Below are 68493 nucleotides of genomic sequence, written 5' to 3' on the forward strand. Positions count from 1 at the left end.
TACTGCTTTTCTGACTTTTTTGCGTATGCCTGTGTGTGCTGGATTTCGTGTATGGACTTCGAACGCGCGTGGCGTGTTTGTGGAAATGCCTCTGAAAGTAGTAGCGCGCAGCACGCACTAACGCACTTGGGCGGGCGCAGCTGTGTGCCTGTTTTGCTCTATGCGCGTTATTATGCCTGTTGTGTGGTGTGAGTTGTGCCGCTGACTAACTACCGTGGAATTGTAACCATATCTTGGGTGTGTCGACAGCCTGCTAACATTGCATTTGGTGCTGTCCTAATTCCTAAACACATAATAGATTCATGAGGTTATTTATATACAGTGGAGAACGCAGAACAAAATTTTAGGAGGTGCTAGTTTAAAAGACCAATATAAGATTATCATTAAAATACGTAGTACCACTAAGTCATGAACATTATCAAAGCTTTTGTTGTTGATTTATACTGTCATGGGCTGAGCTAAGAAAAGTTAGCAAAAATGGTTTAATTGGGTTAGATCTGTTGATGACCAATACTAGCATCAATGGCTGCTAAATCTGTGTTGACATGTGTCTGCTTGCCTCCCTTGAACGAGTGGCTGCAGCCTATACGCAATACTGTACCGTGAGGCCATGAGATTGGCTTGTATTAGTGTGGACTTGGTTCCTGAATAAGGTATGGTTTCCAGGGGGCCTGGCGGCAGTAGGTGTGCCTGAGCCCTATTTGACCCCCTGCTGTGTCTGCCCCTGTTTATATATAGGCTTAGTTATGGTAATAGAAGTAGCCTTACACAGTAGTTGCAAAGCAACATAGCTTTGCACACCACCGGGGAGTTATTCACACTACTTTTCCTCCACTGGAAAGCTCAAGGAATGCTTGCTTGATGGACTGTAGTTCAGTAGAAATTTGTGCCATCCCTAACCGGTCTTTTGGTGATGCCATGGAGCACATGAGGGCCACCTTAACCAATGGGAGGACACAACTTTGCATCAGTTCGGAGTTTCCACCATCCAAATCATTGTGTAGCATGTTGGGGTCTAAAATCTCAGTTACTCTGTGGGGAAATGCAGCATCCACACGATCGTGGAGGCTCAAACCATCATTGAATTTTTCATCAGTTGGACGCTTTCCAGTTAATATCTCTAACAACAACACTCCATAGCTGTAGACATCACCCTTCGTTGATATTTGCCCACCCATTCCGTACTCTGCATTTTCATTTGAAAACATAAGAATGGCGAATGGAGGAAAACTACAATCCATGTAACATTGGATAAGTTAATAAGATGGCTGAAGCATACAGGTCAATAAATCAGTATAAGTTTCCAATTTCTCTCACCTGGTGCAATATATCCAATGGATCCTTTTAAGTCAGCCAAACTTGTAGAGTTACCAGGCGCTGCTGTTGAATTAGCACCCATAAATCTTGCCAACCCAAAGTCACTGACATATGCAGTCATTTCAAGATCCAAAAGAACATTGCTTGGTTTGATGTCACAATGTATTAGTGGGGATACACACTGGTTGTGAAGATAATCTAAAGCGTATGCAATGTCCAAGGCTAAGCTAATCCTTTCACCCAAAGTTAGGAATCTCTTTTTACCATGTCCATGGTCCTCTGGATGTAGCCATATTTCCAGACTTCCATTTGGCATATACTGAAAGACAAGTGCTTTAAAATCATAGCCATTTGGATCAATCGTAGAGCATAAAGTAATGATTTTGACAAGATTTCGATGGCGAATATATCTTAATGCCTCGCACTCCTCATTGAAGCTTGTGGATGCTCCGTACTTGTTAAGATCGAAAACCTTAATAGCAACTGGATTGGTCTCAAACGGCAACATGCCCTTGTAAACAGCCCCAAAGGATCCCAAACCAACCAAATTTGTGGGAGAGAACCCATCTGTTGCATTGGCAATATCTTCATATGATATCTTTCTCATGTTCACACTGGATTGCTGCAAAGATGGTTTTTGTTTTCTTCTCTTGATGAGAACAGCCATTAAACATAACAATAAAATTACAACAGACACTGCGATTGGAATTACTATTTTCAAAATAGTAGACTTGTGTTTACTTTGTGATCCTGATTCACGGCAAAGGGGCAGGCTATACCCTGGATCATTCGCACACAATCTGTAGTTTCCGTCCAAGATAGCCCTGCTAGCATTACCAAAGACACCATTTGATGGTATTGGCCCTTCAAAGTCATTGAATGAAAGGTTGAGTTTCTGCAAAGAACTTAAGAGAGTGAGGAACTCTGGAACTTTTCCTGACAAGCTGTTACGAGAGAGATCAAGCTCCTTGATGCTTTTTAAGTTCATGAAAGATTGTGGAATGCTTCCAGTAAGAAGGTTCCCTTCCATGTGAAGGTATTCCAAAAGCACACAATTCCCTAGAGTGGACGGTATTTCCCCGGTCAAGCGATTGTTTGAAATACTGATGCTTCCAAGATTTATGAGGTTGCCAATTTCTAGTGGTATGGGCCCAGTAAACAAATTGTGGGACAAGTCCAAACTTTGTGACAGGGAAGAAATGTTGAAGACCTCACTTGGCAGGCTTCCACCGAATGAATTGTGGGACAAATCAAGCTTCTCTAATTGTCTCCACTGCCCTAAGTTTGAAGGTATGCTCCCATTGAAGTTGTTCCCATCTAGATGAAACTCGGTTAGTTGGGCAAGGTTGCCAATAGAATCAGGAATAAGGCCTGAGAGGTTATTTTGTGCCAAGCTTAGAACCAGTAAGTTGCTAAGATTTCCAATGGTAGGTGGGATGCTCCCACTAAACATATTCTCATCCAAATACAGAACACTGAGACTCTTAAGATTACCAATCTCTGATGGAATTGTCCCAGAAAGTCTGTTTTGCCTGAGCCACAACCAGTTGAGCTGTGAGGGAAGATTACCGACTGAGCTAGGCAAGGTTCCTTGGAGAAAATTTGCATCCAAGGCCAACTTTTTCAGTTGAGTGCAGTTTGCAAGGGATGAGAGGAAGCTCCAGTCCCCTGCTTCAAGCTGGTTGTATCCAAGATCAAGGTCCTGCAAGTTTGGCAAGGATCCAAAAGATGGCACTATACCAGTGAGACCAGCAGCAGCAAGATAAACCATTTCTAGCTTGGACATATTGCGAAGAGAAGCTGGGATCGGCCCATTTAACTGTGTTGTTGATAGGATTAATGCTTCAAGGTTTGGAAGTCTGTTGCCTATATCTGGTGGTAGTTGGCCGATGAGTGAGTTATTGGCCATGCTAAGATATTTCAAAGATGATATGTTGAAAATAGCCTGTGGCACATGACCAGACAAATTGTTGTATGTGAGAACTAGCCTCTCTAGGGTTGGGATCTTACTTAGGCTCTCAGGGATGCTCCCCACCAAGTTATTTGCTTTTAAAGAAACATGAACCAAGGAAGAAAGGTTGCCCAGTGAGGCTGGTATCCCTCCTGTGAGTTCATTCTGCTCTAAAGTAAGGTATTGAATAGGTGCAGCAATTGCTGTAACAGGTGGTATGGAACCAACTAAGTTGTTACGGTCCAGGTAAATGGTTGTCAATGTGGAGCTGTTGAAGAGGGCTGGAGGGATCTCCCCTGTAAGACTATTTTGTGTGAGCCTAAGCACTTGAAGGGATGAGCTATTTGCCAAGAACTCTGGGATTCCTCCTGTGAGCTGATTGCCCCCAAGATTAACATATACAAAAGATGGGCTACTGCCCAACAATGGTGGTATGTCACCTCTGAGGGCGTTGCTAGAGAGATCCAAAGTTTTCAGCTCAGGAAGCGTCCCAAATCCAGTGGGTATACTGCCTTCAAGCTTGTTGTTGTATAGTATAACTTGCTGGAGGTGAGTGCATTGGGTTAAGCTTTGTGGTATCTCACCTTGGAGGGAGTTGTTCGATAAGCCGAGTACCTTGAGATTGCTGCATGAGGACAGCTCATCTGGAATACGGCCTTCAAGAGAGTTGATGCTCAAGTTCAGGTAGCTGATTTTTCTCAAGCGTCCGAGCTCACTTGGAATTTTTCCAAGGAACGCGTTTCTTGATAAGTCAAGGCTTGCGATGGAGCTCAGATTGGCAATGCAAGGTGGTATTGAACCACTGAGGCCTTTGGAGCTGACGTTGAGCGCCATGACTCGGAGTTGGGTCTGGGTGTTGTTGCATGAAACACCCTGCCAGTTGCAGAAGTTCTGGGAAGTGTTGCTCCATGAGCTTAAGGATCCGTTTGGATCAGAGATTTGAGACTTGAAGCAGAGCAGGGCTTCTCTATCAGTATCAGTGTCATCGCTGATTGCTAATGGCAGAGAGCATGAGATGATGAAAACAGCCAAGAGTGGAATGAATTTTGGGCATGGAGCAAACAAGCGGATCATCTTGCTGTTCGTGCTGTGGCTTTCTCTTGCTTATGGCATTTTAAGTGCAGGCAGGCACACACTTGTCTTATATTCGTATATTCCAATGATTGTGCCTACTGCTTTTTGCCCAAATGAAAACTGTTTTCTAACTCTGGGAAGGAAGGTATGAATCAGCTGCTGCATTGTTTCTTAGTCAGAACTTTGAGTTGACTTCATTTTCTCAGGTCAATCACATATTATGTGCTTGGTTACTTTATACTGTCGAATATTGGTGGAGATGCCTAATGTGATGTCCTCCATCCATTATTGACTGAAGGATTACATTATATATAATTATATATGATTTTAGATGGGATAGTGGTGCCTAACTTCTATTTCAAAGATATCCAACTGTGAATATCTGATGTGTGTGATCATTTAGCATTGTGTTCACATATGATGGTGCCAGTTGAGTTTGGTGGTGAAAATTGACTGCAAAATTTGCATGCTGATAAATGAGTTGGACGGGTAGATGCACAACACTAAAATAATATCTACCATTGTTGACTAGAATCCTCTTCTACATGCTTCTTTCTCACGTAACTGACTTTTCGCATGCTATCCAATATCCAGTCCACAAGGCGTATTGGTTCCATGTAATTTCTGAATATGCCCATGTAGTGATCGACCTATGCTATTTGGCTTTATTTTTGTTTACTGAATAGCAAGCTAGGGGAAGCTAGAACCATCAGCTAAAGATATGCTAATTATCAAAAATCTATTGATTTCCGGTGCCCTATGTGGTAAGTAGTACAAGGCATGACTTAACGACTTATAATTCACTCAAACTAAATTATTGCCAGGCAGCTATATGATTTCTAGTTTTAAATGCTACAATTTGATGTGTTGTAAACAGCAGATGTGCAAGCCAGACTTCTTAATTCATTTGAACATGCCTCATTATCCCAACCAGGAGATGGAATCGTAGGTAGTCTTCTTGACTGGTCAAATAAAGGCATCACTATGGTTTGCATTTGCATATGGTCCTAACCATACATACAATAAATATTACTGATATACTTGTACATTTAATTATTAGCTTGTTATGTTTCTTTTCAGGATCTTGGTGCCTGTGGTAGCAAGAGAGGAAGTCCATCCATTGGATGAGATTTTTGAGACATCGCCTGTACATCAACCAAGGATGGAACTGATCAACTGTAGATCCAGCTAAAAATTGCATTTTTTTTAACGCAAAGAAAAGATTGACAAGGTAATATTACGTCAATAATCACATTATCTGTTTTACCCAGATGGACAGTTGTTGATGAATTTATATAGGTAGGAAGATGACAACGTACTTGACTTGCGTGAATTTTGCATGGTCACCACCATGTATTTTTTTGCTGACAATGATGTTCCACTTGCTAGTTACCTTGTGTAATTATTGCTGACGTTACTTTTGCATGGTCACCACCATGTATTTTTTAGCTGACAATGATGTTCCACTTGTTAGTTAACTTGTGTAAATTCAAAACTAATTACGTCAGGTTGGAATATTACACAGTATACTAACGGTTTCAGCCAAAAGAATGAGACAGAAACAGAGGGTGCCGACTTGACACGGTCTTGTAACTCTTGTTGAACTTTGATATATAGAACATAGCAGCTGTTTCAAACAATGTTTTCAAGGGTTTCAGACCATGATGTGTGCTTTGAAGAGTAGAGTACTGACAACAAGTGATCATAGCATATATTTTTCTTATGCGAGTGTGACCACAAACTGGTTAGTACGGGTATTAGTTACTTCTGTTGAGTTGGTCATCAGGCTAATCAGAAATATCAGATGGGACCTGATGACTTTTGAGGTATGTGAGTTCAGAGTCAAAGATAGCACACAAAATCTTCAACCTGGAGAGCTCTGTTGGTGCTGTGGCTTGCTTTCGCTCATGACATTTTAAGTGCAGACAGGAACACACTTGTCTTATACTGCTTCTTGCCCCAATACGAAAGCTGTGTTCTAGCTCTGGGAAGGAAGGAAAGTATGAATTATTGCTTCACTATTTCTTAGTCAGAATTTTTGAGTTGACTTCATTTTCTCAGGTCGATCACATATTATATGCTCGACTACTTTTATACCGTCTAATATTTGAGGAGTGAATTATATGTTGTGCATCTCGCATGTCATGTGTGCAGATGGTAGACGTGTGAACAATTAAACAATGTGCTAACTTGATGTTATAAGTAAAACTAACCAAAATTAAATATTCATATACTTACTGTAATAAAATGTGTGAAAACAATAAATAAGATATATTGTTTCTTGAGAATTAAGGTTTCTAATAAATTAGAGAAAATTCCAAGCATCATGTTGGGTCTTAGCGAGCACACCTGGGCTTGAGTTCCGTGGGTCATGCGTGTACTAGGCTCAGTACACCTTGCCTCCAACATCTGCATTAGGCTCAGTTTTTTTCTTCGCTTCCAAACTTTAACTTCCTCTTAACAAGCTTTTTAAATGGTTAAATGATGTGTTTCTTTTTTAAAAAATATATATATATAGAAGTTATTAAAAAATTGAAATAAACCTATTTTTTAAGTTTATAATTATTAATACTTAATTAATCATGTGGTGTCTTTTTTCCTAAAGATGAAAGATGAAGTGTATTACGCAAAACGAGACGGTATTAATGTATAATTAATTGAGTTTTAATTATTACAAACTTGAAAAATAGATTAATATGATATTTTAGAGCAACTTAATTTCATATAAGTTTTCGCGCAAAACGCACCGTTTAGCATATTCGAACGGGACCTTAGTCTCTTTTTAGACAATAAAACAACAACAACAAAAAAAAAAAAGGGAGATAACGTGTATTGAGCATTTCATTATGTACAAAACGGTTAGCATACATAATGCATCGATGGCCATGATTACGCATGTGCGAGAAGTCCAACGGCTCTTTTTTTTTAATGGGCAGTTCCAATTATATAGATAACTTTGCGTGCTGAAAACGGATTAGGTGGATACATGCAGATCATTAAAACAATATGTATAGCTTCCAATGTTGACTAGAAAAGTATGATTTCCACATTGCTTCTTTTTTAACTCCCCCACTAGCTTGGCACTTAACTTACTTTTGGCATGCGGTCCATAAGTTAAAGAGTCCTTGTAAACTAGGTTGCTGACTAGCCAATAGAGATTAGAAGACCGACTTGAAGACCTTGCTCGCGGTGACAAACGGGCAGAATTTGAAGTAGATATATACTAGTATATATTGGCTACAGGGCATCGATCGACCGGACCAGTTCAAATTTATACATTGAGACCCATCAGACCTGTTGAGATGGGTGACTTGTTGCTGATCAAAGACTGATTACTCAGTGCAGCCCTGTAGAGTCATGGGTTGGATTGATATTATTTGATGCTGTTATATATGATCCTAATCTTGTCCTTAGGTACTTTTAGTTTTTGTTCTTCATATAGTGCTATATATATACTAAGAATTTATAATGAGTAATGCAACTTTTTTATATGCAAATGCCGCTTGTTTAGATGCAAATTGAGAAACACCTAGGGGTCTTCCGGCTAGCTCCGCAAGGTAGTGGGCTAGACGACCTAGGTTCTAAGCCTCACCCCTTCTAATTATTTGATATTAGGTCATTCCCTAATATTTGCGTTTTTTTAGATGCGAATTGTTTGGATACATTTTATATGCAAATGGTGATTCTACCATGAATGGTGCATCGTCTCTCTTTCATCTTCTTCCACAAAACCCACGAGCCCTGGTCGGAGTGTGGGTACCCGACAGGTGTGGAGATTGGGGACGTTATTCACCTGGTCGTTGGTTTGGGGCGAGGGGCGGGGACGTTCCAATCCACCCCTGCCCTACCCCGTTGTCACCCCTACTCCTGTGTAGGTTGGTGGACAACCATCCGAGCTCTGTATCTACATTTGTAATTCCTATGTTCCATAAAAAATTAATTTATAGTTATGAATATATATATATATATAGCTTACATCTAGATTTATAGTCCGAAGTTGATTTTCTATAGGACAGAGAGAGTAATGTTAATTGCTCTATTGGTTGTTGTTGATGTATGAAAAAAAAGTTGTCAGCAAGCCAAAAAAAAAATGTATGGAGGATAAACATTGGTAGCACCTTTTATTCACCTAAAACAACTTGCTTGTAATCTTTATCAAGATAAGGTACGTAAAATAAAACTTGGAGGAACCAAGTAGTGTCAATTGCTCTGCGGACTATTGTTGATGTATGAAAAAAAAGTTGTCAGCAAGCCAAAAAATTGAGGATGAACATTAATACCACTTTATTCACCTAAAACAACTTGCTTACAATGTTTATCAAGAGAAGGTAAAATAAAACCCTTATCTTTAAACCCAAAGAAACCAAAACCCAGGTTGTGAAACAACCAGTAGAAAGACCTTCCTTCCCTAGCCCGCAGCTTATGTGCAACCATGTTCGCCGAACGACGAACCCAACAACGGTATTAGTTGCCTAATGGATGTGGATTAGGAGGGTTATGTTCTGAAACAAAACTCCAAGTCAGATTAAATCATGTATGTGAAAGAAAATGATAGGAGTATATACACATAAATGCATGTAAAAACACATTAACAGTTTAACACCACTTTTTCTACGCAAAACAGTCAGTTCTGGATCCAGATACAACTTACCCGGCCCGTCCCAGTTCTCATGGAGTAGGATTCGAGGAGACCGTGTTGATTTGCTTGGAGCTAAGAGACGATGATGGCCTCCATGATGCGTCTCCCTGCCCATCAGTAGCTCGACAGACTTGCTTCCGGTGGCAAGCGTACATGGCAGAAATGGCATAATCGGCAGTAGTAAGAGGGACATCACTAGGATTGCCTGCAACCCAACACTAAGGCGAGCAGCTGCCATTGAATTTGCGGACCCAATTCACCGGCCTCTCTTCGCTGCTGCAGCATGAAGCGGCGTCCAATTTATTGCGTGCAACAAATTGTCTTATGTGTTGACTTCAAGCTAATAAGAGTTTCATCGGGGTTTCAGCCGATGAGGTATCTAGACGTTGCATCAGCCTACAAGGATTGCATATAAGTTGGATTTAGCCGATGACAACAAAGATTTTCATTGTTTATCTAATCTTGTGGATTTTATGACATCGGACTTCCAGCTGATGTATGCTTTAATCTTCGGATCAATGCTTATTCTATCATATCATTGTTAGCCGATTGGTTTCTACTGGATATTATTATTGTTATATTGTATTATCATCAGCCGATCGTCTTTATTTATATCAAGCGTCAGATTCTACATCAAACATATAGCCAATAGCTCAAAACCCTATCGCTATCAGCTGGTATCGGCATCGGCTAGAATCACTCCATTGGCTTGTCAGCCGATCGGTAGTTTTATCTGCTGTTTACATATCTTGTCAGTTGCAGGATCAAATTGACTGGCACGCTCGCATCTCATCAACAACTTGGATCTGTACTAGAGCTAAGCAGATCTCACAGGCCAGTGTGTGTTTTTCGCATCAACAATGTGACAATCCAGACATCAATTCTTTTTTTAAAAAATGATGGGGCCCACTGTCATATCTCTCCCCTCCCACCTCTCTCCACCACCATGTGTCGTGGCCGCCATCGACACCGCCCCGTCTCCCACCATCCCCCCCTCCTCCTCCTCCTCCTCCTCCTCCTCACCCACCACCTCGCCGCCGCCGTGCTCCTCCTCCTTGTCAACTCTCCCCTTCCGTCCGCAAGCACAGGCGCCTCGATGTTGAGGAATGGGAGCCCGTTCCGCCTACCTCGTCTGAGGCCGAGTAGGTTTTGTGGATGGTGTTGGAGTGGCACGATGCCCCTGCGCTGTCCGTGGCGGCGTCCTCCCCCACCAGAAGTTGCCGCGGGGAGTGCCTTAGCACCAACGCCTCTAGCGCCATGCTTGTCCGTAACCGCTTACCGTCATTGCCCATAGCCATGGCATCTTCGCCGTCACCGCTAGCGCCACGCTCCTCAGCTTGCCATCAGCAATGCGATCCCGCATATTCATAGCTGTCGGCGATGGTAGCGCCGCGGCGTTTGCATCAGGGGCAGCGCCAACGGCAATACTCCCCGTATCCACCACCAGCTCCTTATTAGGTGATGACCCCACTAGAGAAGCCACCACCGCAAACGATGATAACGACGAGGGTCGTCCCTGCATATCCTCACGAGATAGCCTTCCCTGCCAAGTGGAGCAACACATCTACATCCTCCCCTGTCCCCTCCTGTTGCTACGCGCTCGTCATCACCATCCCCAACTCCAGATACACCTCCATCACGCACCGGCAGATGCGGCGGCAAAGAGCTCCTCCTCGGCCACCTCCAGGGTGTGCCTCCTCCTTGGCCTCCGCCGGCGCATGCGCGAGGAGAGTCATAGTTGCCAGAGCTCCTCCTCGGCCTCCGCCGGCACGTGCACGAGGAGACTCGCAGCAAACAAGGACTGAAGAGAGGTAGAGGAAGGTTAGAGGGGGAAGAGAGGGAGAGTAGAGATAATATGACAGACAAGTCCCACCAATTGTTTTTTTAAAATATGCTGACAGGACTGCCACATAGGACGAAAACAACTCCGATACCCCACCAGCCCACCCCCTCTGTTCCAGTCGATGGCTAATGGGGCGTTCCCCAGATCGATGAACAATTCTCTCCCTGCATCAGCTTGACGAGGTGCAGACGACACTCCTCCTCTACAGCTCAAAACTTCCCGCCTCCATCTCCATCTTCCGAGGTGCCAGCGGCTCACCGTCGATGAGCCCCAGCCCATTTTCCTTTCCCACCATGCCTGGTGTGTCGTCTCTCTTCCATCTTCTTCCACAAACCCACGAGCACCGTTCGGAGTGTGGGGACCTGATGGGTGTGGGGACGGGGGACATTATTCTCCTGGTCGTTGGTTCAGGGCCAGGGATGGGGATGTTCCAACCCAATCCGCCCCTGCCCTGCCCCATTTCACCCCTACTCTTGGAAAGGTTTGCATGGGCAGCCATCGGAGCTCCGTAGCTACATCTCTACTTTCTCTGTTCCACTAAAAAAATAATTAATGATTTGAATCTAGATATAGCCTATATGTAGATTCGTTGTTAGAAGTTGATTTTCTATTGGACGGAGGGAGTAATGTCAAGTGCTCTTTCAGTTGTTGTTGATGTATGAAAAAAGGTTGTTGGCAAGGTAAAAAATGGTATCAAGGATAAACATTGGTAGCACTTTACTCACCTAAAACAACCTGTTTATAATCTTTATCAAGATAAGGTAAAATAAAACCTGGAGGAACTGAGTAGTGTCAATTGCTCTGCCGATTGTTGTTGATGTACGAAAAAAAAGTAGTCGGCAAGCCAAGAAATTGAGGATGAACACTAGTACCACTTTATTCACCTAAAACGACTTGCTTACAATCTTTATCAAGAGAAGGTAAATTACAATCTTTATCAAGAGAAAAATTAGAATGAAAAATAAAACCCTTATCTTTATCAAGATAAGGTAAAATAAAATCCGGAGAAACCAAAAGTTGTCCTTCCTTCACCAGCCTGCAGACTGCAGCCTATGTGCTACCATGTTCGTGGAACGACGAACCCAACAGACGGTATTAGTTGCCTTGTTGCCGATGATTAGGAGGGTCATGTTCTGAAACGTAACTACAAGTCAGATTAAATTTTTTTTTTTACCGGGCCGGCCAAGAAAGGCCAACCAAATTTACTTCAGATTGAAGAATATATACAAATATACAAAGTCGGATTAAATCAGCATGTGACAAGAAATGATATGAGTATATATATATATATATATATATGATAGACGAATATATATATAGATAGAGATGAAGATATGAAGATATGATAGATAGATACGAGAGATAATATAGAGATATAGATATAGTTGATATTATTATATATATATATATATAGATAGAGATAGTATATTATATATATATATATATATATATATATATATATATATATATGTGCTCATCAGTTTGATTAGAGTTGCTTCTCTAGTTCCTGGTAAAAACACATTAACACCACTTTCTACGCAAAATTAACAATCAGTTCTGGATTCAGATACAACTTACGCGGCCCGGAAAAGTTCTCATGGAGTAGGATTCGACGAGACCATATTGATTTGGTTGGAGCTAAGAGACGATGATGGCCTTGATGCGTCTCCCTGCCCATGATCAGTAGCTCGGCAGAGTTACCTCCGGTGGCGAGCGTACATGGCATAATCTGCAGTAGTAAGAGGGACATCACTAGGATTGTCTGCAACCCAACACTAAGGCGAGCAGCTGCCATATTGAATTTGCCGACCCAATTCACCGGCTTATCTTCGCTGCTGCAGCATGAAGAGGCGTCCAATTTATTGCGCGCAACAAATTGTCTTATGTGTTGACTTAGTTTTCTCGGGTCAGCAATATATTTCGCACACTTTATATTTAAAAAAGGCTTGCTACCTCCGTTTCATACGATTCGCTTTGACTATTTTCTAGTAATTTTTAGATTTAACCAAATTTATAATAAAAAATTAACAGCAAAACGTACATATTGTCAAAAAAAAAAGACGCGGATATTAAGGAAGGATATAACATCAAATAATTAGAAGGGTGAAAGTTTTGAACTTAGGTCGTTTAACCCACCACCTTGTAAAGCTAGCCGGAAGACCTTTGGGTGTTTCTCAACATATTATCAAAATATACTAAATTTTAGTTTTACTAAAACTAATTTGGTGTTGTAAATGTCTAAAATACAAAGATATACTTGACAAAGAGAGTATTACAAGTATGTTTTTAGAAAGCAAATATCACATTTTCTTTGGGAGGTTTTTAAATGTATTCTAACACAAAGTTTTTAAAAGTTCCTCCTCGTGTTGGGTCTTAGCGAGCACAGCTAGAGTCCAATGGGTCATGGGTGATGGGAGTAACACCCGACCTCCAACATCTGTATTGGTCATTTTTTACACATTTAGAAACAACATTGAATTTATTGTGAGATAATAATAAAATGCTCAATTAATGCACATTAAGTTAGTAAATAGTACAAAATGGTTAGCGTACAGAATACATCGATGGCCATGATTAAGCATGCGAGCAATCAAATGGTTCCTTTTTGTTTGGCTCAATTCATGTTGAGTTATTGGTTTCAATTATATAGAAATAGTAGAACTTGCGTGTTGAAAAAGGGATAAGTAGACAAGGCTGATAAACAGAGAGATTACATGCAGGTAACTAAAATAATACTAGCTTCCAATGTTGACTAGAATAGTTTGATTTCCACATGGCTGCTTTTTGACTCCCTCACTATCTTGGCACACTTTTGGCATGCGCTCTATTCAATGAAACAACGTACGCTGTCTGATGCTGTTCGTTGAAAAAAAAATACCCGTAAAGTAAAGAGTATCCTTCTAAACTAGGTTGCTGACTGACCAATAGAGCTTAGAAGACTGACTTCTTCATGTCATGTACTCATGTCATGTATATTGACTACATGGCATTGATCGACCAGAACAGTTCAAATTATACATGGAGACCCATATCAGACCTGTTGAGATGGTTGACTTTTGCTGATCAACGACTGGTTATTACTCTGTTTAGCCCTGTAAGGGCATGGTTTGGATATTTCATGTTGTTATCCAAATCTTGTTCTTAGGCACTTGTAGTTTTTGTTCATGTAGTTGCTAGTAATTGTTACTATATCCATCTCAAAATATAAGAACTTATAATTAGATATGACATTTTCTAGTACTACGAATATGGACAAACTACTTGTAGATTCATAGTACTAATAAATGTTTCATTCAATTTTAAGTTCTCATATTTTGGGACGGAGGAAGTAACATTTACACTGCTATGTACTAGGACATTATGATATGTAGATGCAATTTTTTATATGCAAATGACGGTTTTTAGATGCAAATTATTTTGGGAATATTACTTATTTGATCATGTTTGGAAGACTAACTATCAATCTGACCCTGCATTTTCTAATTTGTTTATTTGACCCTGCTTTTAAAAAACGAACATACTAGGTGAGTTAATAGTGTTAAGGGGCAAATAGTCCTTTTGCCCTTGCTTATTTGACCTTTGTTATGCCTTGCTTGTTTGACCCTATTATGTCATATAGTGTATATATTTGAATCTGTTGAAATATTTGTAATAAATTTGACATATGTTTCATATTCAAGACAATTTAGACAGATTTGGCTTCAATTTTGACTTCAATTTGATAAATTTAACTACAAATTGACAGAATTTTAATAAATTGAAGTGAACAAGTCAATTTGACAAATTTGACTTCAATTTTAACAGATTCTTGACAAAATAAACTGAACAAAATTTGACACAATTATGGCAGTTTTTTTACAAAATTTTGACAACATATTATCCTATTATGTGGATTCCAAATTGCATTCAATGAAGCATAAACACATATATGGCCAAATCTAAGAGCAAATTCATCTATACTAATATAAAAAGCAGGAGTTGTCCCCCTCCAATCCTACCGGTGAAATCACCTGGTTCAGTCTCTACCGTCCATCTGCGTCTCTCCTAATCTCATCCGTCCGCTGTACACCGTAGCTCTATCTCTTCCAGCGATTTCGCCCGATCTCATCCCACCAGCGATGTCGCCCCCCACGCGGTGACTGCGCCGCGCAAATCCCCGACGCGATGACTCCGCCTACTCGCTCCGCGCCTCGCTCCCCGTCGCCTCCTCGCTCCGCACATCGCTCCCCGCGCGCATCCTCGCTCTGCACCTCCTCTCCTCGCGACGATCCACCGCCGGACCAGCGACCTCGCCTCCTCGCTCCGCCGCAACGTCGGACCTCCCTCTTCCTCGCAACGGTTCAGCGACGGCGCACCACCGCACCGCCATACCAGCGCCGAGGCTGCCGCCGCCCACGCCTATCCGCCGGCGCCGGCGCCGAGGAAGGCCCCTTCCGCCGCCGCCGCCACCACCATCGCCACCGTGCACTCGAGGTCGTCCCTCTTCCCCATCGGCTGCAGCCTGAGCCGACGTCCTCCCCATCCGCCACCGCCGCTGCCGCCGACGGAGCCGAGGTCGTCCCCAGCCACCGACGCCAACGGAGCCGAGGTCGTCTCCAGCCGATGCCGCCGTTTTCCTGGTATCCCATTCCTAGCATCAACTTGATTATGCAGCGGATGCCCTCACTTTCTCATCTCAAATAATTAACAAAGTGCGCCATTTTCAGCTCTGCTACTGGTTGAAGAAATCATTCCTGGCAAGCAGTTGTGGATCCCTAATTCTGGAGTTCTTTCTCCTTCACCCATGCTTACATGCTGCCATCCTCGATTACTACCACCATGGCTGCGTTGCAAGGTTGCAACACGGTGGTGGATGTGGACTTGACAGAGCAGTAGCTTCATATAAGTGCTTTGTTATGTTATCCTCATGAGGAAGAGATTGAATGGATTGAGGGGATTAATTTCAGGCTCAATAGATTTGGAATAAGTACCTTCCAAATTCCCCTCAATCCACATGGGGATGGATGAACTCAACAAGGCCGAATGCATCTCAAATACAAGTTGTGATGTGAAGGTGATAATCAAGATTGGAAAACCCAGGTAAGATATGACTTTAAGTGGTGCAAGTTAATCGTGATAGCAAATCCGTTTAGTCTTATCAGGAAATGTCATACATGAAAGGATGTGATTGACAAAAATATTTTTTTTAGTCTTCTGATTTGCAGATGCTTTATTGGAGTTGTGCTGCTCCTCGCGACAAACATGAAATGGAGAAGAGAAGGGTATACTCACATGCATATATTATATATTGATATTTGGCCTATTGTAGAAACTATTGGTTTTAAATTTTTTTTTATCAAGCATACATGCCCTAAAAAGCATATGGTTTCTATAGTAAGGGTTGATAACTCCATATTGATATGTTCTCTTAGAAATACATGAAATAGAAATTTGTGTGACATATAGAAAAACACCTTGATTCACCTTTCTAAAATGCTTCCAGTTATGTTTAACTAATGAACTCTGGATAAATTAAACTTGCTGATGCAAAACCATAATGGATTTGTAAGAGGTAATGGCTTTGGATCTTCAGTGAAGAGTAATCTCTATTTTCTCAGGTTCATTAAAGGTCAACAGGGCACGACCAGCAAATTGATTTTATGGATGTTCTTTCAAGAACTCACACCCTTTTATTTAATCTTGTAAATTTGATGTGTGATTGAGTTTCTAGGGTCAGAGCTTCAAGTGTGATTGAAGCAGATCTACATTTTGTGAGAGATTATGCAGAGTAAAAATGACGTAGTATTTTCTTTCATAATACAATTTGTCATGCTTCATTTATTTTTCTTATGGAGCACACACACGTTGATTTTACTGCTTAAATGATATTTGGAATACCTGATGGGAAATCCACTGATGAGTCCTATTTAACAGAAATTAGTGAGATACTTTTTGCAAAATGGAACATGATACTTTCTGCCAAATGAAACATCTTTTAGCCGCCCTACTTGTTTCTTCACAGTTACCGGTAAAATACTCTCACAGTGACATGTAAAACAAGCTAGGAACATAAACTTAATATGTACTAGAATGTTTAGGACTATCCTTATGATAATTCATGTGCTCGATTTAGCATTTCAGAATGTACCTCATACTCTCAATGGTATAGATGCAAGATAAGCTGGCAGCTTTGGTTGCGTCAATAGGTTTTGTTATTTTCTTTTTTAGATTCTCTATCATGAGAAAAAGCTCAGCCTCTTGGTATTAATGTGAAATTGGGATATGGCTCTTCTGTTACCATGGAAAATTAATTTGTTGTACGAGCAATTATGTTTACATCTGTACATTAGCATACAAGCAAACCTTCGTTTGTACAGCCTGCACTGGCATAATTGGGAAATTAAGCTTATCCCTGTCCAGAAGCATATATCTATTAAATGATTTTTTAGCACGTTGTTGGCAAGAGAGGAACTAAAGTATGCTACTGCATCGTGTATTTTTGCTTGACACATGGAATTTGATTTGTGGAACCCAAATTACCAAAGAATTTAAGTAGATCCCTCCATTACCCCTTTTGTTAGTTGCATTATATAGGCACAGTTTAGATGGAACTCTATTGAATCTTACGTAATATCATTATAGAAGAGGGCTGTTTGAAAGGCTGGCAGCGACAGGAGGCTTACTAATTGTAGTATCGAGTATGGCTACTCCTCTTTCTTATGTTCTATTTCCTGTTTACCTATTCTTCTTTCAGTTTACTGACCATTATAGCATTTTGGTCAAGCTCATGTAGATATCTGTGGAAGTTGTTTCCTTCATATGAGTGGGGCACTCTAGATTCTATGGATGATCTTATGTTGTTTTATCTTTCTGTCAAATTATAATGGAAGTTGTTTGAGGTGCTGGATTGAACTAATAAGGAAAAATCATTGTATGTCTGGTTAAATATAAAGTTGTTTCATGTTCTAAAGAGTTAGATCTGTACTGTTGATACTTGATAGAAGTGAGATGAGAGTGTCACTCCAATTGATAACCCCCCTCCCCCCCTCCCCCGAACTGTGGTGGTGTATCAAATCTGTTCAGGGGCAAGGTATGCCAACATGGCAGGAAGCCACTCCAAAGGATTGCTTGTGAGATGTAAATAACACAACCACTTTCTGGTATTGAATCTGGGTTGCCCATGTAGTATTTTTCTTGGTTTTTTTTTCATGTTCAAGAAAATGCTTCCATAGAAGGATCATTTGAGATTAAGAAATGATCCTTTGAAGTTTTTGGTTTTTTTTTATCGCTCTTAAAGCCTCATATATCTTGCTTATTTATGCTATAGGGGCCTAAAATAAATTATTTTTACAAACATGATGAAGTGGACATTTAAGATTCAAAGTGGTACATAAGTATTTGCTGCAATTTCAAGTATATTAAGTTATTAACTGGTTCACGGCTGGCAACAAAAATTTTGAGACATGAAGATTTGTGGTATTTGACATTCCTGCCCCTTTATTCTATTGGTCAATGACATGTATCTTGTCGTTCTGCTCTGTTAATTTGTTGGGATATTTTATTAGTTACTGCAGTGTAGAAAAGGAGCTACAAATCACATATATTTTCTTGTCAGGAGAGTTGCACATCATTTTATTAAAACTTGTGTAACCCCACAAAATGAAAACTTTTATGTGAAATTATTTTGGTTACAATATATTGGGTTTAATTTATATTTTGAACCTAACGTGCATTGCATGTGCACGATTACTAGTGTCCAACAACATGCAACAATAAAACAGTCCAACATAAACACATCAATAGGCCCAACAAAACCACACCACCAAATCCAACGGAAGCATACCATCAGGTCCAACATCACACATACAGGCACACCATCAGGTCCAACATCACACAAACATGCACTAAATAGTAGGAACATATTACATGATCAACCAAAGAACACACGATCAGCTAGTCTCCCTCTAGCTCTTCCCCTACCCCTGCCACCTCCACCACTTGCACTTGAGCCAAACCACGAACCTTCCCTCCCTCCAGCTCTTCCTCTTCCCCTTCCCATACCCCTACCACCTCCACCTCCACCCCCACCTCAAAATTCCTCATGGGCTATCGGGAATATGCAAAATAAACCATGTACCTCATCTAGTCCGAGTCTGATTTGGTTTTGACCTTTATAATTGTGTCGTTGGCTAAACCCAAGGGGTTGTGTACCCTAGGACAACCCAAGGATGACCCTATAAGCTATTTATTCAGTAGCGTCATCGAATTAGAGTTAGGTTTTTCTTAGAATATTTTTGCCATTACAGTTTCGCCGCTAGTTCGGTTTGTGGAACCCCAACCTTGAGATCTTAATCATTTATCTGCAAATTGAGTTGCAATCTACCTTGTTTTTGCTTGTGTTTTATGATTCATATGTAGGGATTATCCTTCTCAGCGAGGTTAACCGAGCAGCACACGGTTGATTACCAAAGGAGACATGGTAATGCAATTGCAGGGTTCAGATTGTGTTGATTGGAAGCCGGATCGTGTGTCTAGTTTCCACCAAATCGAGAGTTATCAACACCTATCGAAAGATTGAGACCTAGGTCCTTAGTTAGTATCAGAGCACAAATTGCTCGTTAGGTATACCTTCTTTAAGATTATTAGTTTCTTTTATATATACCTATAACTATAAAACTTTCACACAAAATTATTGCATCCATTACCTAGAAATTTTGAGCCATTGAATTGTTCTATTAGATTTTGCTTTATTGAATTTTATGTTGCATGTCGTGTCGAGTGCTAGTTTAGTTTTAGATTTATTTTTTTAGTTTTGAGTATTTCATCTCTTCATCAATTCGGGTTTAGGGTTCATTAGTTAAGTCGTGTGAGTTGTATGTCAGTTTTGGATGTAGTTTCGCATCTTGTCGATTGTTGTTGGGACTTAAAAAATCGAACTAACCATCGCCGGGTTTCTGTTTTTATGGTTTGGAGAAGTTTTCATCGAGCGGTTTTCGAGTTGCTTGGTTGGTAGGATTTCCTATTGACTTTTGTATTTCAGTCCCTATAATATTTATATTTACATTTAAGTCTCTATTTGAGATCATTGGCCTGTTTCCGTTGAAAAATAATATAAAAAAAGAAAAAAAACGTAGAAAGGTGATATCAGAAAACAGAAAAAATATCGCAAAAAAAGAGAAAAGAGCAAAAAAAAAAAGCAATGGTATTATTCTAATTCAATATATTTATAATGGCATGAATCAAATTAATCCGATCTCCATCCCAGTCTCCAAATCCTCCGAGGGCGTCGACTCTAATGGCTGCGCCGAGTCTGTCACGCTGCCGCCGCTGAAGACGCGATGGGCGACGGCGACGGCGACGGCGAGCAAGCCAGTACTGCAGGCGCGGCGATGGCGGTTTCCCAGGTCCGGCGCCGTCCTCTGAGGTCAGGATGGTACTGCTTTTCTGACCTTGCGTGTGCCTGTAACTGTAATCTCAATTTCCTGTGTTTCCTCTGAACGCGCGTGGCGTGTTTGTGGAAATGCCTCTGTGGGAGTAGCACGCAGTACGCACGCACGCACGCACATGTGTGCCCATTTTGCTCTATGCATATCCTTATGCCTGCATGTTGTGAGTTGTGCTGCTGATTAACCACTGCGGAATTATTGGTTTTTTAAGTTAGAACAATATTTTGGTGTGTTCCAGCCTGCTGTCTGTTGTTTGCTGACCATTGCATTTGCTGCTGACCCAAACAAGTTTTAGGACCAAGAGGTTGATTCTGTGTGGACTTAATTATGGTAATGAAAGTAGCTGTACATAATAGTTGCAATGCAGAACAGCTTTGCAGTCTTTGCACTAATTTCAGGAAGGAAAAATAAGAAAAAGAAGGCAAACTTAGCTAGAAATGCTTGCTTGATGGAGTGTCGAATGTACTGCCTAGGTCTAATTATTACTCAAACTATTTTTCCTCCACTGGAAAGATCAACAAATGCTTGCTTGATGGAGTTTATTTCAGTGGAAACCTGTGCCATCCCTAACCTGTCCTTCGGTGATGCTATGGAGCACATGAGCGCCACCTTAACCAGTGGGAGGACACAACTTTGCATCAGTTCGGAGTTTCCACCATCCAAATCATTGTGTAGCATATTGGGGTCTAAAACCTCGGTTACCCTGTGGGGTAATGCAGCATCCACGCGATCGTGGAGGCTCAAACCATCATTGAATTTTTCATCGGTTGGACGCTTTCCAGTTAATATCTCTAACAACAGTACTCCATAGCTGTAGACATCACCCTTCGTTGATATTTGCCCACCCATTCCGTACTCTGCATTTTCATTTGAAAACATAAGAAAGGTGAATTGTGGAAAACTACAATCCATGTAACATTGGATAAGTTAATAGGATGGCTGAAGCATACAAGTCAATAAATCAGTATACGTTTCCAATTTCTCTCACCTGGTGCAATATATCCTATGGATCCTTTTAAGTCAGCCAAACTTGTAGAGTTACTAGGCTCTGCTGTTGAATTAGCACACATAAATCTTGCCAACCCAAAGTCACTGACATATGCAGTCATTTCAAGATCCAAAAGAACATTGCTTGGTTTGATGTCACAATGTATTAGTGGGGATACACACTGGTTGTGAAGATAATCTAAAGCGTATGCAATGTCCAAGGCTAAGCTAATCCTTTCACCCAAAGTTAGGAATCTCTGCTTACCAAGGCCATGGTCCTCTGGATGTAGCCACATTTCTAGACTTCCATTTGGCATATACTGAAAGACAAGTGCTTTAAAATCATAGCCATTTGGATCAACCGTAGAGCATAATGTAATGATTTTGACAAGATTTCGATGGCGAATATATCTTAATGCCTCGCACTCCGCATTGAAGCTTGTGGGTGCTCCGTACTTGTTGAGATTGAAAACCTTAATAGCAACTGGGTTGTCCTCAAATGCCAGAAGGCCCTTGTAAACAGCCCCAAAGGATCCCAAACCAACCAAATTTGTGGCAGAGAACCCATCTGTCGCTTTGGCAATATCTTCATATGATATTTTCCTCAAGTTCACACTGGAGTGCTGCAAATTTGGTTCTTCTTTTCTTCTCTTCATGAGAACAACCGTTAAACATAACAATGAAATTACAACAGCAGACACTACGATTGGAATTACTATTTTCAAAACAGTAGACTTGCTTTTACTTTGTGATCCTGATTCAGGGCAAAAGGGCAGGCCATACCCTGGAGCATTCGCACACAACCTGTAGTTCCCACCCAAGATAACCCTGCTAGCATTACCAAAGACACCATTTGATGGTATTGCCCCTTCAAAATCATTGAATGAAAGGTTGAGTTTCTGCAAAGAACTTAAGAGAGTGAGGAACTCTGGAACTTTTCCTGACAAGCTGTTACGAGAGAGATCCAGCTCCTTGATGCTTTTTAAGTTCATGAAAGATTGTGGAATGCTTCCAGTAAGAAGGTTCCCTTCCATGTGAAGGTATTCCAAAAGCACACATTTCCCTAGAGTGGACGGTATTTCGCCGTTCAAGCGATTGTTTGAAATACTGATACTTCCAAGATTTATGAGGTTGCCAATTTCTAGTGGTATGGGCCCAGTAAACAAATTATGTGACAAATCTAAACTTTTTGATAGGGAAGAAATGTTGAAGACCTCACTTGGAAGGCTTCCACCGAAGAAATTGTGAGAGAGATCAAGCTTTTCTAATTGTCTCCACTGCCCTATGTTTGCAGGTATACTCCCATTCAAGTTGTTCCCATCTATATAAAACTCGGTTAGTTGGGAAAGGCTGCCAATAGAATCTGGAATATGGCCAGAGAGGTTATTTTGTGCAAAGCTTAGAACCAGTAAGTTGCTAAGATTTCCAATGGTAGGTGGGATGCTCCCACTAAACATATTGTTATCCATATACATAACAGTGAGACTCTTTAGGTTACCAATCTCTGATGGAATTGTCCCAGAAAGTTTGTTTTGCTTGAGAAACAACCAGTTGAGCTGTGAGGGAAGATTACCGACTGAGCTAGGCAAGCTTCCTCGGAGAATATTGCCATCCAAGGCCAACTTTTTCAGTTGAGTGCAGTTTGCAAGGGATGAGAGGAAGCTCCAGTCCCCTGCTTCAAGCTGGTTGTATGCAAGATCAAGGTCCTGCAAGTTTGGCAAGGACCCAAAAGACGGCACTACACCGGTGAGCCCAGTAGCAGTAAGATAAATCATTTCTAGTTTGGACATATTGGCAAGAGAAGCTGGGATCGGCCCATTTAACTGTGTTGTTGATAGGATCAAGGTTTCAAGGTTTGGAAGCCTGTTGCCTATATCTGGTGGTAGTCGGCTGATGAGTGAGTTATTGGCCATTCCAAGATATTTCAAAGATGTCATGTTGAAAATATTCTGTGGCACATTACCGGACAACTTGTTATATGTAAGAACTAGCCTCTCTAGGGTTTGGATTTTACTTAGGCTCTCAGGAATGCTCCCCACCAAGTTATTTGCTCCTAGAGATAAAAGAACCAAGGAGGAAAGGTTTCCCAGTGAAGCTGGTATCCCTCCTGTTAGTTTATTCTGTGCTAGACTAAGGTATTGAATCGGTGCAGCAACTGCTGTAATAGGTGGTATGGAACCAACTAAGCTGTTACGGTTGAGGTAAATGGTTGTCAATGTGGAGCTGTTGAAGAGGGATGGTGGGATCTCCCCTGTAAGACCATTTTGCATGAGCCTAATGACTTGCAGGGATGAGCTATTTGCCAAGAACTCCGGGATTCCTCCTGTGAGCTGATTGACCCCGAGATCAACATATATAAAAGACGGGCTACTGCCCAACAATGGTGGTATGTCACCTGTGAGGGCGTTGTTGGAGAGATCCAATGTTTTCAGCTCACGAAGCGTTCCGAATCCGGTAGGAATTTCGCCTTCAAGCTTGTTGTTGTAAAGCATAACTTGCTGGAGGTGAGTGCATTGGGTTAAGCTTGGTGGTATCTCACCTTGGAGGGAGTTGTTCCATAAGCCGAGTACCTGGAGATTGCTGCATGAGGACAGCTCATCTGGAATACGGCCTTCAAGAGAGTTGATGCTCAAGTTCAGGTAGCTGATTTGTCCCAAGCGGCCGAGCTCACTTGGAATTTTTCCAAGGAATGCGTTGTTTGATAAGTCGAGGCTTGCGATGGAGCTCAGATTGCCTATGCAAGGTGGTATTAAGCCACCAAGGCCTTTGGAGCTGACATTGAGAGCCATGACTCGGAGTTGGGGCTGTGTGCTGTTGCATGAAACACCCTGCCAGCTGCAGAAGTTCAGGGATGTATTGGTCCAAGAGCTTAACGCTCCGTTGGGATCAGAGATTTGGGACTTGAAGCAGAGCAGGGCTTCTCTATCAGTATCTGTGTCATCACTGATTGCTAATGGCAGGGAACTTGAGAAGATGAAGACAACCAAGAGAGGAATGAGTTTTGGGCAGGAAGCAAACAAGCGGATCATTTTGCTGTTGGTGCTGAGGGCAGTGAGGCTTGCTATTTTGCTTATGGCTAATATGTAGGAGGAGGCACGCACTTGCCTTATATTTCTGTACTCCAAGGAAATCGGCCTACTGCTTCTAGCCTAAAAACAAAATCGTAGTCCAACACAAAATAGTCTTTGAATGTGATGCATTATCTCGTAGTCTGAAATTTTGTGTTCTCTTCATTTTCTAAGGTCCGTCATGTATTTGGTAAGTCAGAAGTTTTGAGTTGATTTCCTTTTTCTCAGGTTTGTCCCATATGGCATGCTGGATTGCTTTCTTAGACCTAATATTCCTGGAAATGTTACTTCGCTTAATGTGATCTTCTTGATACCCGACAATTAACGGTTTTAAACTGGAGAGTGGTACTACTTTGTAGTATTTCATAGATAACAAACTCTGCAATCTGCCTGATGCGCGTGGCCATTGACGAGTTGAAAAAAATGTCTGTATCAGCTGAGTTTGGTTGATGACTTTTTTAACTGAATAACTAGCATGCTGAAAAGGACTGAGTTGGACCTTAGGTCGATACATGCACCCCCACTAAAATAAATAGCCTCCTTTGTTGACTAGAATACTCTCCTTTCCACATTGTTTCTTTCTGACTTTGGCATTTCCTCCGTACCCATAAGGTATAGAGTCCACTATAAATATTGGCAATATTGGCGCCCTAATATTATAAGCAATGTAGGTTTGATGATCCATCGACCTGATGGATTTCATATACTCACTCCATCCCAAAATATAAGAATATATGATTGGATGATACATTTTCTATTTGTGTAGAATTCGATCCTAGATTCTTATATTTTGGGACAGAGAAAACTACACCATAAATAAAGATTATACTTATGTCTGCTTCGGCATGCAATAGTGCTTATTTGCTTAAAGTAGAATTAGAAAAGAGTACATCATACTAGCATACTGCCCATGCTTACAACGGGATTTTATTTAAAGAAAATTATAATTAACATGTTACTACCATCATTTCTACATATATAATCTCTTAATATTTATATATATATTTGTTACTGACATGTGTTTTATGTCCATCTGGCTCCATAATATCTTATTCTTTTCAAAAAAAAAAGTAAGAATTTAGTAGTAAGGGTGGTTGACATATGGGTCCTCTAACTCCATAATGTGTTTTTCCCTTTCCAAAAAAAAAAAGTAGGGAGTAGGTTTGAGAGGATTATTGTTGGCTCAACCCGAAATAGTGACATCCTAGAGGCCTTCCGAGCTCTCCCCTACCCTCTTTATGAGGTTTTGTGATTAGTGAGAAATGTTAAGGGTTGGGTTGAGAGATTTGAAGTTCGAGAGCACAAGACAACAAATCCCATCCTTGAGCACTCAAGGGCTCCACCTAACATTTGTGAAAAATTTGTTTCTCTTGGAGCTTAAACCTCCTAAATGGCTACAGGAAATTTGTGAAGGTAGCAGCTTCACCTCCACAAGGGAAGAAACAAGATAGTGAAAAGAGGAAAGCAATTTAAGAATACCCGATTTATTTGGGAGCTTCCTCAACAGGGACCTGGAATTCTTGGTGGAGAATCCGTCACAATGTAAGTCATCTTAGCATTTTCCATATTCATGATGCTAATTCATATTGATATTAATGAATCTAGACATATATATTTATCTAGATTCATTAACATCAATATGAATGTGAGAAATACTAGAATGACTTACATTATGAAACGGATGAAGTATTTGAATTCTTATGCATGTATTTGGGTGCAGGTGCTTCGTGGCTCTATGAAAGAACATCATGTGACACACTACACATTAGTTGCTTTGATCTAGAACTCAATTTGGGTTGAGATTTCCACCGTGTAGTTTTTTGTTAATTTGCAGAAATGCCTATTCACCCCTCCCTGTAGGCGATATCTCGATCCTTTCGTTCACTCGTTAGAGTTAAGCCTTCCTCATCACAGATCAATCAAAGAAAAAAAACATCACTATATCAAATAATTAAATCCATACTGGGATTTCAATCAAAGAAAAAAAAAACCATCACTATATCAAATAATTAGAACCACAGTGGGATTTGGTTGAAGGTATCGTTTAATTAAATGTTGCCGGCAGAACTATCCATTTTTTTTTCTTTTGAGGCTAAAATTATACTCTAAGAAGATTTTGTGGACCAAAATGTACTCCTTGAGTAGATAACATAAGGTACCACTATTATAAATTTGGTACCTCTTGATACATAGATACTATGAGATACCAAACTAAATTTTACTAAATTTTTTTACCTCATGGTACCTTCTTAACGACCGTAAAATTGCTCTTTTTTAATAAAGCTTGTAGCTGTTAGTTCTGTCTGAGAGGCTCCCTAGTTTCTCACTGTCAATTCGATGAACAATTGGCAGGGGCTCACTCTGGTCTGTCAATATACTTGGCATAATATTTTGCATATCATTCAGTTCAAGGTTTTTCACGAGTGAGCACTCCCTTACCCTCAAGATCTATGTGGCGAACAATTTGAAAATGTATTTATATAACATCTACCTATTTAATACTCCTATATGTCACTTTCAAAATGTCACTCTACAACTAGAGAGAGAGAGAGAGATCACAATCTGGATAGAAGCAGGAGCCTTCAATTGTTAAGGAGAGGAGCATGCTAGTTGTAAGTTGTTTTTTTTTTCCTTTCTTTTGGGAGGATATTTTTTAAGCACTCTCCCAGCAACTTCGACGGCCTCTTGTCGAAGTCCAAAACCTGTTTATTTGTAATTACTCCTAGTCTTAACGAAATTTGGTCGCCCCGCAAAAAAAAACAGAGAGGCAGTGTTTACAAGAGCAAGTTCCCAACACTCTTCTCTCGTTTTCCGTGCGCACGCTTTTCAAACTGCTAAACAGTGTATTTTTTTGTAAAAAGTTTCTATATGAAAGTTGTTAAAAAAATCATATTGATCCTTTTTTTAAAAAAAATAGCTAATACTTAATTAATCACGCGTTAATGGACAACTCCATTTTCCATGCGCACTGTGAAGGTTTCCATCCTCCCATAGCGAACACAGCCTTAAGATAAAAATTATAACTACAAGTTCAACGTATATTTTATGATATTATATTTTTATTACAATTATATATTCCACAAAAGGAAGAGTGTAGTGCACGATCGTCCCTAAATTTGTGCTGGTGTATCATCATTCATCTAGGCCTCTGAACTATCAGAATGCAATTTTAGATTTCTAAACTTGTTTTGGGTGTCATATGGGTCTAAACGGACTTTGACCCAATCTATGCGTTGACGTGGCATGCTAGTGTGGCGCCAACATGTTAGTAGGACCAATATGCCATTCACATAGTAAAAAAATAAAAGTCAAAAAAATATTTTCCTATCACTTGTACAATATATATAATAATGGCATTCAATCTGAACAAGAACACAACTCCACTTTACAAAATTAAATACTGAAGATACTAGCAATATAAGATCTGTACAAAATATATATTAAAAATAACAGAAACTAAAACAGTTTGGATAAAAGAACATTCTTGGGCAGAAATAAAAGTCTTCCATATAATGAGAAATGAAAAGTAATAATAGTGCCCGTGCAATATCCGGGTTGACAGCTAATATATATAATTATAGCAGGAACCATGATTTAAAACTGGATGAATGGTGTTATATATATATCTCCATGGCTCCATTGCCATACCTACAGTACTTCTCCATAAAGGGCCGGGTGTAAACTTTTTGTTCCTGGCTCTGCTCAAATTCCTAGCAACAAGGAGGGTTATGTCCTGAAACATAACTCCAAGTCAGATTAAATCATGCACGCCAAAGAAAATGATAGGAGTATATACATGCTTGTCAGTTTGATTATATATCTCGATGAATCAAATGCACAGATCATTAATAGATCCAGCTATATGGATTGATCCTGCTACGCCTACGCAGCTTACCCGGATCCCAGCTCTGATGTACTGGTACTGGTACTAGGATTCGACGAGACCGTGTTGATTTGGTTGGAGCTAAGAGAAGATGATGGCCTTCATCTTCATGGGTTTCTCCGAGCGCACACGGCAGAAATAATGTCATCTGCAGCAAGAGGGACGTCACTAGGATTACCTGCAACCCAACAACGCCAAGGCGAGCAGCCATCGAATTCACTGGCCTCTCTTTGCTGCTGCACAAAACCTCAATCAGGCTCTGATGTCTGATCTTCCACCTAATTATATTAATTGGTGTTGTACAAATTACAAATGCAGAGCTAAGCATACACCGGCCGGCTTGCATATATGTTATCGGTATAAATAGAAGGCATCTATACTCGTCTGAATTTTCCGCAATGTTACTTTCGTTGATTTCTATTTGAGTCTAAGCAAGCAGTTAAAACTGGAGATCGATTATACGATGACCACACATGGACTAGAATGCAAGAAAAAAGACGGAATATATACAGTGTATGGGCGTGTCAACAACGAGACCATTCTCTATATGGTCATAACCTACCTCAATCTCATATCTATTTGCTACAAGTATACTCAAAAACAGGGGGCCGGAGGGGGCCAACACCCCCCTATCCAATTCCCCTCCCTGCTGTACTAACTAGAGCATTAGTATGTTAATTAGTCCATTATCAATAAACATGATATAGAAAATTAATTAATAAGAAAGAGACGGAACGACAACGCAGATCAACTCCTCGTCTTGATTGTTTTGGCTTCACACGTCTCTCCGTCCCGGGAATCCTAACGCGCGGGTGATCGCCCCCGCGCTACCTTGGTGATCACCCCACGCCTTCCCCTATGCTCCTCTCTCTTCTCCCCTTCCTCCTCCCCTTCTTCTCTTCCTATTACAGTAAACTACAAAAAAAATTTAAAAAAACAAAAAGTTAGAAAAAATTATGTATAAAAAATTTGAATTCAAATTCAAATTTGAATCGGGTATGTAAACTTTTGACTTATAAACTTTGGGTCTATAAACTTTAGGTGTATAAACTTTAAATGTATAGAAATACTATATATAGAAAATATTTGAATTTAAATTCAAATTTGAATCGGATATAATTCAAATTCAAATTTGAATCGGGTATATAAACTTTAGTTCTATAAACTTTAGGTCTACAAACTTTAGGTGTATAAACTTTAGATATATAGAAATATTATATATGAAAAATATTTGAATTCAAATTCAAATTTGAATCGGATATAATTCAAATTCAAATTTGAATCGGATATATAAACTTTAGGTCTGTAAACTTTAGGTCTATGAACTTTAGGTGTATAAACTTTAGATGTATAGAAATACTATATATGAAAAATATTTGAGTTCAAATTCAAATTTGAATCGGATATATAAACTCTTGACTTATAAACTTTTGGTCTCTAAACTTTAGATGTATAAACTTGAGGTGTATAAACTTTAGGTGTATAAATTTACTAAAATAGGAAAGTAATACGATGTCAAAAAAGGAAACTAGGTGGAGGGAGGGAGGGATGGGGAGGGGGGCGAATTGATCGCTGCCCCCGTCCACACGCGAGCAATAGCCCATTAGGGGCCCCCCTCTCCGTCCTCCCATTGCGTCTTGCTGTCGAGTATGGTGTCTCAAGTCTCAAACTGTCAAATCCAATGATACAACTAAAGAGCTAAATTCAAGCTTTTGTATAGCAGAACACATGATGTCTTATTTTATCGTTAGCGTTGCTTACTCTAACTTATGACTTTCGTCCCGCCCACACCCCCCTAGCCATAAATCCTGGCTTCGCCCCTGCTCAAAAGTGCATGTAATTTTTTCTTCTTATGAAATTTTCTCTTATATTACTCATCCGATTTACGATCCGATTACGCATTATGTTCATAACAATTAAATCTTTATAACAAGATCTCACGTGACTATATTTTTATGAAAAAATACAAATTACTTTTATAATATATCTAAATTACTTTTAGATTTCATTAAATTACTTCTTAGTCATAAAAGTAATTTAATAAAGCCTGAAAGTAATTTACCTATATTATAGAAGTAACTTAAAACAAAAGTGAAGTAACTTGTTACGGCATTAAAAGAAATATGTACATTCATGTTGTGAGTTGTTTATTTTATAATCATTTTTAGTCAATGACATAATTTGTGCTGATTAAATTTAATTTCTATATATACTCATGTTTTTACCTCCATAACGGATTTACTTTTAATGTCGTGATAAATTTACTTTCTTTTTTTTAAGTTACTTCAATAATATATGTAAATTACTTTTAGGCTTTATTGAATTTACTTTTACGGGTCTAAGAAGTAGTTTAGTGAAATCTAAAAGTAGTTTAGATATATTATAAAAGTAATTTATAATTTTTCATCAAAATATAATCATGTGAGATCTTGTTACAAAGATTCAATTCTTACGAACACAACGGTGTAATCGAATCGTAGATCGGATGATTAGTTTAAGAGAAAAAAATTTTTGAAACCGGCGTAGCGTAGAGCATCACATGGCTTCCGATTTGGATTCCTCTGGATGATGTCACGTGCGTAAATCGCCAGGCCATGTACGGACACACCAGCACTTGTGGGATCAGATGGCCGATGAACGTGTCACGCGATAGGGCAAAACATGAGACTTTTCCTCGATCGAGTCTTTTAAATGGTACACTCCGGACGGGGTAAATATACCAACATCGGCCGATGAAATCTATCAAAAACTGTGGAAAGTAAAGGACGAAGTTTGGTGGCAGGTATTGGAGTAGTGAGATTGTATATATGCATGACCAATATAGTTAGGCGAAGTGGGAATAGCTCAACTGGTTAGGTTATTTATGGTGGAATCCGTCCATCTAAGTTTAAGTTTTTCTAGACTTAACATGGGTTTTCCTTTTTATTTATGGCTAATTATTTTTTTAAGATAAACAACATACCCCTCGACAACGGGGATTGCTAGTTGGCGCGCGCGCACCAGCTGCTCCCGGGCCTCCCGTCCCATCAGCCATTTTTTCTTTTTTTTCGCGATTTGTTTTTTTTCTTTTTCTTTTGCGTTTTCTTTACGGTTTTTTTCGTTTTTTCTGATTACTTTTTTTAATCTTTAGCACACTTATTTTTTTCAAAATGTTTTGAGTTGAAAGTTTTTAAATTTTAACTTGAAAATTTTTTAATCTGATTTGAAAGTATTCAAATCTTGAGTTGAAAGTTTTCGAATTTGAGTGGAAAGTTTTTGAATCCCGAGTCGAAAATTTTCGAATCTGAGTCGAAAGTTTTTGAATTTGAGTGGAAAGTTTTCGAATCCGAGTCGAAAGGTTTTGAATCGGAGTCGAAAGTTTTCATATCTCAAGTTGAAAGTTTTTAAATCTGAGTCGAAAGTTTTCATATTTTTTCAAATCTTAACTTAAAAATTTTCAAATCTGTACTTGAAAGTTTTCAAATCTCGAGTTGAAAGTTTTCAAATCTGGGTTAAAAGTTTTCAAAATTTGTTTTACACATTTAAATTTCGAGTTGAAAATTTTCAAACTGAGTTTTGAAATTTTTAAAATTTGACTACAAAAGTTTTCAAATCTAACTTGAAAGTTTCAATCGGTTAGTAGAAAAAATCTTCCGGAAAAAAAGGAAATCATATCTTAATTATCGTCATTATCTACTAATCACTTAGTTAATTAGGCTAAATTATCGGAAACGCTCGCCGCCAACGCGTACGCGCGCGTTAGCTTTTCCGCGACAACGAGTTGCCTGTAGTGATTAGCTTAGAATCCACGAGGAAGAATAAGCGAAACAGCCGTATTAGGTATAACGGCCAACAGTAACAGGAAAGTGTACGGAAATTCTACGGGATGATCTAGTTTCATGGATTTATCCTCTAAATTTCTCAATTGGGGCTAGTCTTCCGTCAAAATCTTCTTCAAATATATCATGTTGAATATTAAAGTTATTTTAGGCAATGGAATAAATCCTAACCTTGGCTAAGCTACAGCCACAGTTGAATATTCAGCTGGATCACGATTGGTGGAATTCTTCTTGGTTGCCTCTTTTGGTCGATCACGTTTTTGTCTCAATGAAGATTATGCTGGTAAAATGCCCCAAGCTTGTTTGGGGGCACCAAGTTCGGCATTGAAAGTGGTCTCACTCGCCCTTTCGGTTTTCAAGTTATCGGTTTCATGCAAATTGGTTGGTTTTCATTTTTTTTTTTACCTCAAAAGTTGCTGCTGTAAAGATTTTCTTGTTTACTTCCCTCTGGAGCAACGGTGGGCCAAATTTTCAGAAGGAATTTTGCTCAATGGTAAGACGAATGTGCAAAAGAATGGACCTACCATACCTTGAAAGAAAAAAAACTCTCTTATGCTGATGTTCTTCGCAAGTCCTCTCTCTTGAGCCAATCAAGAGCCAATTACTAACCTGATTAGGTGGAGGGCACTTGTGGAGAAGTAGTTTTTACTCTCGGTTCGTAACCCCCTTTAGTCCTGGTTTTTCAACCGGGGCTACGAATCCGGGACTAAAAATAGCGTTCTTTAGTCCCGGGTGAAATAACCGGGAGTAAAAATCTATTTTTAGTCCCAGTTGGTGTTACCAACCCCAAAATCCCAAATCAATAATCACCTCCAGATCCTCAAATACATCACAAAATCTTCAAAAAAATTACATCACAACTTCTGCAAAATTCATCACAAATATATCACATATTTACATCACACACAAATCAAATACATGTCAGATCCTGATAATAAATTCTCAAAAAAAAAACAAGCAAATCTGCGCCTCACCAACCGCCCGGTGGTGGCCGGGCGGGCCGCCACCTTCCGCCTTACGCCGGCCGCCCGACCGCCGCCGCGCGAGGCCGGCGCCGCCGCCTGCAGATCGAGGAGGAGTTGGGGGAGGAGAAGGAGAGGATCCTCCATGCGTAAGATGGCGAGGAGAAGGGGATCGAAGGAGAGGAGAAGGGGGAGGAGAAGAAGAGATAGGGTGTGAGGAGAGGAGGAGTGGAGGAGATAGAACCGGGAGGGAGGAGGAGATATGTATCTTGATCCGATTCACGCGCACGCCTCGATCTCTCCGCGCATGCCGATCTTTTTTCCTTGTTGGTATCTTTAGTCCCAGTTGGACTAAAGATATTAGAGGGGTCTGACATCACCTACCGGTTTTTGAACCGGGACTAAAAATGATCTACCAACCGGGACTAAAGATCAAAAGGTAGCTCAAACCTTTTCAACCCAGTTTTTATTGCAACCGGGACTATTATGGAATTTGGTCGACCGAATAAAGATGGTTTCTCCACCAATGGGGAGTAGGCCCACTGACATGTGGGTCTCACTATTTTTTAATCTTATTGTTTGACTGACACATATGCCTACATTTGGGGTTGCAGTGACCTAAGCAGTACCCCAAGGTCCTGAGTTTAAATCTCTATAGCAGTGAATTTCAGATTAGGTTGTTTGTAGGGCTAAGTTCCTAATTTAAACGGATGTAGAGTTCGCTGGTACTATCGAACTCGTTCAAGGATGAAAAACGCATATATAATCATTTTTTCCCACAATGAATCATTCTATGATCTTCCAAAAATGCGCATTTGCTTTTCATCTAAGCGAACCGATACCTCAAGGTCAAGTTGGTTAAACAAAGTGAATTATTAAGGATAAACGAAAAGTAATTTGTGAATAAAACTTTTATATACGTGTTCTTAGATATCTAAAAGTAAATGCTGCAAAATAAACTTCGATGAAAAAACCCTAAAATCAGCTTCAAATTTAAAGTTGAAAATTTAAATTTTAGCTGATAAGTATAAGTATAAGTGAAAAGATGAGGCCCAACAACAAAGAGATAGAAAATGATCACTAAAGATAATGGCTTTTGGAACCGACCTATATCTCTAGCTATCGACCTTTGGGACTGGCCGTGATACTATTGGTGAGAAAATACTCCCTCCGTCCCATAGTATAAGAGATTTTGATTTTTTCTTGCACTGTTTAACCATTCGTCTTATTCAAAAAAATTTGGAATTATTATTTATTTTATTTGTGACTTACTTTATTATCCAAAGTACTTTAAGCACAACTTTTTATTTTTTTATATTTGCACAAATTTTTTTCGACACTGAATGAGAGAACTTCTTTCGACACTGAATCACTGATAGCATGTGCTTTATTTACAATATAGTACAATAATGCCAAATTACAATCTCGAAAAAATAAAATAAATAAATATTCTATAAAGTTACATTATAAAAGGGATAACAATGTACAATTAAAGGATGATGAAGAAAGTGGGTGTAATATACATTGATAACGATAATATGAATTGATGCTATAAATTTTAAGTAGATCTAGTCGCGCATGCAAATGCCGGTCATCCCTGCTAGTTTATTTGTAAGACAATAAGGAAATAGCTATGTCAAATTATGCCTACACAAGGATTAAAAACCGTGGCCAATGGAGTTGTTTGTCCCCATGACTCCATTACCACACCTACAATACCTCTCTGAAAGAAGTGCAAACTTTGTGCTTGGCTCTGCTCAAATCCTAGCAACAAGGAGGGTTGTGTATCGGGCCTGAAAAATAACTCCAAGTCAGATTAAATTCCTTCAAAAAAAAGTCAGATTAAATCGTGGACGCAAGAAAGAATGATACGAGAGTATATATGCTGATCAGTTTAATTAGCGTAGCTTCTCTAGTAGTCTAGCTAGTTCCTGGTAATAAGTAATAACACATTAACACTTATCTCGACGAATAAAATGCTCATATATATCAGAATATATAGATCCATTTACTACACAAACAATAAGCTCTGGATCATGTTATAACTTGGGGTACTTTTATTATCTTTGAAAAGATACCGAGATCGAGAGATATCATATTTTCTAATATAAAACTTACTACATCTACGTACTAGATATCTCGAGTTAAAATCTGTATACCTTCATGTTTTTTTTTTAAAGGACTATAAAATTAATTTCTCTTACGACTTACGGACTTACCCCAGTGAGGATTACCACCACCCGAGCCGATACGATTATATAGGATTCGACGAGACCGTGTCGATTTGGTTGGAGCTAAGAGGAGATGGCCTGCATGCTTCTCCCTGCCCATGATCAGTAGCTCGGCAGAATTGCCTCCAGTGGCGAGCGTACATGGCAGAAATGGCATAATCTGCAGTAGTAAGAGGGACATCACTAGAACTGCCTGCAACCTGATGCGAAGCCTAGCAGCTCCCATCGAATACATCACAAAGGATTCTCTTTTTGCTCCTGCGGCAGAAACTAGGCTCAAATATATACTATCTCCTCTCAAACAATGCCAATGCTGTTGATTTTCAATTCGAGTCTAAATGGGAGAATTGACTAGGCTGTTGAAATTGGTGATCTATATTGAACGATGACCACTGACCACACTTGGACTAGCGCAGCAGGTGGTCGAGATGGAATGTATGGTTGGTAAGTAGGAGACTTTTCCTAGCTAGTCTATGAAATGCAAAGCAGTGTCAAAGTTTGGTGGCAAGTGCTGGAATTGTTAGATTATGGAAATCTGCTTATGGCATTGTAGAGGTAGGCTGTGTTTAGTTCACGTCAAAAATAAAAGTTTGGTTGAAATTGAAACGATGCGACGGAAAAGTTGAAAATTTATGTGTGTAGGAAAGTTTTGATGTGATGGAAAAGTTGAAAGTTTGAAAAAAAAAACTTTAAAACTAAACACGGCAGTAGGTACAAACAAGAACACAAATGGACACAACAACGCACTGTACACTAATTAGTTATAACCAGCTATCATTTCAATATGTATGCTTTTTTCCACGTGGGAGTACGAAAGCGTGTAAAAAAGGAAAATATTCGTAACACCTAAACTTCAAATAAAATTTTCTCTTAAATTACTTATCCAATCTATAATCCAATTAAATTATTGTGTTCACTGCATTTAAATCTTTCTAACAAAATCTTACATAATTACATTATGATAAAAGAAATATATATATATATATGTGTGTGTTATAAATTGCTTTATTATATGTGAAATTTACTTTTTTTTCATATATGTAAATTACTTTTAGATTTGATTAAATTACTTCTTACATATTTATAATGTTATGAATATGTTATTTCATTGTTGTTTTTAGATAGTTCAATAGTTTGCGTTGATTCAGTTTAATTTGTAGAAGACTCATGTTCTTATCTCCACAACTGATTTACTTTTAATTCCGCGCTAAATTTGTCAGGGTTATGGATACCACATACCTAATAGTAATCGACTACATCTCGGCAGGACCCACCACATACCATGTCTTATGTGCAAACTGACTTCAGATATAGAGGGAGTTCCGGATAAGGAAAGACAACCAGAGTTCTACATGGAAACGACAAGGACTACTCGGATTGTATCCATATTGGTTTCCCTAGTTATACTTGGACAAGGGGACACTTATGGGTATAAATACAAGGCCACCTAGGAGGAGAGGAGGGGACCACCTCAATCAACACCTACAACAATCTACGGAACAACAGAAGCCACAACGTACAAGCCAACATCCATCAAGACAAGACGCTGGATATCGACTTCAGGGGTAAGCACGGCTAGTCCCCTACGGTGTCTCCAGATACTGTCAGCAGAGACGAAAGCGCTATCTCTGATCTCGTCGGGCACGAACTCGAGGAGGAAGACTACCCTGTTGTCGCCTACAAGTCAGAACTTCAGACCGCCATGTCGACAACAGTTAGATAGGCTTCCCATATATTGTACTGGTGTGATTATGGTGAATAAGAGCAATACCGGCTTCGGCCAACAGGATGTAGGGTTATTACCTGACAATTCAGGGGCCCGAACCTGTATAAAAATCCTCGTCTCTGTCTCTTTTACCTCAGTCTCGCGTATATCCGAGCACCGATGATCCTCATACCATGCAAATACCAGAATTGCGACATCAAACGTCGACAAAATTACTTTTTTATAATTTGTGTAAAATACTTTTTTTGGCTTTACTGAATTAACTTATATATATATATATATGATAAAATTAATTTACAACATATATATTTCTTTCAGCTAGATATAATCATACGAGATGTTGTTAATAAAGATTTAATTGTAACGAATACTGTGGTGGTAATCATATGCTAAAAATAATACTCAGCTTAAAATAGTATATAGGTTATTAACTGAGAGAAAATAGACCGTGCACCAGTCCAGTCCAAACGGTGCCTATCACTGCACCATGTCCGAACATTAATCCCATCCAACTTCCGACGGGGATGATCCATCTATACCGATAGGCAGTTGATCGGTATAACTTTTTAACCAACGGATGGTCGTCAACCCCAAATTTTATGGACCGATTTTTGGTCGATAATTATGTAATTTTTTACTGATGGTCAATCGGTCGGTAATAATAAACTTTGGTGGCTTACGATCGGTCGGCAAAAACTTTCCGATACCAGCTTGGTAATTGTATTTTTTATGGAAAACCAGCTTAGTAATTGTGGTTGGTCGGGAAAAATACGTCGGTCAGAAAAATGATATCGATTGGTAAATATATGCTATTAGGATAAGATGGTCGGCCATAAAAAATATGTTAGATGGGAAATTTCTTTGCCACCTAGACTTGTTCCGACCATTGAAGTTGGTCGGCAAAGTCGATCGATTGTTTGTTGGGGATCTTGTTTCATCCCCTTCTCTCTCGTGTTCATCTTCTCTCCTTCATCCCTTAAGCTATCATTGCAATATGTACTATCTGCCTATATACAAATAAAATTAATTTGGGGATTGAGGTATTTTTCTTTGACAGGAACATTGGATTTTATTTTAGAGAGAATTACAGTTTAGACCATCTTTTATTGTCAAAATTTTACATTAGACCTTTCTTAAACTAATCTTTCCATTTTGAATCGGGTAACTTTATCATTTTTTCGGTTTGGACTATCCTCAACAACTTCTTCATCACCCAACAACAACCTCACTCAAATTAGTTTGGGTACACCGATGAACTTCCTTGTCTATATGCAAGTCATATCTTCACTAGAATGAAGGGTACATATGAATAGTAAAGAGGGTTGGGTGATCCAAACCAAAAAAAAAATGACATAGTTATCCGGTATAAAGTGAAAAGATTAGTTTAAAGACGATGTAAATTAAAACTTTAACAATAAAATGTGACCTAAACTGCAATTTTACTAAAAGAAACTCAATTCGGGACAAAATACATCTACGAGGAGAGCCCATGAGCCCAACATCAACCAGGCCCAGCCAATCTTGTTGTCCCACCACCCCCTTTTCTCTCTCCGACGGCGTCGACCATGGCCACGCCGAGTCTGTCGCGCCGCCGCCGCCGCCGAGGACGCCATGGGCGATGGCGACGCCGAGTCGGCCGGCGCAGGACGATGGAGGTTTCCCCGCGCGGCGTCGTATTCCGAGGTCAGCGCGCTACTGTTTCCTATGCCTTTGCGTATGCTTGTGAGTTCAGTTTCGTGTACGGCCTCCGAACGCGCGTGGCGTGTTTGTGGAAATGCCTCTAAAAAGTAGCAAGCAGTACACGCGCGCGAAGGCACGCACAGCACAGGTGTGGCCGTTTTGCTCTATGCGTATCCTTACGCCTGAATGTTGTGAGTTGTGCTGCTGACTAACCACCGTGGAATTGTTAGTTTGTAAGTTATTAGCCATATTTGGTTGTGCTGCCAGCCTGCTCTGTGCTGTTTGCTGACCATTGCATTTGCTGCTGCCCCAAACAAATTTTAGGACCAAGAGGTTAATTCTGTGTGGACTTCATTATGGTAATAGAAGTAGCTGTACATAGTAGTTGCAATGCAAAACATCTTTGCACTAATCTCAGGAAGCAAAAATAAGAAGGAAGGCAAACTTAGCTAGGTTTATTTTGTGGAGTGCCAAATGTACTGCCTAGGTCTAATTATTACTCACACTATTTTTCCTCCACTGGAAAGATCAAGAAATTCTTGCTTGATGGAGTGTATTTCAGTGGAAACCTGCGCCATACCTAACCGGTCTTTCGGTGATGCCATCGAGCACATGAGGGCCAACTTAACCAGTGGGAGGACACAACTTTGCATCATTTCGGAGTTTCCACCATCCAAATCATTGTGTAGCATATTGGGGTCTAAAATCTTGGTTACTCTGTGGGGAAATGCGGTATCAACAAGTTCATGGAGGCTCCTACCATCTTTGAATTTTTCATCAGTTGGACGCTTTCCAGTTAATATCTCTAACAAAAGCACTCCATAGCTATAGACATCACCCCTCGTGGATATTTGCGCACCCATTCCATACTCTGCATTTTCATTTGAAAACATAACAAAGGTGAATGGAGAAAAATATGATTCACAAAGTTAATAAAATGATTGAAGCATACAAGTAAAGAATAAGTATAGGTTTCCAATTTCTCTCACCCGGTGCAATATATCCAATGGATCCTTTTAGGTCAGCCAAACTTGTAGAGTTACCAGGTGCTGCTGTTGAATTAGCACACATAAATCTTGCCAACCCAAAGTCACTGACATATGCAGTCATTTCAAGATCCAAAAGAACATTGCTTGGCTTCATGTCACAATGTATTAGTGGGGATACACACTGGTTGTGAAGATAATCTAAAGCGTATGCGATGTCCAGGGCTACGTTAATCCTTTCACCCAAAGTTAGGAATCTTTGCTTACCATGCCCATGGTCCTCTGGATGTAGCCACATTTCTAGACTCCCATTAGGCATATACTGAAAGACAAGTGCTTTAAAATCATAGCCATTTGGATCAACTGTAGAGCATAATGTAATGATTTTGACAAGATTTCGATGGCGAATATATCTTAATGCCTCACACTCCGCATTGAAGCTTGTGGGTGCTCCGTACTTGTTGAGATTGAAAACCTTAATAGCAACTGGATTGTCCTCAAATGTCAGAAGGCCCTTGTAAACAGCCCCAAAGGATCCCAAACCAACCAAATTTGTGGCAGAGAACCCATCTGTTGCTTTGGCAATATCTTCATATGATATTTTCCTTAAGTTCACACTGGAGTGCTGCTGGTTTGGTTCTTCTTTTCTTCTCTTCATGAGAACAATAGTTAAACATAACAATGAAATTACAACAGCAGACACTACGATTGGAATTACTATTTTCAAAACAGTAGACTTGCTTTTAATTTGTGATCCTGATTCAGGGCAAAGGGGCAGGCTGTACCCTGGAGCATTCGCACACAACCTGTAGTTTCCGTCCAAGATAACCCTGCTAGTATTACCAAATACACCATTTGATGGTATTGTCCCTTCAAAGTCATTGAATGAAAGGTTGAGTTTCTGCAAAGAACTAAAAAGTGTGAGGAACTCTGGAACTTTTCCTGACAATCTGTTACGAGAGAGATCCAACTCCTTGATGCTTTTTAAGTTCATGAAAGATTGTGGAATGCTTCCAGTAAGAAGGTTCCCTTCCATGTGAAGATATTCCAAAAGCACACATTTCCCTAGAGTAGACGGTATATCGCCGGTCAAGCGATTGTTTGCAATACTGATGCTTCCAAGGTTTATGAGGTTGCCAATTTCTGGCAGTATGGGCCCAGTAAACAGATTATGTGACAAATCCAAATTTTGTGACAGTGAAGAAATTTTAAAGACCTCACTTGGCATGCTTCCACTGAATGAATTGTGAGAGAGGTTAAGCTTCTCTAATTGTCTCCACTGCCCTATATTTGCAGGTATACTCCCGTTGAGGTTGTTTCTATCTAGATAAAACTCGTTTAGTTGGGAAAGGTTACCAATGGAATCTGGAATACGGCCAGAGAGGTTGTTTTTTGCAAAGCTTAGAACCAGTAAATTTGTAAGATTTCCAATGGTTTGTGGGATCCTCCCACTAAACATATTGTCATCCATATACAGAATAGTGAGACTCTTAAGGTTACCAATCTCTGCGGGAATTGTCCCAGAAAGTTTGTTTTGCTTGAGCCACAACCAGTCGAGCTGTGGGGCAAGATTACCAACCGAGCTAGGCAAACTTCCTTTGAGACTGTTCCCATCCAAGAGTAATTTTTTCAGTTGGGTGCAGTTTGCAAGGGATGAGAGGAAGCTCCAGTCACCTGCTTCGAGATGGTTGTACGCCAGATCAAGATATCTCAAGTTTGGCAATAACCCAAAGGATGGCACTACCCCGGTGAGCCCAGTAGCAACAAGATAAATCATTTCTAGTTTGGTCATATTGGCAAGAGAAGCTGGGATCGGCCCGTTTAACTGTATTGTTGATAGGATCAAGCTTTGAAGGTTAGGAAGCCTGTTGCCTATATCTTGTGGTAGTCGGCCGATGAGTGAGTTATTGGCCATTTCAAGATATCTCAAAGATGACATGTTGAAAATAGACTCTGGCACAGGACCAGACAACTTGTTGTATGTGAGAATTAGCCTCTCTAAGGCTGGGATTTTACTTAGGCTCTCAGGGATGCTACCCACCAAGTTATTAGCTGCTAGAGAAAGACGAACAAGGGAAGAAAGGTTGCCCAGTGTGGGCGGTATCCCTCCTGTGAGTTTATTCTGTGTTAGACTAAGGAATTGAATAGGTGCAGCAATTGCTGTAACAGGTGGTATAGAACCAGCTAAATTGTTACGGTTGAGGTAAATGGTTGTCAATGTGGAGCTGTTGAAGAGGGCTGGTGGGATCTCCCCTGTAAGACTATTTTGCATGAGCCTAAGCACTTGAAGGGATGAGCTATTTGCCAAGAACTCCGGGATTCCTCCTGTGAGCTGATTGCCTCCAAGATCAACATATACAAAAGACGGGCTACTGCCCAACAATGGTGGTATCTCACCTGTGAGGGCGTTGTTGGAGAGATCCAAAGTTTTCAGCTCACGAAGCGTCCCAAATCCGGTGGGTATACTGCCTTCAAGCTTGTTGTTGTATAGTATAACTTGCTGGAGGTGAGTGCATTGGGTTAAGCTTGGTGGTATCTCACCTTGGAGGGAGTTGTTCCATAAGCCGAGTACCTGGAGATTGCTGCATGAGGACAGCTCATCTGGAATACGGCCTACAAGAGAGTTGATGCTCAGGTTCAGGTAGCTGATTTGTCCCAAGCGCCCCAGCTCACTTGGAATTTTTCCAAGGAACGCGTTGCTTGATAAGTCGAGGCTTGCGATGGAGCTCAGATTGCCCATGCAAGGTGGTATTGAACCACCGAGGCCTTTGGAGCTGACGTTGAGTGCCATGACTCGGAGTTGGGTCTGTGTGTTGTTGCATGAAACACCCTGCCAATTGCAGAAGTTCTGGGATGTATTGGTCCATGAGCTTAAGGCTCCATTAGGATCAGAGATTTGAGACTTGAAGCAGAGCAGGGCTTCTCTATCAGTATCAGTATCATCACTGATCGCTAATGGCAGGGAGCATGAGATGATGAAGATAGCCAAGAGTGGAATGAGTTTTGGGCAGGGAGCAAACAAGCGGATCATCTTGCTGTTGGTGCTGTGGCTTGCTTTTGCTTATGGCATTTTTATTGCAGGTAGGCACACACTTGTCTTATACTTGTAAATTCCAATGAGGTAGGCCTATTGCTTCTAGCTCCACAACGAAAACTGTGTTCTGAAATGTATAAATTAGCTGCTGTATTGTTTCTTATGTCATAACTTTGAGTTGACTTCATTTTCTCAGGTCGATCACATATTATGTGCTCGACTACTTTAAACTGTCTAATATTGCTGGAAAGCCTAATGTGATGTCCTGCATGCGTTGTTGACTGAAGGATTACATTATATATAGTTATATATGATTTTAGATGGGAGAGTGGTGCCTAAGTTGGATTTCAAAGATGGCCAACAGTGAATATCTGATGCGTGTGATCATTTGGCACTGTGTTGACTGTTGATATATGATAGTGCCAGCTGAGTTTTGTGGTGAAAATTGACTTAAAAATTTGCATGCTGAAAAGTACTAAGACAACTAAGCTGATAAATGAGTTGGACGGGTAGATACACAACACTAAAATAATATCTACCATTGTTGACTAGAATCCTCTTCTTTTGATATGCTTCTTTCTGACCTTTCTTACAGTTACAAGCTTGTACACGTAACTGACTTTCGGTATGCTATGTAATATCCAGTCCACAAGGTGCATTGAGTTCATGTAGTGACCTGCATTTTCAAATTGCTATTGGCAGTTCCTTTTTTACTGAATAGCAAGTTAGGGGAAGCTTGAACCATCAGTTCAATGCATGTTAATTATCAAGATCTATTGATTTCCGGCGCCCTACGTGCTAATTAGCGACTTACAATTTACTCAAACTAAATTATTGACAGACAGCTATATGATATCTAGTTTTAAATGCTACAGTTTGATTTGTTGTAAACAGCATATGTGCAAGCCAGACTTCTTAATTCATTTGAACATGCCTCCTTATCCCAACCAGGAGCTGGAATTATAGGTAGTCTTGACTGGTCAAATAAAGGCATCACTATGGTTTGCATTTGCGTACGGTCCTAACCATTCGTACAATAAATATTACAGATATACTTCTATATTTAATTAGCTTGTTATGTTAATTTCTTTTCAGGATGTGGTTCAGATTAGCCTGTGGTAGCAAGAGAGGAAGTCAATCCATTGGATGAGACTTTTGAGACATTGCCTGTACATCAACCACGGATGGAACTGATCAATTGTAGATCCAGGTAAACTAAAATTGTATTTTTTAACACAAAGAACAGATTGACAAAGTAATATTACGTCAATAATCACATCCCTCTGTTTTACCCAGATAAAAAGTTGTTAATGAATTTACATAAGTAGGACTAGATGACAACGTACTTGACGTACGTGAATTTTGCATGGTCACCACCGTGTAATTTTTTGCTGACGATGATGTTCCACTTGCTAGTTACCTTGTGTAATTATTGATGACGTTACTTTTGCATGGTCGCCATCATGTAAGTTTTGCTGACAATGATGTTCCAACTTGTTAGTTAACTTGTGTAAATTCAAAACTAATTACGTCAGATTGGAATATTATTCGGTATACTAACGGTTTCAGCCAAGAGAATGGGACAAAGAAACAGAGGATGCCGACTTGACACGGTCTTGTAACTCTTGTTGAACTTTGATATATACTACATATATATTTAGAACTTAGCAGCTGTTTTCAAACAATTTTGTTCAGAGTTCAGACCATGATGTGCTTTGAAGAGTAGAGTACTGACACTGAAAAGTGATGGCTCCTATGATGATTATACTACTATATCATAATAGCATGTATTTTCTGATGTTAGTAATGACCACAAACTGGTTAGTAGGTATTACTTGTGTTGAGTTGGTCATCAGCTAATAAAAAATACTACCTCCATATTTTAATGTATGACGCCGTTGACTTTTTATCTAACGTTTGGCCATTCGTCTTATTTAAAAAATTTATATAACTATCATTTATTTCGTTGTGACTTGATTCGTCATCAAATATTCTTTAAGCTGGACATAAATATTTTCATATTTGCACAAAACTTTTAAATAAAACGAATGGTCAAACGTTGATCGAAAAGTCAACGGCGTCATACATTAAAATACGGAGGGAGTATCAGATAGGACCTGATGACTTTTGAGGCAGTGAGCTCAGCGTCAAAGATAGCACACAAAATCACTAAATATTAATGTCATCTTAAGGAACGCGCGGTTGCAGTCATCTTTAGCTGCATTATAGTATCAATGTATTTCTACTATTATAAAAATTAAAGATGTTTTTATCAGTATTTTGGTATGTCATCTATGTTTGAGTCAGTTTTTAAGTTCGTTTGCTTTTGGAAATACAGATCCGTGTTTGAGTTGGATTTTAGGCTCGTTTGCACTTGAGATGAAATACGGACTCCTAATTGCAACTCATGATTTTCTAAAAAATATATTCAAGCGCCCTAACTAAACCGTATAACAATTATAAAATGAAAATTGCATTTACCCGTTGCAACGTACGGGCATTTTTCTAGTGAGATAAACCTTGCAAACCTTGACCTGGCTTTGCTATATTTGAAGGACAACTGAAACATATTCAAACTACCTGAAAATCAGTTCGCCTTGGACCATTCGTCAGAGCTATCCGTAATCCTTCGAATTCGTGTCACATAAGAACGTTGCTTTGGACTTGTCATAGTTGATGGGCATAGCTTTGACGGAAATCCTGTTTGGCAATAGATCGCCCTGGGGATGGATGAGCGATCGATCCCCTCCCTCCCTCCACCCCTCCACCTGGTTTCTTTTTTTTACCGCATTACTTTTCTATTTTAGTAAATTTATACACCTAAAGTTTATATACCTCAAGTTTACACATCTAAAATTTAGAGACCAAAAGTTTATAAGTCAAAAGTTTATTTATCCGATTCAAATTTGAATTTGAATTCGAATATTTTTTTATATATAGTATTTGTATACATCTAAAGTTTATAGACCTAAAGTTTATAGATCTAAAGTTTATAAGTCAAAAGTTTATATACCCGTTTCAAATTTGAATTTGAATTATATCTGATTCAAATTTGAATTTGAATTCAAATATTTTCTATATATATAGTATTTCTATACATCTAAAGTTTATACACCTAAAGTTTATAGATCCAAAGTTTATAAGTCAAAAGTTTACATACCCGATTCAAATTTGAATTTGAATTATATCCAATTCAAATTTGAATTTGAATTCAAATATTTTCTATATATAGTATTTCTATACATCTAAAGTTTATACACCTAAAGTTTATAGACCCAAAGTTTATAAGTCAAAAGTTTACATACCCGATTCAAATTTGAATTTGAATTCAAATTTTTTTTATATATAGTATTTCTATACATAAATTTTTCTAACTTTTGTTTTTTTAAAAATTTGTGTGGTGTATTGTAGTAGAAAGAGAAGAAGGGGAGGAGGAAGTGGGAGAAGAGGGAGGAGAATAGGGGGAGGCGGGGCAAACCAATCGTTGGGCGATCGCCCGTTAGCCTCCCCCCTACATTAAGTATTATAAAAAAACTTACTTATGTTAGAAGAAACCTACCTTCAATCTTACTCCTATTTAGACATGCATTAGGATATACAGATGTAGGATATATATGAACATGAGCTTGGAGTGTACACTGTGTACTTTCAACTTGTACTTGAAACAAACAATTAGGCCACGTGGATGGATCATGATTTCGGCCCACTAAACTAGGCCTTAACGGAACCAGCCCAATATAATTAGCCCACTAGCCCAGTATCCTACAAGTAAATCGACGGCTCGGGGAGTAGCGGCGGCGCATCCCGCACCTGGCCACCTCGCCCTGCCGCCGGCGCTCACCTCCTCGGAGGGATCCCTGCCCGCCGTCGCCGAGACGTTGTGTCGCCGTTTCTTGCTGGACCGCTGCCTTCCATGGCGGCGACGGTTGCACAGGAGCACGGCATTCGCCGGCCGCCGTCACACCTCCAGGTCCGGGAGGAGTCCATTTTGATACCTTCGAGCACTCCATTCTCCAGGTTAGTATTTTTCACTATTTACATGTTTATTTGTCCACTACTACATTATTCGATTACGATTTATAACCATTTAGTTGTATTTTGTTAAATTTATTTTGATTCATTTCGGTGTAATAGTACATTTCAAGATGAAGAGGTATGGATAATTGACCTCTTTTTACTAATGTAATCAGTCCATTCTAGGGACAATAGGGGCCAGAGAGCTAGCGACACCGAGCAAAATTATCCTAGCTTGTGTTAGTTCTAGTTCCTGGTCAGTGGCGGCCCGATTTGTGGCATGATTAAAATAGTGACATTTTCAACAAATTATCAAACTAGTTCATATGAATAGATTAATACAAATGAATTTTTTACTCCCTTGGACAGCTAGATTTTTATTTGAGTATATAATTGTGTACAGTATTAAAGTTACATGTACCCAGTTCCCTCCGCCACTGTTCCCGATTTGTTATATGATCCTTGGCTCACTGGAAGCGTACAGTTGAAGGATTGATCCATTTGAGGATTTGCTGCTCATATGATCATATCACAATACATGTTTATCATGGTCCCACATGTCATGGATCACCAAAGTTCACAAGACCAAGTAGACTTTCTTCTATATTCTATATGCAATACATCACAACTTATGACACCATTGGTACAACTCCCATATTGACAGATGGACCAAATGTATGACCTTAAAACTATCAGCCACGCGACTTGCGAACTCTTAAAGCATCTTTGTTGCCACAACAGATTGTCTCCAGTATTTCTTGAATCAGTAGTGCACCTTGTCTCAATAGTAGGCCTGCCTTTGTCTCTATGTTGGGAATGTGAATTGGAGAGAGCATTGGAGTTGAGTGTCTTCTACAAGAATAGCATGGTAGCAAAGCTATTAAAGAAAGATATCTTTTTGCGGTTTTTTTTTTGACTGGATTTTTTGCGGTATTTTTTAAATTATAAAAGAGTGTATGCTATTAGAGAATAGACTCAAACTTAAGGTATGCTTCCACTGAAGCTGTTGCCATGTAGAAAAAGATTGGTTAGTTTGACAAGATTGCCAACTAACTCTGGAATATGTCCAAAGAGATTATTCTGTGCAAAGCTTAGAATAGAGAGGCTGCTCAAATTTCCTACGGTAGATGGAATATGTCCAAAGAAATTATTTCTTGCAAATATTAGATCGCGTATGCTGCTCAGATTTCCTACTGCAGGTGGAATATATCCGAAAAACGAATTGTCAGAGATATCAAGCTTCTCTAAATGCTTCCAGTGCCATAAACTTGATGGTATACTCCCACTAAAGTTGTTCCCATCTATATGAAACTCGATTAGTTGGGCAAGGTTGCCAATGTAATCTGGAATTTCTCCAAAGAGATCATTTAGTGCAAAGCTTAGAATTTGTAAATTACTAAGATTTCCTATGGAAGGTGGGATGTGACCACTGAACAGATTGTTATCCATATACAGAATAGTGAGACTCCTAAGGTTACCAATCTCCGAGGGAATTATCCCATAAATTTTGTTTTGCTTGAGCCACAACCACTAAAGCTGTGGGGCAAGATTACCAACCGAGCTAGGCAAACTTCCTTCGAGACTGTTACCATCCAAGCATACTTTTTTCAGTTGGGTGCAGTTTGCAAGGGATGAGAGGAAGCTCCAGTCACCTGCTTCAAGATGGTTGTACGCCAGATCAAGATCTCTCAAGTTTGGCAATAACCCAAAGGATGGCACTACCCCGGTGAGCCCAGTAGCAACAAGATAAATCATTTCTAGCTTAGACATATTAGCAAGAGAAGATGGGATTGGCCCACTTAGATGTGTCATTGATAGGATCAAGCTTTGTAGGTTTGGAAGCCTGTTACCAATATCTGGTGGTAGACTGGTAGTTGGCTGATGAGAGAGTTATTGGCCATTTCAAGATATTGCAAAGATGACACGTTGAAAATTGACTGGGGCACAGGACCAGACAAGTTGTTATATGTGAGAATTAACCTCTCTAGTTTTCGGAGTTCACTTAGGCTCCCAGGGATACTCCCCACCAAGTTATTTACTGCTAGAGAAAGACGAACCAGGGAAGAAAGGTTGCCCAGTGAGGCTGGTATCCCTCCTCTGAGTTTATTCTGGGCTAGACTAAGGAATTGAAAAGGTGCAGCAATTGCTGTAACTGGTGGTATGGAACCCACTAAGTTGTTACGGTTTGTCAACGTGGAGCTGTTGAAGAGGGCTAGTGGGATCCCCCCGTAAGATTATTTTGCTTGAGACTAAGCACTTGAAGGGATGAGCTATTTGCCAAGAACTCCGGGATTCCTCCTGTGAGCTGATTGCCCCCAAGATCAACATATATAAAAGATGGGCTACTGCCCAACAATGGTGGTATGTCACCTGTGAGGGCGTTGTTGGAGAGATCCAAAGTTTTCAATTCATGCAGCATCCCAAATTTGGTGGGAATTCTGCCTTGGAGCTTATTATTGCAAAGCACAACTTGCTGGAGGTGAGTGCATTGTGTTAAGCTTGGTGGTATCTCACCTTGGAGGGAGTTGTTGCATAAGCTGAGTACCTTGAGTTTGCTGCACAAAGACAGTTCATCTGGAATGTGGCCTTCAAGAGAGTTGATGCTCAGGTTGAGGTAGCTGATTTGTCCCAAGTGCCCGAGCTCAGTTGGTATTTTTCCAAGAAAGGCGTTGTTTGATAAGTCGAGGCTTGTAATGGAGCTCAGATTGCCAATGCAAGGTGGTATTGAGCCACTGAGTCCTTTGGAGCTGATGTTTAGTGCCATGACTCGGATTTGGGTCTGTGTGTTGTTGCATGAAACACCCTGCCAGTTGCAGAAGTCCAGGGATGTATTGCTCCAAGACCTTAAGGCTCTATGGGATCAGAGATTTGAGACTTGAAGCAGAGCAGGGCTCCTCTATCGGTATCAGTGTCATCATTGATTGCTATTGGCAGGGAACATGAGAAGACGAAGACAGCCAAGAGTGGAATGAGTTTTGGGAAGGAAGCAAACAAGCGGATCATCTTCGCTGTTGGTGCCGAGGCTTGCTTTTGCTTGTGGCAACTTAAGTACAGACATGCCCGCACTTGTCTTATACTTGTAAGTTCCAATGAGTTGGGCGTACTGCTTCTTTCCCCAATGCAAAATTGAGTTCAAACTATAGGAAAAAAGGTATGATTCTGTTGCAGCATTGTTTCTTATGTCAGCACATTTGAGTTGACTTCATTTTCTCACATTGATCACAAATTATGTGTTTGACTGCTTCTTGCCATCCAATGTTCTATTATTGGTGGAAACATCTGATGTAATGCCATCCATGCAACATGGACTGAAGGATTACATTATACTCCTACATAACTATATTTGATTTTATATTGGAGTGTGCCTAAGTTGTGTTCCCTAGAGAGCCAACACTGTAATATAACTGATGTCATTTGGCACTTTGTCAACAAATGTATGCGCTGAATTTGGTGATGACTTTTAATGGAAAAACTTGCGTGCTGAAGAAGACAATTAAGCTGATAAACAGTTGGATGGATAGATGCACAACACTAACTAATAGTAGCTTCCTTTGTTGACAAGAGTCCTCTCCACACCATCTTGTTTCTTTTTGACCTGTCTTACTATCTTGCAAACGAAACTGACTTTTGGCATGCAATATATTATGCACAAAGTGTATTTCATGTTGAGTCCATGTAATTTGTGACTTTATCCATGTGACCTATAATTTCAAATTGCTATACCTGCAGTTTCTTTTATGAATCATTTTTCTGAACACCTGTACTAATAAGACATATTTTGGTCACATGCTACTCAAGTGATTTTAGATGGATCACTTCTGTGCACATACAAAACTATCCTTCTAATCAGTCTTCCTTATCCTTCCTCATTGGATGGAACACATCAATTTCCAGTGACCTATGTGGTAAATAGTACAAGGCACCTCTTAACAACTTATCATTTACTACCTCCATGCTAAAATATAGCAATTTCTAGTTATATATCTAGGAATACCATTGTCCAGGTACATAATGAGTATACTCTTATCCAGATACATAACCAGAAAGAGTTATATTTCAGAACGGAGAGAGTAGTTACTGATCTAGTTTTATATGACACAGTTTGGTTTGTTGTTATCACTTTAACAGTATACATATCTGCAAGGCACGCTTTTGCAACGAGCCTTGCTTATCCAACCAGGAGGTGAAATTATAGGCAGTGGTCGAATAAAACATCACTACGGTTTGCGTATGAACCTATCCATACAACACGTACTTCTTCTATATCTAATCTGCCTGTTGCTATTCTTTTCAGGACCTGGTTCATATTGGACATTCGATGAGAAAATCTGTGCATTCGACGAGACTAAAGACATTACCTGTTCATGAACCAACGATGAAGCTGAGATGAACAGTAGACCCACAGGGAAAAAAAAAACATGATTCTTGTAACGCAAAGAACGGATTGACAAGGTAATAGCTAGTATTCGAGCAATCTCATTCATCTTCTATTTTACCCAGACAGACAACCGTTGTTGAATTTACCCAGGTAGATGACATCACACTTGATGTAGGTGACTTTTAATTTGCATGGTCACCATGTAATTTTTACTGACAGTGTTGTTTCACTTGCTAGTTACCTTGTGTATATGATTCAGAACTATTACGTCAGATTAGAATATTACAAAGCAGAGGAGCGTACTCGACATGGTCTTGTAACTCCTGTTGGACTTTGATACACATAATATACATCAGCCGTATTGTTCAAACAAATGTGTTCAAACCATGATTAGAAGAATGTGAATGACACTAATCAGCTCTCCCCCGAGTAGATGAAGTGATGATGTTCATGACTCTTTTTAGGTGACAATAATGCTTGTATTTACAGGACGATTCCAGTCAATTTCATGACGTGAACAATGTATAGCAAGTTAACAATTTTACCTTGACCTGACTTCACTAGTTTTCTCTACCGAAGTAGTACAACTGAAGAATTCAGATGCCAACTACACTGGCTACGTGGCAAAATATTCAAGCCAGTACATGCCGAGACCAAGTAGGTATAATTATCTGTAATTAACGTAGGAGTCATGCAGAAATTCCACCCAAAGCAGATCAGTTTCATGCTGAATGAGTCCACGCGAATCAGCCTAAGGCAAGTACAACCTCTGTTGCATATTATAAGTTGTTTTTAACTTTTTCTAATATTAAACTTATTTAGATTTAAACAAACTTATAAAAAGATATAGTAATATTTTTAGAAAAACAAAAAAAACTATCAAATATGTAGCCAAACTAATTTGTTATTATAAGTGTGTTATATTTTTCTATAAATCTGGTTAAACTTTTAAGAAGTTTATTTTAGAAAAATCAAAACGACTTGTAATATTAAAGGGAGGGAGGGAGTAGCAAGTAGCAACGCTCCACGTCGCCGCTGCTGGTCATCTCCTTGTCGGCCGGCCGGCCATTGAAATAGCTCCCTGCGTTGCGTGCAGCAGAGCAAATTAAGGATCAACTGAGACGCGCCGGCGACGAACACACATATGACGTATCTTAGCTGTCAATTCTGAATCTCCGATTAGTTTGTGTGGTCGGCGACGGAGAGAATTGCATACTAGCTCGACCGAGCGATCGCAATGGCGGCTGCTCGCCGGAGGCTCCGCGTCTCGTTGCAGGTGACACTACTGGTGTCCCTCTTGCTGCTGCCGGGATGTCTCGCCGGCCGTCGTGACCACGCCGGAGGTGAGCTCTGGGAAACTAATTAAGCTACAGCTCTTGCAAATTTGTTTCTTTAATTCCCTTGTCCTTTTGTTTTTTGTTTACATTTTTATTAATCAGGTGTAATTTGGTTGTCTTGATTTTGAATGGATTGGGACTTGGAGATGAACAAAAAGTTACGTCCCTCTTTAAAACGCGGGATAGAAAAAACACGGGAACAGAAAAAACGTAGGAATTGTAGTATATTTTTTCAATCCTACAAGAATCGAGAACACAAGAAATGGAAAGAAGAACCCTTTGATTACACAACATGAAACACTTAATAAAGGGAAGTTTCACAAGAGGTCTAACCTCTGCTTATTTTCCTATAAAATTGACCATAGGAATGCAATCCTATGAAAATTTTTCTATCATCTTTCTATGAATCAAAGGGCTTTATAGGAAAAAAAAATCCTGAGGAAAATGAATCCTCCAAAATTATTTTGCTAATCCTCCATTTCAAAGGGGCCCTACACTTTGAAGGGGCCATAAATCATAGTGTTAATTATAGCTTTTGATGGGTAAAAATTGATGGAAAAACTAGTAGTAGCTATTTTCCCATTTACAACTATAGTGAAATAAATGCATGATCAGTGGTTAAATAGTATGAAACATACATTACATTTTGAAAATTTCTACAATAACCATTATATTGTTAAGTGTTCTACAATATACCATCTGTTTTCCCCCCTTTTTTTTCCATCACCGCCAGTCAACCTCCATTATCTCTTTGTATTTTTCATAATACCCAAAATACCCTTGAGAGGTGTGCAATATCTAATGCTATTTTGCTGCCAGTTGCAAATAATACAATAAAAATCTACTATTATTTCAATATCAGTGAAGATTTGGAACTAAATCTGTGGTTGGATAATGTATGTTACATTTTTTTTAAAGGCAGAATGAACTTTTTGTTGGGGCTAATAGATGTCAACGAATGGCCTAACTCATGGCAATGAAAAAAGGGTAAAAAAAAAAATCTTATGTGCTGGTATATCATATATAATAGACTGTTTGTTAAGGCAAATCATACAATTCCACTTTTATTCTTTTTTGAAAAATAGGAATGGCTTATTGTGCTCATCTTTATTTTGTTTTTGGTTGCAGCGAATGTAGACAAATCTCACGGGATGGGAATCAACTGGGAGAGGAAGCATCCAGTACATTGGTTATTTCTAGGCTTGGTAACTAATAGGCATCGTCGAATTCTATTCTACCGAGATCCAGGTTACTTTTCTCTGCTATTTATAAATTATATATACGCCTACTTAATGAAATCTTCGGTAGTAATAAAATATATCGTAGTCACAGTAAATTTTATTAGTTTTATTAACTTGAAATACATTTTAGAACATGAGAAACAGCATGTCAAAATTTATTTTCTAGCAGTACTGAAAGACCGTATTTGTAGTTATATAATAAAATGAACATGACAGACTAAAGCGTGCAATATATATGGAGAAGTACATAATTTTTTTTCCATGCATGCATGCGTGTTTAACAATTAAAATATGGAAAATGCCTTGTAACATTCTTATGATTAGCAGGTTTTGATCCTAATGGGGAACACTACAGTCCTGTCTCTCCAGCCAACCCACAGACCGGCAATTGATGAGAGATTGAAAGGGGGATGTTGCAGCTACAAGATCCATATACCATTATATTATCTACAATATAGGTGTTTTTGAGTTTTTCCAATGAGATGTGTAAAGATGTACTTGATCATAAAAATATATAATTCCACTGGATTTGTCTCCCGAAATATGTTATTTATTCGTTAAACGACTTAGAGCCTGTTTGGGGAAGCTTTAGATTCTGAGAAGCAGCTGTTTGGTAGCCAGCTTCTAAGAATCTGGAAAAGCTCTGAAACCCAGCTTCTCCAGCTTCTGGCTTCTTAGTTCATTTTTCAGAATCTGTAACTACAGATTCTCAGAAGCTGTAACTACAGATTCTTAGAAGCTGTGGACTGTTTGGGGCAGCTTCTAGCAGAAGCAGCTTTTGGGAAATCCAAAAGAACAACTGGGAGAAGCTCCCTCAAACAGGGCCTAAGGCTTTTTTCGTTTGGCAGGTTCTCAACCTCTTTTCCTCGTCTTCCGCGTGCACGCTTTTCAAATTGTTAAACGGTGCGTTTTTTTAAAAAAAATTTCTATACGAAAGTTGCTTAAAAAATCAAATTAATCCATTTTTGAAAAAAAATAGCAAATACTTAATTAATCACATGCTAATGAACTGCTCCGTTTTCCGTGCCAGGGAGTTGGGTTCCCAACTGCGTGAAATGAACGGAGCCTAAATACAGACTAGGGCATATATATAAAGTGTGAAATGTTCACTATTTTGGTCTCTCCCACCATTTTTTTTTCTTCTCTTATCTTCTCTATGTCATCACACTCATTACAACCACTCTCTTATTCCAACCGAAATGCATGCCTGTTCTCCACCAAATTAACTTGCAACTATCACCAGAAAATAACCAACGCAACAATTGTATTACTCAGATCATTAGAGCATATGCATCCAACACAACAATGAACGATCCTACTAGTGTATTACCACAGCTAATGACCAGCTTCTAGCATAAAGTTTATTACTGCAAGCGGTGAATTAACCGCATCAGCTATAGTTTCATCGATCATTCACTCAATCATTCCAAGTACGTTTCCATCACTCCATCAGCGTCAGGCCACCGTTGCTCATGGTGGCGCACTCCACAGAGCAGATGCAGCGGCGGGTCAAGTACTTGCACTTGCCGTCCATGTAGCCCTCCAGCATGCACTCGTTGTCGCAGTTCTGCGACCGCAAGCACAACCCCTTGAAATGGCTGCTCGGCTTCTCGCACAACCTCGCCTGCATCCCCATCATCTCTGCACAAAATTGCAGAAGAGATCAAGCAACTAAAAAAACACCCAAGAAAAAAAACTGATCGGATTTGTTCATCTATCTGATGGTAAATGTACCGGTGGTGACGAGGAGGAGGAGGACGAGGACGAGGGTGGAAGAGGAGAGCTTGCCTGAAGGCTTCATTGATGATGGAGATTTGTTATTGTGTGTTCAGTTTGGAGGGGAATTTTTGGACGGTCAGATAAGGGGAAATTGGAGGGTGGCCCTCCTTGTTTATGTAGGCGTGCTGATGCTGTGAATAACTGCATATCTGAATCCGAGCGAGAGCAATATATTAATTGAAGTTCCCATGCAGGGAGTAATAATATATGCATATCTTCAGGTGCCAGTAATGCATTTGTAGGGGAAAGGATTAATTGAAACATATCCGTCCTTAAATATGTTCACAATCTATTGTAATGCATTTATTGTTTGGGTATTAATGGAAAAAAATCCATTTTACTCCTTTGAACTATTTCCCCAGAGCACTTATCCTCTAAGTAATTTATTGGCTCGTTTTACTCTCTTAACTATTGAAAACGACTCACCTTACTCCATAACAGTATTTCTCTTTTAGTTTCTATTTGTATATGTCATATTTTACACTAAAATTTGATAAGATAGTATATGCATTATAAATTACCTCTCCATAATTTTTAGATTTTTTTTATCTCTGTTTACCTGGGTTGAAAGCACTATGACTGATTTAAACATCGATATTTTAAACTTTAAGCAAATAGTCATGAAAAAATTTAAAAATATTTTGTAACTTTGATGATGTTGTCAACTATGGCTTAATAAAACTTTAAGCTTAAAATACAACTTGTATGAGGAGAAACAAAGAATGGAAATGTTCACAATGTTGCACATATATATATGATCTAGCTGTTTGACAGTATATGATTGTTTCTGTGGAGCTGGTCACTGGCTCTCTCGGCTGACCTGCACTTCTCTACTATTTTTCTGGTTATGACTGAATAATATGACTCGTTCCATTGCTTTCAATTGCTGAATAATCTCAGGTAGAACATCATCTCCCGAAGTCAAAATCGTATCAAGATTGGCGCACGTACATGTGTGTGTGTGTATATATAGGAGATGCTAAACCAACATCGCGATTGAGCCGCACTCTCTTCAGTCTTCTCCATGATTAATTGTTGCAAGTTGAAGCTACAGCAATGAGAGGTGCTCATCATCTTCAGGCAATTCTGATCCTCTCCATCTTGCTGCTGCCAACGTTTCTCTTCGGATCTGTCTCAGCTAATTCAGGTATTTAATTAGCGCATCGACCCTGAACTGAATCTATGTAATCTACACAACTTATAATTAAATACTCCCTCTGTCCTAAAATATAGTCTTCGAGATGCTACTTTGACTAACAATATCTACAAAAGTAAGATGTTTTAAATAAAAAGAGTTGCATATTATGATTGTTTGTTTAATGGTAAATCTAGTAACATCAAATTAACATGGTTGATATTTTTTATTTCTTTGCTATTAATAGTCAAAATTTAAAAAGTTTAACTTGCCACTATTCTAAAAATGCTTATATTTTGAAACGGAGGGAGTAAGTTCTGTTTGGCTTGATGGCAATGTTGCCAGCATATGTAATAATTGGCTATAGCTTCTTTGAGTAAATACCGGATTGTATATATTTTTCGTTATCTTAAATAAAATATTGCCGTTATATATGTGTGTCAGTGATTGATAGCAAGCCGGATGGGGCAATGATCACTAGCTTGGAGAAGCTAGGTGGCCGTCGGTTAGTTCTTGGAAGATCAACATCAAGATATCTTTCGGCAAATTACGGTTAGTTGTTGCAACGAGGAATTAATTAAGTTCATTAAATCTGTTTTTTGGCTGATCAATACATCATTTAATAATTTCAGTAATTTGATGAATTACGACTTGCACACAGGGCTCATCTTTGAATGTGATTGATATTTTCAGATCCTAGGCACGATCCTCCCGTCACTCCCTGACTCTGCAAGAAGATTTGGCGCCAAAACATGAAATGGATGGAGAATTAATCTTAGATAGGGACTCGTTTTTGTTTTGTTCTATTGAAGATGTGAGGATTCTTTTTTTTTTTCCTTTGCAAAATTTTAACTGATCTGATGTGCTTCGGCTATATTTGTACTCTCGCTGGCTGGAAATAGGCAACTAATACGATGAATCACGTTAATTGTAACGCTGAACAAACCGCTTAAGGATCCGAATCACATTTTTACTCTACTTTGACTTTTTTTTGGTACAATACCGATACTAGGAATCACATTTTTATTCTAGCTACTTAATTAGGATCCCATTGAAATGGAGGATTGACAAAGGAATTTTGAATGATTCATTTTTCTTAGAATATTTTTTATAGAGCCCTTTGATTCATGGGAAGAGTATAGGAAAATTGCCATAGGCATTCCTATGACGAATTCCATGGGAAAATAAGTAAGATGTAGACTTCTTGTGAAACTTTTGTTTGGTTAAATTTTTCATGTGGTGCAATCAAAACGACCTCTTCCTGTTTTCTATGTTCTCAATTCTTATAAGATAGAAAAAACATACTATTTTAATTCCTATGTTTTTCCTATTCTATATTTTAAAGAGGGCTTTACTATTTTCAGCACTATACCTATGTATAGCATGCACGCATAACTACTACAATTTGTTAGTTAGTTTCATTGCCAGTATTATCATTAGTAGAAAGTGATATAAGTCACTGATTAAATTTCTAGTATTGCTGAAAATCTGTCGACATATTTTTCTCATGATTTTCTCGTGAGTGATAGGCATGCAATTGTTTGCTCATTCGCAATTTTGTCATTTGTTCATAGGCCATTACTGCTCTTTGGGTGGGCGTGATATAAAAACCACTCTTTGGGTGGGCGTGATATAAAAACCACCCTAGCTATGGAGGGCAGGAATGGCCCACATACAAAATTCTATCATCACAATTTCCCATACCATACGCCACGTCATTTGAACTACACTCTGGGAGTACAGTTTATAAACGAAAACCCTCCCAAAAGGCTTGAGAAGCGTATTTTTGTAAATTTTGTATAAGGAAAATATATTTATGTAAATTTAAAAATAATAAAAATAAAAATTTGAGATACAAGCATGCATGATTCTTTTTTTATAGTGTAACTGCATAGTATAATTATACCGTACTCCCCTCCGCCTATAATATAAGGGATTTTGGAGGGATGTGACACTTTATAGGACTACGAATCTGGACTTCCTGTCCTATAAAGTGTCTCATCCCTCCAAAATCTCTTATATTTTGGAATGGACTTCCTGTCCAGATTCGTAGTCCTATGAAGTGCCACATCTCTCCAAAATCCTTTATATTATAGGATAGAGGGAGTAGTTTTCAGTTGACCTGACTTATTCATTTGAAATCATTATCGTGTCTTCCATTTTTTCAATCAAAATATACTAATTCATATACGGTCCCACCTCTCAGTTCGTGTTACAGATGACTACAAATCGATTTTTTTCTCTTTCTTCTCTTATCATCTTCATATGTGCTTATAGATGACTTATAGCCTACTATTGTACTTGCTTTAAAGGGTGTAACCAATGAGCAAGCTAGAGATCCAGTAGATATGAGTATATTATATCTGAAGTCTCTGTATTGTTTTTTTGCCAGGTCGGCCGAAGGAACCGGCGACCAAATTTCATTAAGATTGAGAGGAATAAAATCAAAGTATAAGTAGTTTTCGCTTGCAACGACAGGAGGCTATCGAATTAGACTGTGGCAGAAACCACAGCCCGGCAAACTAAAAAAGGGAACGCCAACACAACATAAAGAAAAAAAACTAAGAACTGCATTCTCGAAATAGCCTGCTTCTTTCCATACTAAGATCTCTTCTTTGATAGCCTCTGCTAACTGGTTAGGGCTTCTCGATCTTTGGTCGAAAACACGCGCATTTCTTTCCTTCCAAATCTGCCAGTAAATCAGCAAACAAGCGCTGTCGAAGTTTGTCCTGTAGCACTTCCGAAAACATGTTCTGGAGTCTCCGTATTGTTAACCACATGATAGAAAGATTAGAGTGACTTATAACATCTGGCGCATATCTTATATACTCTCCCATTTTTCTTATGAGATGCACATAATTTGATTTCCCTTTCTGTTGTGCGAGAGGAAACACCTTATTGTTTGAAAAAAAAAATGCTAAGATTATAGTAATATTTTTTTTTCTTTTGCTGGCTGATCAATTTAAAGCAACTCGAATGATAACAAACGCACTCAATTAATGAATTGTAATAGCTAAAAAAACTCGATTCGCTGCTTGTCCTCCAAGGGTTGTTTATTATACATGGCCGGGCAATGAGCACGCAACGGCATTGGAAACAGAAGATCGAAATGGTCTAGCTGTGACTTTGACCTGTGACTTGGAATGCAAAGGATTGCAACAATTTTTTTTTATGACGTACACATGAGTATATACATGACCGATGACTGAGTAGAAGCTGGATTACATGGATAATTACCCTCCATACAAAGCCTTCACCTAGTAAGATCCTGCCCCAGTATAGAAATAAGATAGATGTTTAACTATATAAGACACTAATCTATTGATGTCATGCATGATCTCTCCAAATAAACATTTGACTTACTCTTCCATCTGTCGATAAAAACGAATGATTACATTAGTTATGTCAGAAGTTTTGACGGAACCTCAAGAAATTAGATCAACATTGGTGGAGAAGTGGTTTTTACTCCAGGTTGGTAACCCCTGTAGTCTAAATATTGCTATCTTTAGTCCCGGTTTAAATACTCGGGACTAAAGATATAACACCAGCTGTTTTTTTTCTTTTTTCTCCTATTTTGTATACCTCACGTCCATTATCTCAAATCATTCACGGCAAGTCATCCCAAATCATTCATAGCAACTTCATCCCAAATCATTCACAACACAAATCGAATCACACATTCAACACAGATCGAATCATTCAACACAACACAGATCGAATCATTCAACACAAAGAAGGAAAAAAGAAAAAAAAAATCAGTGCAGATCCGCCCTCTCGGATCCGACGGCTGCCGGCCACCTCCACTCCCAAATCTGCCCCAGCCCGGCCGCCTCCGCTGCCGACCGGCCACCACGTGAGGTCGCCTCTGCGTTGCCCGGCCGCTGCGCAAGGCCGCCTCCGCCGCCGCCTGGCCGCCGCGTGAGGCCGCCGCCCGGCCGACTGAGAAGTGGGGAGGAGAGGGGAGGAGGGCGGATCCAGAGGAGGGAGGAGGAAGAGGAAGAGATGGGATGAGTGAAGGAGAGAAGATAATGGTGAGAGAGGAGAAGGAGATAGAACTTATTAACTGATCCTCCCGTGCGCCTCGGTCCTCTCGATCTCGCGTGCATGCCTCCCCGCGCATGTCGATCTTTTTTTCCGGTTGGTGTTGCTAACCGGGACTAGTAATAAATCTTTAGTCCCGGTTTGTAACACCAATCGGGACTAAAGATAAAGGAGGGATTTGACACCGCTTGCCGTTTTTTGAACCGGGACTAAAAATGATGTTTAGTCCCGGTTTGTAACACTGTACCAATCGGACTAAAGAACAAAAAGTAGCTCTAATCTGGAACTAAAGAACAACTTTAATCTCGGTTTTTATTGCAACCGAGATTACTGTGGAATTTGGTCGACCGATCAAAGATGGTTTTTTCCAGTAGTGCAAGAATATCCCAAGTTCATATACTTATGTATGTATTTTATTTCTTGAACGTATAGGAGAAATGCACATCATTAAAAAGAGTCCAAAACGGCTTACTGAAGTAAATACGAAGGGTTTACGACCATCTACGGTCAAATGCTACTAAGATCTTTGGCTCCCGTCATACACTATAACTTGGTCTCATCCCTAATATTTGTCATGATGATATTGTAATTAGGTAAATCATGTCTCTTTCTAGTCCTTCCATGGTCATTGTCGAATTGATCACCAATTTCAACAACCAAATTTATTCACCCTTGACTTAAGATTCAAAACTCAAAATCAAAAGCGTTGAAATTTCAGTCCAGCACATATATGACTCTTCCCAGTTCTTACTACTTGCCTTCTATTTATAAACTTGACATGCCCGTGAATGATGTTACTACAATTATTATAGGCACATATGTTTGAGCTTCCTGCACCAATAACCAACAAGTGAGGCTAGATGGGAGCTGCTTGGCTTGGCGTCGGATTGCAGGCAATCCTAGTGATGTTTCTGTTAATGTCGCCACCATTTCTGCCCTGTGCGCTCGCCGCTGGCTGCAGTAGCGAAGGCAAATCCGGCGACCAAGTGGTCGGCATGGTCAGGGAGATGCAAGAAGGGCATGATTTTTTTGCTTCAAGCAAATCAACATGGTCTCGTCGAATTCTTAATGCGGGTAAGTTGTAATACTCCCTTCAGTTTTTAAGTTATGATGTCATTATATTTTTATACGTTTGAGCATTCGTCTTATTTAAAAGTTTTATGTAATTATTATTTATTTTGTTGTAACTTAATTTATTTTATTAAAGGGCTTTTTAAGCATGAGTTTTTTAAAAAAGTAATATAAATGGTCTAAATGTATAGATAAAAATTATCGGTGTCATATATTAAAATCGGAGGAAGTATTAATTATCAGGATTGACAATCTCAATCCAGCTGATTATTTGCGTACAAAGTTAGATTTGTCATGAAACGGTGAGTTTGTTGAGTTTATTATTGTGATGAACTAGACAACACAATAGCTTAGGCTGAAACAATTTTATTCCATTATAATAAAAACCAATGAACTACTATAGAAGCAATTTTTATTTTCTTTTGTGTGCAAGGTTTTATTTGACTTGGAGTTCGTTGCTTAATTTCAGGTGAAGATGGGAGACACAACCCTCCCTTCTCCCCGGGACACAAGTAGCACAAATGGAGATTAATGCCGGGGCCCAATTGAGAACCCCACCATATTTGTAGAATCTCATGCGTGGTGATGGAGTCGTGCATAACTATTATCAGGATTAAAAATCTTGATATCCATAAATATAATGGTTCACAATATTAATACAACAAATATAAAATTAACTAATCCAAAATAAAAATATTAGGTGAACGGTAGTTCAAAATGAGACTTTAGTAATAAAATCCAATCCAAAATGCAATTTGCTCATAACAGAGTGATGTGTATTGGTCAGTTCATGTATTTGTTCTGTTGTTATGTGTACTTCCCTCAGAATTTCAAATGTCAATAATGAAACCAGGTGCTTTGCCTAGTAGTATTGGTTCCATCCTTTGCACCACCTACAAGTCCTGCCAAATTTTCTTCCTAATTTTTCTCGCTGAAGGTTAATTTTTTGCGCTAAAGTTTTCAAGGTTTGTCAATCTTCATTCTGATGTTATGTTGACTAAATTTATTAATGAGAATCCTAGATATCTATGCAAGAATTAATCATGTGCATTGGTCACTTCTCTTGAAATTCAAATGAAGAAACGGTCTTGCTGTGACGTTGACTATAAGAAGGCATATGAAAGTGAAACGAAACTTGTAAATTTCTCAGTCTGAAAGCTGAGTATATCCGTGCAATCCATGAGAAAGATGAATTTGCTGAACATGTGTCCTTTTCTCTTTTTGTAAAGGGCAGATACCTCCTCCTATTATAAAGAAAGCAAACGCAAGATTTCGTAAAATTTCAATGCAATATTAATGTCAATTTTTTCAGCTGAAACTGTCTTTTGCTGTTGATCATTTCAAAGACATTGACTAGCAGCTATGATTGGCGTAGGTGATGATTAGGAAACAAACTCTGCTATTTGTGCCGAAAGGCTGTTACTGACTTACAGTCGAGCAATGGTCAGTGGAGTCTTAGAGCAGATACAATAGCAGGCTATAAGCCAGCTGTAAACATATTTTAAGAAGATAAACGAGGAGAGAAATGGTAGCGGGCTACAGATTTATAGCCAGCTGTAGCACGGACTCCAAGACATAGTGTGTGAATGACAGGTGGGACCAGGTATTAATAGTGTAGTATGTAACTATTGTATGAATGAGCTATTAGATTGGCTATAGATGAATTGGAGCTAGTAGTTGGCTATAGAACTTGCTCTTATTGCGACTTTGAAAGCAGGATTGTAACTTTTTTAAATGACATATAGTTTGTCAGTTTAACATAGACCGATAACTGAGTAGCTTGATTACACGGACAGGCAGTTGTGTGTACGTCCTGACTTGTTCTCAGAAAAAAAAAATGGAGAGAGGCCAGTAGGCCCTGCCTCAGTTGGAAACTTATAATCTACGTCTGATTTTACTGTAATTTAAAATATCTGGATATCATATTTTATTAATGTAAAATTTAGTACATCTAACACGAGTACTAGAAAATACTAAAATTTTCACTGAAAAAATTGATACCTCTCGATGTCTTGTCTGTGAAGTTCAATGAAAAGATCGATAGGCTCTGCATAATATTTTTCTTCTTGTTCTATTCTGTTTGGCACGTACGTACACATCCGAATTACACCAAACTCTCTGTGGATTTATAAATACCCTACAAAGAGCAAGTAATTTGGATATCCGAGACACACAGATTGGTAGCCATAAAACATCTCAAAAGAATATTTCCAAAGCGATCGACCATGGGAGCTTCTCGGATTCGCGTCGAGTTGCAAGCAATCCTAGTGATGTTCCTCTTGCTTCCGTTGCCGTTTCTGCCCAGGGTGTTCGCCGCCGGCAGCTCAGGCGGCAACTCCGGCGAGCTAGTGGCCGGCGGCCGGGAGACTCGTAGGAAGTCAACTCGGTTTCTGTCTGGTGGAGTTCCTGCGAGTAAGTTTTAGTCCTGATATATTGAGAGGATCCAGATTGTTTGTGAGCAAATATATATATGGTTTAATTTCGAGTATTTCATGTATGATTTTTTTAAAGCGAAATACATGGTTTTATTTGACTGGGGATTTATTTTTTCAGACCCTGGAGGTGGGCACGATCCTCCTGTTAACGATGGAAGGAGAGGCCGTTGATGAGAGAATCAGATCCAAACCCCATATTGTCGAAAATCAGAATACTTTTATCTTTTGACACAACTGTAATATAGTGAAACTCTTCACTGAGGAGCATACTCTCCTATCATTTTCTTTTGCATGCACGACTTAATCTGACTTGGAATTTAGTTTCAAGAGGCCCAGATGGGGGACACTACCCTCCTTGTTGCTAGGAATTTGAGCAGAGCTAGGAACAAAGTCTCTCTATGGGCCAAGGAAGTAGGTGTGGGTTGGTGGAGTCTTAGGACATAAACTCTATCCATTAGGGTTTATTTTTAAAAAAGAATAATGGGATATAAATCCCAGCCTTTGCATCAGATTTAAATCTCAGGAACCACAATTGTGTGCATATGGGTACTTAAAGGACTTTATTGGGGTTTATAAATTTATGGTTATATAAGGTTTATAGATTTATAGTAGGACATCTACTTCAAAAGTATGTGTCAAATATCATGTACTCTCACATGTGTGTAAGCGTGATGTGCATGCGCATAGATTTTTCACTCGATGAAAATAAAGGAGACCAACCCCCCACTCCCAAAGAAAAAAAAAGAGTAAATTTCATAAAAGTACAGATACTTTGCACAATCTATCACAAAACTACAGATTTTAGAACTAGTTTTACAAAACTACAGATTTAATGTCTTTGTTTATCACAAAACTACAGGTACTTTGAATAATATATCACAAAACTACAGATTTAAGAACTTGTTTCACAAAATTATAGGTTTAATATCTTCATTTATCACAAAACTACAAATCTAGTGTCCCCATTCTCACAAAACTACACGTTTTAGCATTGTTAAAATGTGTAGTTTTGTGAGAATGAGGACACTAAATCTATAGTTTTGTGATAAATGAAGACACTAAATGTGTAGCACTGTGATAAACGAATACACTAAATCTATATTTGTGTGAAACAAGTTCTTAAATCTGTAGTTTTGTGATAGATTATACAAAGCACCTGTAATTTTGTGATAAACGAAGACACTAAATCTGTAGTTTTGTGAAACAAGCTCTTAAATCCGTAGTTTTGTGATAAATTGTGCAAAATACCTATAGTTTTGTGAAATTTACTCAAAAAAGAAGTTCACTTCTGTATAAAGAACATGTATTGTGTATATTATGATATGTACACTTATGTTTAGTTGCCCTACTTAAGTTTTCTTGGTATTTATTCTGCGAAACATGCTGGTCAACAACTAGATAAAAAGCGAAAATCCTTTGACTCGAGCGCCCGATGAGAGGGGAAAATATTGGGCGCCCTTTCGCTTCCGCATCGCCTCGCCTCCCCTCCCCTACCTCTCTCGCCCGTGCCGCCTCCACTTCCACATGCTCCCTCGCCTGCGCCACCTCCTCTGCCGGATTCGCGCCTTAAAATATCATAAAACCTCCATTGAAAAAAAATCCAATTCTAAAAACTTTTAGTTGTTTGTTCCTAGCGACTTAAAATCCAATTCTAAAAATATATAAACCTACATTGAAAATATCATAAAACCAACTCGAAAATTCAATTTTACAATCTAAATTTTGGCAATAGCTGATTCTATATTAGTACAAACAAATCGATGAGGCTGATAGTAGTTGTAGTAGTAAATGCTTGACTTGGTTTTCTGTTTTCCTTCATTTTGCACCCTACTTCGATATGGCGTCTTCCTGCGTTAAGAGTAAAGATAATAATATAACCAGTTGCTTACTGCATAGATCTTTATAATCTATCTTTTAGCTCACTCATATAGTGGTTAACTCTTCACTATAAATATATGGTCCACCTGTCTGTCTTACAGGTTTTTTTAGTTCCTGTGCCTAAGCCAACTGTAAACTTATAACTCGTTTCTCATCTCTCTCTCCTCTATCATCCACCTCAGCATTCAGCCTTCTTATAAGGCTCTATTATACTTGCTCTTATGGAGAACAATAGTACCACCCCAATCCCAAAATAAATGTAATTCTATGAGTCCACGGCGAGAAATTAATATGATATCGATGCTTGTTGAAAGTTGAAACCTTCCAAAGCTAGTAAGCAATTAGTACGTACGTAGTGTCCAGCTTCTTTGTCGCGTTAAATTTCTACTCGGAATGGATCTTATGTTCTCTGGTCCTTGCGTACATACACACCAGGTATCCGTAGTCAAATGCCTGAATTTCCGATCAACCAACTAATTTCAACAACGCTATTAATTTATCACATTGACTCAACAACTTCTCTTTGGTACTTAATTTAAATAGCCTGCAAGGAGCAATGCTATTTGCACAAGTGGTAGCCAAACACCTGTAAACTTGTTTTTGTACAAATCACCCCAGTTTGTCTTTCTGAAGAAGCGTTAATTTTGAGGCCATCGAGTTAATTATTCTGAGCCACCATGGGAGTTGCTCGGTTTTGCGTTGGGTTGCAGGCAATCCTAGTGATGTCCCTCTTGCTGCCGCTGCCGTTTCTGCCATGCGTGCTCGCCGGCGCTGGCCCTGGAGGCGAGCTCGTCGCCGGCGAGGAGAAGCATCAAGGCCGTGTATTTGCTTCAGGCATATCAACACGGTCTCTTCGAATTCTATCTCAAAATCCAGGTAAGTTGTACTCCATCTGTCCTAAAATATAGCAATCTAAAACTACTACGAATCTGATTAAAGGATACGTCCAGATTTGTATGATTATGATACATCCTATCGGTACTAGACACTATATTCTAAGATAGATGGAGTAATATTTCTTTTCATATTATAAATCGTTTCAAACTTTTTATAACTTAAACTTTAAGCTTTGGTCAAGTTTATAGAAAATTATAGGAATATTTTCAGCACAAAATAAAGAAACTATTAAAATATGTTCCATATTAGATATGACAAAACTAATTTAGAGCTATAAATGCTGCTATATTTTATAATTTTATTAAACTTTCAATAAAAGTTTAACTTTAAAAATCAAAACGACTTATAATATAACAGAGGGAGTAAGATACCATATATATCAAGGGTATGTTTGCATCCAAATCGATCTATTGCGATAGATGATACTCCCCTCGCTCATGATTATTCAACATTGAGAACTTTATGCTCACAACGTCAAATAATTAATCATGATCAGAGAAAGTAGTAATTTAATTGGTAAAAGAATTTTAGGAATAGTTAGAATAGATGATAGCCCGGTCTCTGTTTTTTTTTTCCTCAAAATAATGGGCATATCTTGTAGCACCATATGTTGAGTTCCATTTGGTTTGATGCCTAGAATCTAATTTCATTTCAGGTCCCGGCGGTGAACACCATCCTCCTATCTCTTCCGGACGCGGCAAAGGCTAGACATCTATGAGAGTACCCCAAGAACCGATTAATTAGAACTAAGCAGGCCGGGCCAGGTGTTAGAACTACGTTTAGAAATAAGAGTAAAAATACGAATTATCAAGACAAAATAAAGCTCTCCAGATATAATTCTGGAGGTTAGGTCTACTAACTTGTAATACAAGTTTCCATACTCTATTGGCATGTTCGGCTATCTTTATTTGCACCACGTTGCATACAGTGCTTTTATGTGTGCAAAGCGCAACCGAACATGCCCATATATGTATACTCCCTCCGTTTCTAAATATTTGACACTGTTAACTTTTTAGCACATGTTTGATCGGTCTTTTTTTGAAATATGTAAAACTATATGTATATATATAAGTATATTTAACAATGAATCAGATGATAGAAAAAGAATTAATAATTACTTAAATTTTTTTGAATAAGATGAACGGTCAAACATATTTAAAAAGTCAACGACGTCAAATATTTAGAAACGGATGGGGTATATCCTACGAGCTAGTTATTATACAATACTAAATAAAATTCAACAGATTATTTGTGTTTCTCATGTATCCCCAAATTGATGCTGCACAGTATATTGCGTACCTGGTACCTTCAATTGTGGGTGGGGGGGGGGGGGGGGCGGGGTTGGCTCCCTTTAGTTTTGTCTAAATGAAATAATAGCGCCGACTTTACGCTCCATTTATTTCAAGAGAAATTTTAGGGTCAACGGCTGTTGAGAGATACGATTTAAATTGGGCCTATATTTAAAGGATCTGAAATGAACATTTTCTATGGATTGAAGTGAACATTTTCTATGGATTAAATAAGACAGGGCCCAAATCGGCCCTAGCCGAAAACCCTCAACGGTCATATTACGACGGACACGAATCCTTTCCTTTACAAGCCTTCTCTCCACCTTTATCTATTATAAAAGGCAAATTTTTGTACATGACATCGTGACTTCGCG

The 68493-nt window shown here is 39.2% G+C and overlaps 3 protein-coding genes and 3 long non-coding RNA genes across 7 annotated transcripts; 1 reads left to right on the top strand and 5 right to left on the bottom strand.

The window, feature by feature from the left end:
* Nucleotides 1-481: 481 nt before the first annotated feature.
* LOC127761714 (probable LRR receptor-like serine/threonine-protein kinase At3g47570) lies at nucleotides 482-4342 on the bottom strand. Its single transcript, XM_052286043.1, has 3 exons — nucleotides 3925-4342; nucleotides 1318-3708; nucleotides 482-1186 (listed from the first exon to the last, which is right to left on the bottom strand). Exons 1-3 carry the CDS (start codon nucleotides 4340-4342, stop codon nucleotides 816-818), a joined length of 3180 nt encoding a protein of 1059 aa, XP_052142003.1. The 3' UTR covers nucleotides 482-815.
* A 4260-nt stretch (nucleotides 4343-8602) lies between these two features.
* Nucleotides 8603-9238, bottom strand: LOC127764796 (uncharacterized). The gene is made up of 2 exons (XR_008015964.1): nucleotides 8994-9238; nucleotides 8603-8844 (listed from the first exon to the last, which is right to left on the bottom strand). It is a non-coding gene; the product is annotated as an uncharacterized LOC127764796 (long non-coding RNA).
* Nucleotides 9239-11676: 2438 nt separating this feature from the next.
* Nucleotides 11677-12641, bottom strand: LOC127764559 (uncharacterized). The gene is made up of 2 exons (XR_008015902.1): nucleotides 12403-12641; nucleotides 11677-11957 (listed from the first exon to the last, which is right to left on the bottom strand). It is a non-coding gene; the product is annotated as an uncharacterized LOC127764559 (long non-coding RNA).
* A 2308-nt stretch (nucleotides 12642-14949) lies between these two features.
* LOC127762382 (uncharacterized) lies at nucleotides 14950-20392 on the top strand. Of its 2 annotated transcripts, none has more exons than XR_008015522.1 (3): nucleotides 14950-15443; nucleotides 15531-19425; nucleotides 20069-20392. It is a non-coding gene; the product is annotated as an uncharacterized LOC127762382 (long non-coding RNA). The 2 variants fall into 2 exon arrangements; XR_008015521.1 differs by lacking the exon at nucleotides 20069-20392 and having other exon boundaries at nucleotides 15531-15903; nucleotides 16014-20062.
* A 327-nt stretch (nucleotides 20393-20719) lies between these two features.
* On the bottom strand, nucleotides 20720-24269 carry LOC127762381 (probable LRR receptor-like serine/threonine-protein kinase At3g47570). The gene is made up of 3 exons (XM_052286883.1): nucleotides 23848-24269; nucleotides 21238-23631; nucleotides 20720-21106 (listed from the first exon to the last, which is right to left on the bottom strand). Exons 1-3 carry the CDS (start codon nucleotides 24263-24265, stop codon nucleotides 20736-20738), a joined length of 3183 nt encoding a protein of 1060 aa, XP_052142843.1. The 5' UTR covers nucleotides 24266-24269; the 3' UTR covers nucleotides 20720-20735.
* A 14344-nt stretch (nucleotides 24270-38613) lies between these two features.
* Nucleotides 38614-42621, bottom strand: LOC127761715 (probable LRR receptor-like serine/threonine-protein kinase At3g47570). The gene is made up of 3 exons (XM_052286044.1): nucleotides 42204-42621; nucleotides 39594-41987; nucleotides 38614-39475 (listed from the first exon to the last, which is right to left on the bottom strand). Exons 1-3 carry the CDS (start codon nucleotides 42619-42621, stop codon nucleotides 39105-39107), a joined length of 3183 nt encoding a protein of 1060 aa, XP_052142004.1. The 3' UTR covers nucleotides 38614-39104.
* Between the last annotated feature and the right edge of the window lie 25872 nt (nucleotides 42622-68493).

This window comes from Oryza glaberrima, chromosome 2 (assembly GCF_000147395.1).
Source record: "Oryza glaberrima chromosome 2, OglaRS2, whole genome shotgun sequence".
Lineage (NCBI taxonomy): Eukaryota > Viridiplantae > Streptophyta > Magnoliopsida > Poales > Poaceae > Oryza > Oryza glaberrima.

Excerpts from the sequence above, each read along its gene's own strand:
- LOC127761715 (XM_052286044.1), bottom strand. The coding sequence starts at position 42,621 with ATGATCCGCTTGTTTGCTCCCTGCCCAAAACTCATTCCACTCTTGGCT. Across the intron at positions 41,988-42,203 it reads GAGCATCAACTCTCTTGTAG|GTGAGATACCACCATTGTTG; the intron begins GCCGTATTCCAG and ends ACGCCCTCACAG. Across the intron at positions 39,476-39,593 it reads CATTGGATATATTGCACCGG|AGTATGGAATGGGTGCGCAA; the intron begins GTGAGAGAAATT and ends ATGAAAATGCAG.
- LOC127761714 (XM_052286043.1), bottom strand. The coding sequence starts at position 4,342 with ATGATCCGCTTGTTTGCTCCATGCCCAAAATTCATTCCACTCTTGGCT. Across the intron at positions 3,709-3,924 it reads GAGCATCAACTCTCTTGAAG|GTGACATACCACCATTGTTG; the intron begins GCCGTATTCCAG and ends ACGCCCTCAGAG. Across the intron at positions 1,187-1,317 it reads CATTGGATATATTGCACCAG|AGTACGGAATGGGTGGGCAA; the intron begins GTGAGAGAAATT and ends ATGAAAATGCAG.
- LOC127762381 (XM_052286883.1), bottom strand. The coding sequence starts at position 24,265 with ATGATCCGCTTGTTTGCTTCCTGCCCAAAACTCATTCCTCTCTTGGTT. Across the intron at positions 23,632-23,847 it reads GAGCATCAACTCTCTTGAAG|GTGACATACCACCATTGTTG; the intron begins GCCGTATTCCAG and ends ACGCCCTCACAG. Across the intron at positions 21,107-21,237 it reads CATAGGATATATTGCACCAG|AGTACGGAATGGGTGGGCAA; the intron begins GTGAGAGAAATT and ends ATGAAAATGCAG.